At 41.5% G+C, this 72089-nt stretch overlaps 1 protein-coding gene across 3 annotated transcripts; it reads left to right on the forward strand.

Annotated features, from left to right (window-relative positions):
* Positions 1 to 2422: 2422 nt before the first annotated feature.
* Positions 2423 to 54532, forward strand: LOC124721829 (mucin-5AC-like). 3 transcript variants are annotated; one of them, XM_047246951.1, is made up of 3 exons: positions 2424 to 2646; positions 24577 to 24661; positions 52443 to 54532. In XM_047246951.1, the coding sequence occupies exons 2-3, from the start codon at positions 24606 to 24608 to the stop codon at positions 53482 to 53484; spliced, it is 1098 nt and encodes a 365-aa protein (XP_047102907.1). In that variant the 5' UTR covers positions 2424 to 2646; positions 24577 to 24605; the 3' UTR covers positions 53485 to 54532. The 3 variants fall into 3 exon arrangements, with proteins under 3 accessions (XP_047102908.1, XP_047102907.1, XP_047102909.1); XM_047246952.1 differs by lacking the exon at positions 24577 to 24661 and having other exon boundaries at positions 2423 to 2646; XM_047246953.1 differs by lacking the exons at positions 2424 to 2646; positions 24577 to 24661 and adding an exon at positions 46073 to 46198.
* Positions 54533 to 72089: the final 17557 nt, after the last annotated feature.

The following is a 72089-nucleotide window of genomic DNA, read 5'->3' on the forward strand; positions in this document are numbered from 1 at the left end:
TTATTTCACTCAACTCTTGTTTCGATATTGCAGTTGAAAATTCCAAATCCTTGTAGCTCCTTCCTGTTGCTAGGAATCTTAATGTTACCGCCAGCCGTTCATGAGGAGAAATTGCCCTTCTCTATACAAGTACTTTTTCTCATAATGTGAGAGGTTACAAGCTTTAAGAGATAATTATAAGTTTCGACATCCATCCGCAAATAATTTCGCCAGTCGTTAGGTTCGCCCTGCAACTCTCGCAGTAAATTTACGTGAGAAAACTGCTTTCGCTTTAGCAGCCACTGTCTGCATAATTTTGAACGCTTTCTCTGTTTCCTACGGTTGGTCTGAATGTTTTTTGCAACACAGACCACAACAGAACTTCCTCCATTTCTATATTTCAAAATAACTGAATTAAATTTTTGACGTTTACGGGGAGCGTAGTCGCTTGTTACTGATTTCTTTTTTACACCGACAGATGGCGGGCGAGTAGTAGATTGGGGTTTGTGTCGTGTGAACACACCACATTTGCAGCGATCTTTTGCATGTACAGACATCTGCGCCGATGTCTGCGCAGACAGATCGTTGCGTGTGGACCGGGCTTTACAGAGAATCAATCTCCTTTGTGTTTTCCCAGCCTAGTTGCCGTGTACGAACACAAACTTACTAAAAATAAGCAATGGTGGGAATTTGGAAGTGTTCAAAATCAATGGAAAAGCCGAAAGTACATTTGTTCGTCTGAGCAGTTGCCAGACAGCGCCAGACAACAGGCTGTACTGTGCATGCGCAGCTACGATGACGTAGGCAGCCCCTACTTGGTGCTTGCTCTTCTCATTCGCTTTTCATCGCATTTCCGAGTTGAATTTCGTGCGTGGTGGGGCGTCACGTGACCATGTGCAGCCCTGCTGCATGTTGTTACGGGGACATATAGAGTTGTACTTGGAGCAATTGTTTTATCATATGCCACCAGATAAAGGGTGCAAATAAGGAAGCAGTTCTTTGCATAATATCATTTCAAACTTAGACTCCACAGCTCAAAGTACCATAACATTTTGCTATGTGGTGACTTTCACAGATTCTTTTTTTTAATTCGTACCCTGCAATATTGTTATGTAGCATTTCCAATCAGGTTTACATCTACACAGCACTGCAAAAAGCTAATAAGATGGAATGCAAATTTCTTGCAAAAAAAAGAAAAAAACAGTTTGTTATGTAGCTTACACCAGAATAAAGGACAACAAATTTCGTGACTATTTCAAACTGTGTAAAAAATTAACAAGGTTGTCTGTGAGGCAAAGAAACTGTACAACTGAAAGTTTACATTCTACTTTAGGAATAAATATAAAGCCATGTGGGGAGTTAAAACGATAAAACACGGTATGCTGCCAGTCTATAATTTAGCACAGAATGGCATTCTATAAATTAAAGGTGTAAACACAAATTAAGAAATAACTTCAGGCCTAGAGAAAGTATTAGACAGGTGCCTTGTGATCGAAAAACACTGTTCCACAGAGGCCAGATTTGTAAAATTCTGCTACAGCTGTCAATATATTTGGAACAAAATATTTAGTTCAAAACTACTGACCTAATTTGCCTACTTCGTCAACTTCAAGGCAATGTTTACGTATGTTCGTACGTATATAGCATTAAGAGATCTTACAGTGTCATAAAAGGAACAGGACATCAGAGACTACTCCAGCACCATCGGAATTTCATAAACCATACTAAAGTGCTTCATTCTGCTCTAATTGTACATTTATATGTCCAGATGCACTCTGAAGTACCTGATATTCAGATTTTCTATGTGGTTTTTGTGATACCAGTTTTCTTGGAGGTCCAGTACTGTATTCTCATGTTTGGTTCTTTATAATGGTATAATGTCATTCGTCCCAGAAACTGAAAATTTGCAGTTGAAATTGAACGAAGCTGAAAGTAGCCAATTGTGCGGAATGAAAAAACTTCGTTTCAAATAAAGTAACTGCCTCAGCGGGAAAAAATTAATAGAAGCAAATTTCTCTACAAAACTGACAGAAACAGCTTCATTAAGACATTAATGGTTGATTGCTAATAACGTGGAAATAATATAAAATCAGAAAATTGAAACTACTAACTTATTTTGATCTTTCATGATTATGAGAATATATATTAATTCACTTCATGGCTCCCGCCCACAGAAATCTATTTTGTTTTCTATATACACGGGTCACGCCGAGGAGCAGCCCCCCCGCCCCACAATATGCCTGCTCTGCGCATGCGCGTATCTGGCAGCTTGGGCGCGCCGGGAAAAATTTTTCCGGGTAGCATCTGTCTACTTGCTGCTACTGCTCATACGGCAAACAGCCACGCTTCTAGTAGCCAGAAGCGAGAGAAGGCACTGCTCATACGCGAATTCAGCTCTGCGCATGCGCACGAGCCCGCTGGCAACTGCTCAAACGAACCTTTACAGACTTTCCTGAGATACTCATAATCAAGTATATCTATTACCTACCTTAGTGTTGTTAAGGGGATACGTTTACTTGCCTGTGAATGAGAAAAAGTTTGTGATATGTGTGAAAGTATTTTTCAGTGTTTAACTTAGTTTAATGCAAAAATTTGACATTTGTAGAGTGCGAAGAGTGAGCGTGAATAGCTATATAGGAAAGCTTTGACTGTCGTTCGAATCAACAGGTGTGTAGCGCAGTTTATGAAAGTATATTAAGTTCGTATGAAATTATGCCTCTGTTAGCTCCAGAATAAAGTAGCTGTAATTATCTCAAATTTCTAATTCAATGCAACATACTGTATTTGTATTAATTTATGCCTTATCGCTATGAGAGAAGCGCTTTTGTGTATTTCGTATCATTCTTAATATAGTGTGTGCATGCTAACAAGAAACAGTTGAATATCATTATATCTAGGTATGACTACTTTAGATACGAATTATGATAAAATTTAGAGTACCATATTCTGCCAAATGAAAGTATATATGCTCCGAACATGTTCTGTGGTGCTTTCAAGTGCCGTTACTGTTGGACGAGGATATGAGTAAACCATTTCAATTGCCCCGACTGCAGAAAATAAATAATAATACAAGGCGTTTGTAGTATTGTCTGGAGAGCATGAAAGAAATCGGCAAAAATTGGAGTGGTCTGTTCACGTATGTGACGTAAAAGAATTATTTGTTAGTGCTAATTGACTTTATCAGAAGTTACCGGGAATTATGTGGAAGCTAGCCTACGTCATTTTCAGATTGTTAAGTTCTTATAATATGAAGACATTTGTTGGTACTTTATTGTAGTACTGTGAATTGACACTTTTTTGTATAACTGTTATTCTGGCGCCATATATTTAACTCTCATTTCTTCTATTAAAACTACGTTGTTGGATCTACGTGAACGTTACGATTGGGCGCATAGGGCTAGATTGCTATGGAAGTTATTTGTTGTGTACACAGAAACGACAAACTTGTTTTACGATCATATAAGCAGTATTACAATATAAAGAGACTTGTCAACCACTCCATTCGTCCTAGGTGACGCTCAGTCGTTTAGGTACTGGACTCGCGTTCGAGAGCGCATTGTTTCAAATCCTTGTCTGACCATCCAGATTTAAGTTTTCCGTGATTTCCTATATCGCTTAAGCTAAATGCCGGCATAGTTCCTTTAAAAAGGGCAAGTCCAGTTTCCTTCCTCAGCTTTCTCTTATCTGAGCTTCTACCCCATCTCTAATGACGTCGTTGTTGACGGACGTTTAACATTAAACTCCCCCTCCGCCCGCCAAATGTCACAACACTGAGCACTTCTTCTTATATTACTTTGCCAAAGTTACTCGTCATTTTCAGTTTCTCCCATAAATTCTAAGGCATGCTTGCTATGTTGTCAGGTAGAGTTCTTGCCAAGTCTAAAATTTTGTGTAGTCACTTGACAAAGCAACACTTTTATGTACCTGTATGACTGCTTGGGAACCTTTGCCATTTGAAGTCTGCTACAATATATTGTGCTAATAGTGCAATGCATTTGTGTCAGTGTCTGGCTGTCTGATTATTGTAATGTAGCAAAAAATGTCCACAGCTACGGTCATAATCATGTTTACCAATGCTATTGTTTTACTAGATATTGATGATTGTGCTTTTGAAGGGTAGATGGTATTTGAATTGTATGGAAATGTCTGGCTCTGGAAGAAATATTGATAAAGGTGCACTTTAGGTAAAACACTATTCTTGCTGCACAATTCTTACAACTTGTGCCTTTCTGAATGAATGTTAGGAATGACTTGTGAGTACTTCGAGTCTCGGTCTGGCACACAATTTTAATCTGCCAGGAAATTTCAAACTTGTTATTACTTTTACCTATTAGTGCTTCTCCGGCAAGTAAAAAGTTAGAAACTGTCCACTCACATTGTAAAATCATGGTCTAGATACCCCAAGTAGCCTTAAGGCCCGTCCACACGCAACGATCTGTCTGCGCACATGGATTACGTAGAGTAATCCAGTCATGCAGAGAGAGAGAGAGAGAGAGAGAGAGAGAGAGAGAGAGAGAGAGTGTGTGTGTGTGTGTGTGTGTGTGTGTGTGTGTGTGTGTTTTTTTTTTCCACTTGAGTACCTGCAAAAGTTAATTATTTAAAGAGTAGTTGAAATAAAAAGTTTGGTCCTTGAGTAGGAAAGTTGTAGGTGTGAATGGTATTCCTTTGGGTAACTTAGACTGATATTTTTAATGAATCTGAAAACTCCATCTGCAGAAATGACCTCAATGCTGTCATTACTTGTGATAGTTTTCAAGGAAAACAAAATCATAGCCCATCCACAGATGAGAATCAGAGTGACCATGTCTGCCCCCAACCCTATAAGGGTTGTCTCCAACATAGTTATGAAAGTGTTGGATATGTTTCAGCAAAGCAGTTGTGACAACTACCAGGTATATTTGCAGTGTGGAAATTAGTTTGTAAACAGATTTTGTGCTGAGATTGGTGAGCTGCGGGAGTGACAGATTTCTTGGAGACTGACAAACAGGGTGGTATACAGTCTCTTTGCAAAACATAAATGCAAACTGATGGGTCGTTATTACAATAATGATTTACCACCCTTCTAATGCAGCCATTCTGATGTCCTCAGGAGAAATTAAAAGGCAATTCTCTCCAGTTTGAGTGACAGGTGGAGTTTTACTCAAAGATTCAATCCCTACCAAAGGAAAGTAATCTACCAGCATTTCAGCTGGCAAAGGTAAATGTGAGAATACATATGAAGAGAGCCTGAATTTCATTAATCATCCCAGTCACAAGAGTATGAAAATGAATCAAAGGATTTTCTATATTTACGAGATTACCATGGCATTAGAAAACTCATTATTGCTCAAACAATGGCAGAGTATTTCTAGTACATACACGTCACAGATGAGACACTACATCCCAAGACCACTAGGAAGCCATTGAAAAAAATGGACTATACTTTGAGCAAGGTGCTGCAACTGCTGTATTCCCAATGAAAAGAAACCCAACTGGAAATTCTTAACCCAGATAGTTCTGAATTATTTTATTTCTTTTTTTTTTTTTTTCATAAATTAGTTATGGTATCTTCATTCTGCAATAATGTTGTAAGGAAGAAAGAAAAAACAATTTGAGTATGTATTGTTTTTACTAGTTACAAAATTGGGCATGCTTCCAGAAGGACATCAGGACAATAGAGTAACTTTGTGAAGTTCAAGACTTGGAAGTTATCTTCTTTAGGCCTATGTATTGTTATTTTCAAATAGATGTAAATAAATTTGAGCTTTGGGGTTAAAACTCCTAATAAACACAATGAATAAACAGAATAATCTCAAAATATATTTTATACATCTGTATTATAAGTTAAAAAGCAACAAACATGAAGTAGTTCATCACATTTCAGGCAATTTTGACATTTCAGTAGCTTCTCTTTTGTATTTTCCTCCGTTGGTAATTGAGCATTGTAATGTCCCCTTCCAATGTTATCCAGAATCTCTATTTGCCCTCTTACCAGGATGCCCTCTGTTGGTAGTCCCTTTTTCATTACTTTCAAGTATTGCTGTGACAGTTCGATGATGAAATGTCAGGTGATGCTGAAAGTTATCAAAGCAAACTGAGCTGGCCTAGAAAAGTGCTGGATTGTCCTCTCTTTCGGTTAAATCAGCATACAATGTCTTGGCTTTAGCTTGAATAGCAGCTCCATAGAGAGGCATGTGCTGTTCGCTGTGACGCTCAATCCAGTGGTGCAGCATTTTTCCAATCTCCTCAAACAAGATATTGTCACTCTAGTCACATGTAAGTTAAATATGGAGCAGTTTTTTGAATTGGTTCTGCATTGTCACATATAGTTCTCACAGTGGATTCATTAATACCCAAAGCATGTGGAATGTCAACAATATGCTCAAGTTTCTCATAGCAATCCAAAACTTCTAGTTCTGTTTCAAATGAATACAGACTTTGCACACATTTCTTTCTCTTGACAGGCTCACTTTCTTTCCTTTTACCCCACACTTTAAACACAGACCTGTCAAGTACAACTTCACATCTCTACTGATCCGTTTTGACATACACAACAGGTGATGTGTGTTGGGATGAGCTGCTGCATTACTGCTTCCACATACTGTTAACAGATAGTAGCACTAGATTTGAAACTGAATTTTCATACTTGCAAAAATGCATTCTCTAGGGTTAAGTCTTCCCCGAGAACCTTTTACTATCCAGATTGTTATAGATAAATAATAGCAAAGATTACATGTTCTATCTATTATAGAGCACTCTTTGATGGTGACAAGACATACTGGCTATTGTTTTCATGTTTCTGCTTCCGTGGTCCTTAAGTGAAGGAGGTTGGTCTGACACTTCAAACCACATTAAACTGCTGCCGAGCCTACATTTATGATTTTTGTATGCAATCCTAATTTTTGTGCCCTCATCCTCAAATTTATGATCATTTTGGCCATTCTCTCTCTCTCTCTCTCTCTCTCTCTCTCTCTCTCTCTCTTTCTCTCTCTCTCTCTCTCTCTCTCTCTCTCTTTCTCTCTCTCTCTCTCTCTCTTTTTTCCCCCAGTAACGGAACATCTACAGCTAACAGGCAGTGCAGGCCTCATTATGTAAGAACATATTTTCTGTTATTTGTACTTCAAGCCTGCCATCAACAACACACAGTGCTACTAATTGAGTTGTAGATTCTAAGTTATTTAATGAAAAATCTGTGGGTTTTCTTTTTATTGTTCAGATCTTGTTTTTAATTTACCTTTCCTTAAACTGCAGAGCATTATTCTGTGCTAGAAGAATTGGAGGCTTCTGGCCTTCATATTCAGTTGTTTAGGTATTTTGGCAAATTGAGATGCATGAACCCTGCCATGTAGTGTGTGGACACATCTTGCCTCTGATTTTACAAAGCGTATTTACAATCCCATCTTGCCTCTGATTTTACAAAGCGTATTTACAATCCCATCTTGATTATGTATAAGCCTGATGTACGTGATTGAAGCTATTAGCTGTAATTCATCATAACATAAAATTGCATCTCCCTTGATGCAATATACACTACTGCCCATTAAAATTGCTACACCACAGAGATGACATGCTACAGATGCGAAATTTAACCGACAGGAAGAAGATGCTGTGATATGCAAATTATTAGCTTTTCAGAGCATTCACACAAGGTTGGTGCCGGTGGCGACACCTACAACGTGCTGACATGAGGAACGTTTCCAACCGATTTCTCATCCACAAACAGCAGTTGACCAGCGTTGCCTGGTGAAACGTTGTTGTGATGCCTCGTGTTAGGAGGAGAAATGCGTACAGTCACGTTTCCGACTTTGATAAAGGTCGGATTGTAGCCTATCGCGACATTGCTGCTCGCGTTGGTCGAGATCCAATGACTGTTAGCAGAATATGGAATTGGTGGGTTCAGGAGGGTAATACAGAACACTGTGCTGGATCCCAACGGCCTCATATCACTAGCAGTCTAGATGACAGGCATCTTATCCGCATGGCTGTAACGGATCTTTCAGCCACGCCTCGATCCCTGAGTCAACAGATGGGGATGTTTGCAAGACAACAACCATCTGCACGGACAGTTTGACGATGTTTGCAGCAGCCTGGACTATCACCTCGGAGACTATGGCTGTGGTTACCCTTGATGCTGCATCACAGACAGGAGAGCCTGCGATGGTGTACTCAATGACGAACCTGGGTGCACAAATGACAAAACGTCATGGCAAAACGTCATTTTCTCGGATGAATCTAGGTTCTGTTTACAGCATCACGATGGTCGCATCCGTGTTTGGCTGCATCGCGGTGAACTCACATTGGAAGTGTGTATTCGTCATCACCATACTGGCGTATCACCCGGCGTGATGGTATGGGGTGCCATTGGTTACACGTCTTGGTCACCTCTTGTTCGCATTGACGGCACTTTGAACAGTGGACATTAAATTTCAGATGTGTTACGACCCGTGGCTCTACCCTTCATTCGATCCCTGCGAAATCCTACATTTCAGCAGGATAATGCACGACCACATGTTGCAGGTCCTGTACGGGCCTTTCTGGATACAGAAAATGTTAGATTGCTGCCCTGTCCAGCACATTCTCCAGATCCTTCAGCAACTGAAAACATCTGGTCAATGGTGATCGAGCAACTGACTCGTCACAATACGCCAGTCACTACTCTTGATGAACTGTGGTATCGTGTTGAAGCTGCATGGGCAGCTGTACCTGTACACGCCATCGAAGCTCTGTTTGACTCAATGCCCAGGCGTATCAAGCCCGTTATTACGGCCAGAGGTGGTTGTTCTGGGTACTGATTTCTCAGGATCTATGCACCCAAATTGCGTGAAAATGTAATCACATGTCAGTTCTAGTATAATATATTTGTCCAATGAATACCTGTTTATCATCTGCATTTCTTCTTGGTGTAGCAATTTTAATGGCCAGTAGTGTAAATGCAAAGTTCTTTCTGTTTTCCACACTTCTCAAGTCAATATTGTTGTACGCTCAGTTAAGGGGAATGTGTCATTAATATGAGTTGTTACCATATATAATGGCACTCCTTGAGATTTGTCCAAAGAACTGTTTTGTGTAAAGAAATGTACATTTGTTATTCACCAAGGATGGAGTAAACCATCCATTGTCATATTAGAAAATTGTTTTATAGAGTATGAAGTGAAAAAGAGAAGGAAAAAAAAGAGGGAAAAAAAATGCTTGACCAAGTTTTGAGAGCCTCGTATGATAGATTAGAGTTCCACTCTCATTTCATTGTAGTAAACACTGATGACTCAAGCGGCAGCAACCATGACTGTTTATTAATACTTCTTGACCTTGTCATTCAAAACTCAACTGCAGAATAAATGTAAATGTTTTGTTGCAGAATTTTATCCATCCCTGCAGAAAGTGGAGCATTTGAGAGTTGGTTGTCATATACAGTTTGATTCTCTGACTGGTCCGTCACTCATATTGAAACTATTTAATTTATGCATGTACCCAAGAAACAGAGAAAGTCAGTTGTCACTTCTGTTACAAAACATCTCCATCCAGGAGGGAATAAGTTAGATCTGTTTTCAGGGCCTGTTTGAGAATGTTTTCACATGTGAATGATGTCCTTTGGCACCCTCCATGAGACATTAATTACCTTTCCTTGAGAGTTTACCTGTGTCATAAATATTATAATACCCCTCTCTAACTGAATGGTAGCATTTGTGCTTCCCACACAGTGGACCTGGGTTTGATTACTTTGATACCACCAATTTAAATTAACATGGCCATCACTTAAGTAGCATCAGGTTAAAAATATTCTGAGAGGGCTGTGAGTCTGAAGAGATATATTTTTAATTTATCTATAAACATTACTCAAAATTTTATTATATATACATGGTGGACAATGATTAATAGCGAAAACTGACATTTGTGGAAGTGTTTAATAATGGAAGCAAAAACATTCCTGTAAATTTGTGAGATAATTGGGAATGGGGGGGATATAAGGTGCCACTGACTTCAGTCTGGAATATTTTCTTAGTTAGTACAAATGTATTTTGAATGGAAATTTTTTATGTCAGTAATTATTAGTTACCCTTTTTAATTACAATTGAATAAAATTAATTTTTTGTGCCATGACTTCTTGTACCAGGTGACAGGAGATACTTTACATAGCTGCAGTAACATATTTAATTTTCGCTCCACAGTTAGGGATGTAAAGTGATGATTGAAATCAACATATTAAACTCTGCTGAGGGCAACAGGGCAATGAAAGTTAAAAAAGAATTTTTTTGATCAAGTCCCCACCTAATAAGGCTCAAATTTCACTCATGATCTGCCTTACCTTCACTCATGATCTACCTTACCTTGCACAACATTGGGGAATGCGTTACATGCATGATGGGTCATGAGTAGATTTTGCCACTGATATAAGAAGATATCCAATGTGCCAATATGAGTCAAAATCTGTAGGTTGCGCATAGCATGTACCTTGCTTCTTGAGGTCACCTGACCTCAATCCTCTGGACTTTTATGTCTGGGATCATCTCAGAAAGGAAATGTACTGCAGTCCCTTTGATACAGTTGAAGTACTGGAGCAGTGAGCTATACAATCTAGTCCAAATCTGAGATGATCTGGGGATCTTTGAAAGAATTCATAACTTGTTGCAGAGAAGAGTGTCGTATTGACTTCAAATGCAAGGATGACTTGTGGAACAGCCCCTTTTACAGGTACAAGTGAACAGTAAATTGAGTCACTCCATGCCAACTGCTCTAAAGGTTCCCCAATGACCATCATGGATTGTGATGCAATTTTCTTGGAACAATTGCTTATGTTCCCAGTGGACATTGGTACAGTTTTATGATCATTAATTCAATACTTCCAAAGATATAGTCATTTGTTTGACTCCATAGGGCAGCCATCCAACAGTGCATCCATGAGTTTTGGGGAACTTTGAGACATAAAGATCTTTGACAATATTGTCTTGAAAGAAACGAAATAATAGAAAAGATTTCCTGAGCAAGTTGTGTAGGGATAATTTGAAGCAAAGTAGGCTGAAAAAATACTCTCTTGAAAAAAATGTGAAGTTTAGCTCTTTATATCTCAGGAAGTAATGCGGGATACACCTGAAAGTCTGCACATAACAACTTACTGAGACAAGGTCTTAGAATGTAAAATTTAATCCCCCTACAGCTTTTCAGTTGTTCAGAAATTGAGGGCAAATTTGACAGTTTGTCTAACAACACCAAATTTTTTTTTTGCCGTCTTCTACAAGAAAGTCTTCTAAAAGCTTACTTAAACTATTTTCATTAGAAATACAATGTTCTAAACCACCTACAAAACTGTTTTTGATTTTGCAATTTGAGCGTATAGGGCCCTAATAATGACAAGGTGGAGGTACATTGGAAATAGGGCCCATATTCTGCTGATAGGCAAATTAAATTTTACGTCTTTTATTATGTTCCAAAATTGTTTAGCACTCTCTTGGTAAGATGATATCAAAAGTTTTATGACTAAGAAGTGAGATAAAGTACGACTAACTCAGAAAAACTTCCGAAAAGGGGAGTCTTTTTGACATGACTTGTCATACTATATTTCAGTCTGTTTTTCTGTTGTAACTGTGGAATCAAGCTGATTATAAAGTTCACAGTTTAACTGTGCATTATCAATGAAGTGGAAACCATGGTTGTAAAACTGCTGCATAACAGCTCTGTATTGTTTAAATAGCCAGTGGTTTTACACCAACGTCACATTGTGTAAATTTTGGTGGAGTCAACAGCAGTCTTCCTGACATTTTTTAGTGTGTAATGCTATTGATGTCCTAGTTTGATTCTGGTTTAATGTATAGTATACTTCATGTTAGCATAGTTTCTGGGTAGTGTGGAACATCAGTGTCTGCAAGAAAAATTGTATAAATGTCTTGGTATGGTCTGTGATGGCTTAACCACTGCTAGCTCCTTTTACAGTGAGAAAACCAGTATCCCTATCACCTTAGGGGCCACAACCAATAGCTGTGTAACAGCAGCCGTGGCTGAGTTTCTGTACCATAGATTCCCAAACCTTACCATAGGTTCCCAAACCTGGTAAGGGTTTCTTTACACGGGATCCCAAGCTGGTGATACATTTCTATAATTGTGAGAGGCCAGAGCTAGAGATGATCTCTTTTAGGATCCTAAGTTTATGTTTACTTCAAGCTACTTGCATTTTTTTTACATGTTGCATTAATTTGCTGTAGATTGTCACGAGGAAATCGATACTGCTGACGAGATGTCACTGATGGGATTGTTTAGGAAGAAATTTTGAGAAGAGACAACCCAAAAAATTACGCTTTTGAAATGTGATTGCCTCAAAGTATTAGAACCACAAGAAAATAGAAAATCGTTCTTTTTATTGAAGTCCTTATTCCATTTCATTTTTTGTGAAATGAATTTTGTGGAATTAAATGCTGCAGAGATGTGAGAAAAACTACTTACTTGCAGTTTTCTAAGTAAAGTTCATTTCTTAGTCAACAGGACATTTGATATCTTCCACAGAGAGTTCTAAATAGTTGTAAAATGTAATAAAGGATGTCACACTGAATTTGAGTACCAGTGGAATATGGACCCATTCTCAATGCACCTCCACCTTACAGTTGTTTTTAGGGCCTTGTATACTCACAGTGAAAAATCAAATATAGATTTTAGGTGGTTTATAACGTGGTCTTTCTGATGAAACCAGTTTAAAACAGTTGACAGAAGATACTTTTCTTTGTAAAAGTGGTCCAAAAATAACCCACTTCCCCCAATGGTTGCCCACAGTTCTTATGCGGATACATGTGTGGTGTGCATGGTTCCATGAGCTATTGCAGCCTTTCACCATCCTATCACCTCTTCCTCGTCTTCCCCTTCGTGATGACCCAGCTATTCTCTGTTCCACTATCCCCTTTCACTCTTGTCTTCTGCTATCACTCTCCCCCTTTTTGGTTCTTCTGGTCCCCTTTGGTGTTTGAGCTCCCTTTCCTTAATTATTTCCATTATATGAGACATTTGAGGAAGAACTCCCTCCCTAGCATCTCTTCTTTTGTGTAGAACATATAGGAGATACATTTGGTGAAGTTGACTCCTTAGTAAGATGCAATCTGGTTTCCTACTGATTAAAACCTTTTCTGTCTGTCAATCAGCTTCCGTTTGTGCTTGTGAGCACTTAGAAGACATCCTAGTGATGATCTCTCCTCACCAGTCTTTAAACATGACCCAGAGAATAATCTTCCATGGGCACTTCCTCCTTCAGTGTGAAGAAGTCAGGACTAATCCGGCAAGGCGAAATGTTCATTTTGCCCAATGAGGTCCTACGGACAATTGAGATGACACCAGAGCTTTCATCCTTTCTTTTGAGGGGCATACCTTTCTGGAAATGATTAACTGTTGCGACGTGAAGCCCTATATGCCACTTCCCACGCAATTTTTCCGATGCCTCCGTTTTGGTCACATGTCCTCATGATGTGAGGTGAATCCTGTTTGCAGCAGTTGTGCCCACCCTCTCCGTGTGTGTGTGTGTGTGTGTGTGTGTGTGTGTGTGTGTGTGTGTGTTTGGGGGGGGGGGGGGGCTTTCACCTCAACATGTGTGAACTGTTCCAGCCCACATTCTCCTTGCACCCCTCGCATATGAAGGACATAGCTATGCAGACGTGGGACCTCAAACTCAGCTCTAAGGTTGTGAAATCGTCCAGTGTCAAGGTAGCACCGCCATCGCCCCATCCAGCTGTGCAACAGACAGACAAACTCATGCCTCAAGGGGCGAAGCCACCAGCTACACAACCGGTAGGCAGGAAAGGACAGAAGTAGTACTCCAGTGTAGACTTCCTCCAGCCAAACAACACCCTAGTCTTCTTCTAACTGGAATGACTCGAAGAAGTCCACCAAAGGCAAACGGTCTTCTCCTTCACCAACCCAAAGAGCCTCTTCAAAGGTGTCACCCTGTGGTACCTGTGCCCGGCCACTCTCCGTATCACTGGTGCGCACCACCAACCATTTCTCAGTGTTGGACTCCACAGACTGACCTCACAAGCAAGCCGATGCTTCTGTGGAACCCATGGAGCTGGATCCTCCTGTTTCTGTGCCCTACAGTAGTGACTCTACACAAGCTGTCACTCGGCAGCCACCGAGTTGACACCCGTACATCACTTCCTCATCATGACTGTCCACCAATGGAATGTTGGCGGCCTTCGGTCCCACAAAGAGGATTTACGGCTGCTTTTAACATCCCCTTGTACTCTGCCTTCAGGAAACGAAATTGTGCCCTTATGACCGCCTTGAGCTTTCACGTTACTTACTGATTCGTTTTAACCTTCCCCCTGAGGGTGGCATTCCATCTCATGGGGGCGTGATGCTGCTCATAAGGAATGTCATTCATAGTTAACCCATCTCCCTGACTACCCATCTTCAAGCAGTTGCAGTTTGCCTTTTCCTTCCCAACCTGACTTTCTCCCTCTGTACTATTTATATCCCTCTGGTGTTTGATGTCACCAGGGCAGACTTCCTTCAGCTTATTGGGCAGTTACCTCCCCCATTTTTGCTACTTGGTGACTTTAATGTGCATCATCCCCTTTGGGATTCTCCCAGGACCTGTCAGAGAGGTGCCCTCTTGGCTGACCTTCTTAACCAACTTAACCTCTTCTACCTTAGCACTGAAGCACCCGCTTTGCTTTCCGACTCCTCTCACCCCTATTCCAATTTGGACATATCCTTTTACACTGCACAGTTTGTCCATTGTGTAGAGTGGTCCGTTCTTTCAGACACCTACTCGAGTGACCATTTCCTGTCTGCTATCCATTTGCTGACTCCTACCCCATCTGCAAACACACCCAAATGGCAGCTTACTGAGGCTAACTGGCAGCTTTACTCCTCTCCGGTGACCTTCGAAGAACAAGATTTGCCAAGTTGTCATGACCAGGTGGGATTCTCACAAACATTATCCTTACAGCTGCAGAATGTTCCACTCCTCACACATCCTCTTTACTATGTCATGTCCCCATCCCTTGGTAGAGTGAGGTATGCCGCGATGCAATTTGCGCACGGAGACATGTTCTCCGCGTTTTTACCTGTCATCCTATGATAGCAAATTGAATTCATTATAAACCGATGATTGCAAAGTGTCATATCTTTCTTGGGATAGCAAAATAGATAGCTGGATTTCTTTCACTAGTTCTTTTAGCAGTTCCATCCCTTCCTCTATCGTGTGGGCCAACATCCAACGGCACTCTGGGACCAAGAGCCATTCCCCAATTTCTGGCTTGACATGTAACAAGTGACTGGGTAACGCGTAATTCCCAGCCCCGGGTTGACGGGTAGGGTTCGCTTATAACCCCTGGTACACGCCAGACCCAGGGAGGGGTGATTGCCTGAGCTGCAACCTTCCCAAATTGCCAATTGGTCCCTCTGTCAGGTGTTCAGGAGGTGTGACTTGAAGTGTGAACAATCACTTACGGGGGGTGCACCCCCTTGTGAAGGGAGCCCCTAGTTGGAAGGAGCCTGCCATCGGAAATGTTGGCTATCATGGGCGATTTTCTCGTAATAAGTCAATCATCATCCCAGTCAACGTATATAAAACGTAAACGTAATGAGGCAAATGATTCAAAGACCCTACCCGTTGCACCACAGTTCAATGTGGTCTCACGTACTGAAGACAGCCAGTCCTTCCCCATGGTCAATCCAATTATTATTCAGAAAGGTTTTGCTGCAATTGCCGTCCCTGTGAAATCCTGCTCCCATTTACGGAATGGCACTTTACTTTTGGAGACTACTTCTGATTCTCAAGCACAGCAACTGCTTGCTGCCTCGCTTCTCCGAGGCTACCCTGTTCGTGTCAAGGCCCATAGAACTTTCAATTCTTCGCATGGTATAAGTTACACCAGGCTGCTGAGTGGTCTAACTGAGCCCGAAATAAAATCGTACCTCTCTGATCAGGGTGTCATTGCTGTCCATTGTGTAATGAGAAAGGTAGATTCCTCCTTAGTATCCACCCGCAATCTTTCTCTCACCTTTGATAGAGTGGTGCTTCCATCCAACATCAAAGCAGGCTATGGAATTATCACAGTCTGGCCGTACGTTGCAAACCCGATGCGCTGCTACCAGTGTCATCATTTCAACCACACTAGAACATCTTATCGACACCCAGCCAAATGTGTAACCAGTGGTAGGGATGCGCACAATGGCAATTCTCTTCCTCCTCCTCGCTGCTGTATCAACTGCAATGGTGATCATGTGGCCTCCTCTCGGGATTGTCCCATGTATCTTGATAAGCGAGCTGTTGAAAGATCCGGGTAAAGGAAAAATGCCTTACCCAGTAGCTCACAAGTTACTGGCTACTTGCAAACCCTATGTTCTCCTTTTTGGCACCTATAGTTCTGTTCTTGTTACCCCTCGCTCCATGAATGACGTGGCCACACAGACATGCAACCTCCAATTCAGCTCTGAGGTTGTGAAATCGCCCAGTGCCAAGGTAGCATCGCCATGCCCCAGTTCAGCAGTGCAACAAACCATCAAACTCTCACCTCAAGGACCAAAGCCACGAGCTACACAATCGATAGGCTGGAAAGAACAGGAGGAGTACTCCTGTGAATACTTCCTCTGTCTCTCCAGCCAAACAACTCCAGAGTCTTCTTCTAACACCGAGCGAGGTGGCGCAGTGGTTAGCACACTGGACTCGCATTCGGGAGGACGACGGTTCAATCCCGCGTCCGGCCATCCTGACTTAGGTTTTCCGTGATTTCCCTAAATCGCTCCAGGTAAATGCCGGGATGGTTCCTCTGCAAGGGCACGACCGACTTCCTTCCCCGTCCTTCCCTGATCCGACGAGACCGATGACTTCGCAGTTTGGTCTCTTCCCACAAACAACCCAACCCTCTTCTGCTAACAGGAAAGGCTTGAAGTAGTCACCAAAGGCAAATGGTCTTCTCCTTCGGCAACTCGAAGATCATCTTTGACAGTGTATCCACGTGATATGTTAGCCTGGCTGGCCTCTGTGTCACTGGTGCTCAGCACCAACCTTTTTACAGCGTTGGACTCCACAGATCCACCACACAAGCAAGCCGATGCTTCTGTGGACCACATATAAGAGGATCCTCCTGCTTCTGTGCCCTGTAGTAGCGACTCTACGCCAGCTGTCCCTCAGTAGCCACTGAGGTGACACCCCTACATCTTTTCATCATGATTCTCCTCCAATGGAACATTGGCGGCCTTCAGTCCCACAAAGAGGATTAATGGCTGCTTTTAGCATCCCCTTGTAACCTGTCTTCAGGAAACGAAATTGTGCCCTCATGACCGCTTTGAGCTTTCACATTACTTACTGATTCGTTTTGACCTTCCCCTTGAGGTTGACATTCCATCTCATGGGGGCATGATGCTGCTCATAAGGAATAACATTCATAGTCAACCCATCTCCCTGACTACCCATCTTCAAGCTGTTGCAGTTTGCCTTTTCCTTCGCCACCTGACTTTCTCCCTCTGTACTATTTATATCCCTCTGGTGTTTGATGTCACCATGGCAGACTTCCTTCAGCTTATTGGGCAGTTACCTCCCCCATTTTTGCTACTTGGTGACTTTAATGTGCATCATCCCCTTTGGGGTTCTCCCAGGACCTGTCAGAGAGGTGCCCTCTTGTCTGACCATCTTAACCAGCTTAACCTCTTCTACCTTAACACTGGGGCACCCACTTTGCTTTCTGACTCCTCACACACCTATTCCAATTTGGACATATCCTTTTACACTGCCCAGTTTGTCCATTGTGTATGGTGGTCCGTTCTTTCAGGCACCTACTCAAATGATCGTTTCCCATGTGCTATCCGTTTGTTGACTCCTACCCCATCCATGTGCGCACACAAATGGCAGCTTTACTCCTCCCCGGCTACCTTCAAAGAACAGGATTTCCCCAGTTGTGATGTCCAGGTGGAATATCTCTCAAACATTATCCTTACTGCTGCAGAATGTTCCATTCCTCACTCTTCCCCATTACCACATCGTTTCCTAGTCCCTTGGTGGACTGAGGCATGCCGCGATGCAATTTGTGCTCAGAGAATGCTCTCCACGTTTTTAACCGTCAACCTACGATGGCAAACTGTACTCATTATAAACAGATGCATGTGAAGTGTAGTCGTGTTCTTCGGGTTAGCAAGAGAGCTAGCTGGATTTCATTCACTAGTTCTTTTAACAGTTCCACCCATTCCTCTTTCGTGTGGGCCAACTTCCGACAGCTCTCTGGGACCAAAGTCCATTCCCCAATTTCTGTCCTGACAGTAGCAAATGATGTCATTGCCGAACCTGTTGCCATCTCAAACACCTTGGGCCGCCATTTTGCGGACTTTTTGAGCTCTTCCTACTATCACCCTGCCTTCCTCCATCGGAAATGAGTGGAGGAGGTTCAGGCGATACCCTTCTCTTCTCCGAATCGTGAGTGCTACAATGCCACCTTTACTATGAGGGAGCTAGATCATGCTTTCAGTTCATCCCAATCCTCCGCCCCAGGGCCAGACACCAGCCACATTCAGATGTTGCAGCACCTTTCTCTTGCAGGCAAGCACTTTCTGCTTAACACGTACAACTGCATCTGGGCACAGGGCACATTTCCCGGCTACTGGCGTGAAGCCACCATCATACCCATACCTAAGCCTGGTAAGGACAAAAACCTTTCTTTCTAACTACCGCCCCATCTCTCTTAACAGCTGCGTTTGCAAGTTGATGGAACATATGATTCATGCCCGGCTGTTATGGTGGCTCAAGTCTCACAATTTACTGACGAATGCACAGTGTGGATTTTGAACGTGGCGTTCTGCAGTTGACCATCTCGTTACTTTGTCCACCCATGTCATGAATAGTTTTCTGCGGAAATCCCAGATTGTGGCTGTGTTTTTCAATTTGGAGAAGGCTCACATCACCTGCTGGAGAACTGGTATCTTCTGTACTCTTTACATGAGGGGCTTCCGTGGCTACTTGCCTGTTTCCTTCAGGCACCTTCTGCCTTGTCGGAGCGCTTAATCCAGGAAAACAATGTCGCTCAGGGTTCTTTCCTGAGTGACGTCCTCTTTGCTATCGTGATTAACCCTATAATGGCCTGTCTCCTGCTGGGCATCTCCGGCTTCCTTTTTGTTGGCAATTTCACCATCTATTGCATTCTCCATGGACCTGTCTCACTGAGCGACATCTTCAGCAATGTCTTGATTTTCTTTACTCCTGGATTGGTGATGCCATGTCTGATTGCTATGTTAAGGAGAAGGGTGTGTCCCAGGGCAGTGTTCTCTGTGTCACATTGTTTGCCATCACTATCAGTGGCATTTCCCCCATGATCAGGAGCCCTGTCAAATGCTCTTTGTTTGTGGATGACTTTGCAATCTTCTAATCTTCCTCTGATCTTTCATCAATGAGGCAGCTGCAGCTGATCATTAAGAGGCTGGAAACTTGAACCCGGACAACTGGTTTTTGGTTCTCACCATAGAAGACTAAATGTGCCAGTTTTAACCGTGCTTGCTAGGATTTTAATTGGCCAGTGCTTGCAATGGGGAACAATATTTTAAGTTTTCAAGACACTGTGCACCTTTTGGGTTTATTATTTGACTCAAAATTAACTTGGCTCCCACCCCTGAAAGATCTATGAACAAAGGGCTTTAAGTCATTGAATATTTTGAAATGCCTTGGCAGAAAAACATGGGGAGCTGACAGGTCCCACCTCCTGCAGTTTTATTGAGCATTTGTTTGATCACACTTAGACTACGGCACCTTTTTCCACCAAATTTTATGGGAGTTTCGGGATGCTGTTGTTTTTTACACTGATGGCTCTAAATCTGCTGATCATGTTGCGTATGCCTTCACGTCCTCTGTTGGAATGGAAAATCATCTGCTGCCACCTACATGTGGGGTGTTTACTATGGAATTGATGGCAATTTCCCAGGCCCTTCCCTTTATTAAACAGTCCCAACATAACCACGTTTTGTTATGTACAGACTCAATGAGTGGCCCTCTTGCTATTGACCGGTGTTTTTCGCGCCATCCCTTGGTCTCTGCCATCGATGACCATCTCGCTGATATTCACCATGCTGCTTGTTCCATTGACTTCCTTTGGGTCCCTTGCCATGTGGGTATCCCGGGTAATGAGCTCGCTGATCGTTTGGCTGGGCGAGCAGTCACTTATCCCCCATTTTCTGTAACCCCTCCTGCAGCAGATTTACGGCTTCACATCAAATTCCACTTCGCACAGTCATGGGCCAATTCTTGGGAGGCTACTCCCCTGTCTAATAAACTTCGTGCAATTAAGGTGACACCAGGCCTGTGGCGTTCTTCCTTTCGCCACTCCCGAAAGGACTCGACCACACTGTGTCGTCTCCGCATTGGTCATACCAGGCTGACCCATGGTTTTCTTTTGCGTGATGAGCCACCCCCACTTTGTGGTTGTGGAGCCTTCCAGTCAGTAGCCCACATTTTGGTTGAATGCCCCTTTCTTTTGGCTCTGCGTGCTAAGTACAGACTCCCCCACACTTTACCTTTGATGTTGGCTGACGATTCCCGGATGGTCTCTCTGGTTCTCGATTTCCTCTGGGAAAGTGGTTTTTATTCTCAGTTTTAAGGTTTTTAATCTCTCTCTGGTGTTGGGGCAGGACGGTAAGTGTTTGGGCGTCTCCCACTGTAAGCCATGTTTGGAGATTCCCGATTCACCTCCCTGACCGAGATCCTATTTTCTTCCCCTTTTACTCTGTTTTTACCTTTTTTTTAAGGATTGGTTAGTCTCCTTTTCTCATACGTATTTCTACATTCTAGCGGTTGCACCTTTTAAGTCACAGGTGGTCTTGCCTGTGCTGCTTCAGCATAGCGTTGGGTTCGTTCTCTTGCCGACTTCCCTCATTTTGTTTTTTTACCAATGACAACATGACTGCCCTTTTATGTTTTTACCTTTTTCTGTTTTATTGTTCTGACTTTCCTGAGATGTCCCATTAGTGGAATGGAGCATATTTGAAACAAGGGACTGATGACCTTGCTGTTTGGTCCCTTAAACCTCAAACAACCAACCAACCTAGACTACGGCAGCATTGTCTACGGATCGGCCCATCCTTCCTACTAGCGGATGCTAGATGCCGTCCATGGTGAGGGCATTCGGATATCTCCTGGAGCCTTTCTCACTTGCCCAGTGCAGAGTCTGTGTGCAGAAGCTGGTGAACCACCACTCTGGATTTGACAAAGTATGCTTTTGGCTCGACAGGTGCTGGAAAACTCAGCATCACCTGTCATTGGCATTTAGTTCAGTGATCCAACCCACCTTCGAACGACTGTTCAGGAATTGGCCCCAAGTGACAAAACTGTTTGGCATGCGTGCTATAGACTGTCTCTGGATCTCTCGGGCATCAAAATACTCACCCAGGGATGGAACGCACTGCTGCCTTGGCGGCTTCAGAGGCCCAAAGTGATTTTAATCTTGATACAGTACAAAAAAACTTGTACTCTAGATTTTGTTTTTACAACTTTGTTTTCATCTATTTTAAGTACATACCATAGTTTAACCATTATTTATACAGGTGGATCCCAGCAGAAGAATGCTCTTGGTTGTTCTGCTGCTTTCCCTGATAGGGAAAAATTTACAAATTATGATGCGGAGTTCTATGGCATTCTGATAACACTGGAGAGATTTTACAGACATCACCATACGAGTTTTCTTGTCTGTTCAGACTCTCTTAGTGTACTGCAAGCACTTCACCAAATGTATCTGGTAGACCTGCTGATTCAGCTCATCCGTGACTCCTTAAATGGGCTCCAACTTCATGGCAAGGTGGTGATCTTTTGCTGGGTACCTGGCCCCGTTGGGATACAGGATAACGACATGGCCAACAAAGCTGCCAAGGAAGCATGTTGGGATAGTGCTGTCCATCAATGTCCCATCCCGTTGCATGCCATCATCTCATTTTCTGACAGGTGCATTATGCGTCTGTGGGAGACTGAATGGTTGCAAGCGACAGACAACAATCTGTGGCCGTTCAAATCAACCACAAAGGCTTGGCGGGCTACATGTCAGCCTCGCCACTGGAAGGAGGTTTTGCTTACCAGACTGCGCATCGGGCATAGCCCTTTCGTACTTTGCTTCCTTCTCTGGCAGGAGGATCCATCACTATGTGAAGTTTGTGGCATGCCACACTAGTCTGAAACTGTAAAACATCTGCAATGAAATGACTCTGTTTGGGTGTATTCCATTTACCTGTCTATCTTCATTTTCCCTGTTTAAGGACTTGATAACATCAAGGGCTACTGAAAATAACTTTGGTGTATGAAATCGCTTTGTCCAACTATTTAAGACCTGAATCTCTTACCATTGTGGCAAAGCTCAATTGAAGCAGTAACATTCAAGAATATATTCGTCTGTAGAGTAGTTGTTTCTGAAGGTATGCTTGCACAAATTATGTTGAAACATAGTCACAAGCTTTATGAAAACATTTGATGCCAAAGCAACGTAGTTATCCAATTCATTGCTATGTTCAGTAATTCTTCTCATGGCTTGCAAGTGATTCATTGTGCTGTATCCACTTCTGAAACCAGCTTGTTCCTTTGTTTGATTTAAACCAAGTTTTTCTTAAATTTGGTTGACAGCTTGTGAATATGTTGTACATTATTGTACATTACCAAGAAGAGGCTGATTGGTTAAGATTCTTCCTCTTCTTTTCTTTTTGTCTCCTTTGTTGTGAAGTAGAGGAATCACATAATGTTCCAGTTTTGTAGAGTTGTTTTCCTTCTTAAACATTTTCCCAATTTCCATGTGATCTACTTTGGGTAGTCCCCATAATTCTCTCGAAGATGTCATTAAGGGCTATTTTCCAAACTCTTTGTAGTCACGTTTCACAGCCTGATATAGGCTTTGTACTTTTTAGTAAATGGTTCTTAAAGCTTGTGTGTGTGTGTGTGTGTGTGCGTGTGTGTGTGTGTGTGTGTGTGTGTGTGTGTGTGTGTGTGTCCACAAGTTTGTGGTGCTTGCAGTTTGCAAATGACTGTATACTTCCCCAAACATTTTTAGTGATATGGTACTTGTAAGTATGTTAAATAATTTTAAATACATGTCAGACTTGTGAATTTTCTTTTGGTGTTTGTGAAAGCTGTGTTGCGGTATTTTAACAAATACATTGAAATTATTTAGTGTAATTAAAATCAGCATAATAAGTGTTTTAACATTCCACACAAAATGTGATATAAATACCTTTCTCCATTGGTCAGTTAACGTATATGTGATAACTCCGCAGACTTCCATCCTTAAAATACTTCTGAACAGTTACTATGTTGTTACTGAAACAGTGTTGTACTGAACAGAGAGTAGCATTAAAGATTCATGCAGATAGTACTTTCTGGCTATATTTGTGAAAGCAGGATGAAATAACTATTGAGAAGAAGTCTGATGCTTCTTACAAGGGAACCTCCCCATCGCACCCCCCTCAAATTTAGTTATAAGTTGGCGCAGTGGATAGGTCTTGAAAACTGAACACAGATCAATCGAGAAAACAGGAAGAAGTTGTGTGGAACTATGAAAAAAATAAGCAAAATATACAAACTGAGTAGTCCATGCTCAAGATATGTAACATTAAGGATAGTACTACCTCAGTAGCGCCGTGGTCCTGTGGTTAGCGTGAGCAGCTGTGGAACCAGAGGTCCTTGGTTCGAATCTTCCCCCGAATGAAAATTTTAATTTTTTATTTTCAGACAATTATCAAACTTCAGGCACACACACACACACCACACACACACACACACACACACACACACAATCAACTTCGTTCTCCAAAATTCCAGGACATGTTGAGATTTGCTTGGACATATGCAGGATTTGACGGTCTACACACGGAAAAATTTGAAAACGTTAAAAACATATGTTTTGACAGAGCACAGGGAAAACTGTGCGACTGTTGCAGTCATTTGTTGCAGTTTATGTGACAAACTCTTATGTTTTCATCACTTTTTTGGGAGTGATTATCACATCCACAAGAAAACCTAAATCGGGCAAGACAGAAGAATCTTTTTACCTATTCGCCAAGTGTACAAGTTAGGTGGATCGACAACATATTCCTGTCATGTGACGCACATGCCGTCACCAGTGTCGTATAGAATATATCAGACGTGTTTTCCTGTGGAGGAATCGGTTGACTTATGACCTTGCGATCAAATGTTTTAGGTTCCCATTGGAGAGGCACGTCCTTTCGTCTACTAATCGAACGGTTTTGCGGTGCGGTCGCAAAACACAGACACTAAACTTATTTCAGTGAACAAAGACGTCAATGAACGAACGGACAGATCATAACTGCGAAAATAAAGAAATTAAATTTTTCACTCGAGGGAGGACTTGAACCAAAGATCTCTCGTTCCACTGCTGCTCACGCTAACCCCGGGACCATGGCGCTCCTAATTTCATACCGTCCTTGATGTTGCATATGTTGCACATAGACTACTCAGTTTGTATATTTTGCTTATTTTTTTCATAGTTCCACACAACTTCTTCCTGTTTTCTTGATTGATCTGTGTTCAGTTTTTCAAGGCCTATCCACTGTGCCAACTTATAACTAAATCTGAGGGGGGTGCGATGGGGAGGTTCCCTTGTTAGCACAAATAAATGTGTTCTTGTTGCCTACTGGCTTTTTATGCTACTTGCCTCTTCACTTGATTTACAGGCTTGTAAGAACATGCTGCTAGGGAAGACATGGAACCAAAAGTTAAGCGACTAAAACCGCATATGGCATCTCAGTTCCCAGCTGGGTGAGTGGTTACATTATCTTGATTGATTAAGTTATGAAATACTTCATCTGTGAGTAAAGAGAGGTATGTAAGATTTTCTTCATTGAAGTTGAAAGGGTAAAATAAATAACAATGTGTAGAGAGGGAACATCAATTTTTATATCACATATTCTTTTCATAAAGTAATGGGCAGTAATTAGAATCTTATTCATGAGGAAAGCATGGGAAGTCCATGGTGAGACTACCTTTTTTAAGTCAATAGTGGACTTGGTATTCCAGTTAGTTTCTGTTTCAGTGCACTTTCTCCAATGGTTTAGGCATGAGGAGATTGTCTTTGTGCTGTGAATCTGGTTCATGTGCAGTATTTCTGTCGATGGCTGCTATAATCTTTCTTCGGACTCCTTCGAACGTGGGTGGAAGTGATGTGGAAGACTTGTTTAGTATTCACTGATTGCTCTTTTATTCTTTGCATGATAAATAAGAAGAATAATCTCTTTTTGCATCCCACAGAACACTGGTTATAAACTGCCTGACAGCATTAATTTCTTGCACGCAGTAGTGGACACACATCCAAAGCAACAGGCTGGTGTACGAAAGCGATTAGATTATGTAGGAAATGATTCAAAAATAGCTAATAACTTCACTTTCTCACTTGCTTTTGGCCATGATTCAAGAACTATAGCACTAAAAAGGAACACAACTTTCTCAGTCAATTAATCATATAAAATGTATTGTACTATTTCTGGTGATATGCCTATGACTTACTCCTTAGGGGCTCACATCTCTTTCATGAGTACATGCTTGTTGCAGTACTACTTCTTCCCTCCCCCGCCTCCCCCCCCCCCCCTCTCTCACTCTCTCTCTCTCTCTCTCTCTCTCTCTCTCTCTCTCTCTCTCTCTCTCCCTACCTACCTACCTACCTGTTGGATGGTCTTCTTGGTACTGATTGTGCTTGGATCTGGTTTGTGTACTGGACACTCATTTTCTTACCTTCCTGCCTTCTGCAACTTTCCATTATGAACTATTTGGTTCCCTAGTTGGGCTTGACTTGCTACTTCTTTTCTAAATTCTACAGAGTTGTGGGCCGTGCAGTGTGTGTTTCACTTCTTGCACCTTTCTCTCTTTGCACCTTCCTTTCTTGCAACAGTACTGTGCCCAAATGGTAGCCCCCTGGCCATGAAGGGGTTGCACGGTTGGTGCCTGAGCTGGAAACTCCCCATGCAAGCCAAGGAATATGTGCCTGTCATGATTGGGGCACAGGGGTGTCAGGCAGCAGTTTACTGGCCAGGTAACTGTTGCTGTGGCTGGGTGAGGGGAGCCCCCATTCTGTGTGGGTGGTATCGTGGCAGAAGATTTGCACATTATGTGAATTAAACTTTTTCTGCTGGTGGCCACATAGCCCCAGCAGTCTCTTCTGAAGCTAAGATGTATTACAATGTGGAGAAGTATGACCACAAAATGTTCCCGTGCCTTTTGCTGGTTACACCATGCAAGGAGCATAGAGCTCAGAGATAAGGTGAGAAATACACACCCAAGTTTGTTCTAGAAGAGGTGGGGATTCCTTTTTGTCTACAAAGCCATTGTTCTTCATTGAACACCTCGGAGAAATGTTAGGGGAAAGTGGCAGCAATTTGAAAAATGAAAATTGGCTTTGTTCTGCTTGAAATGACTCCCTCGCTCAGTCACGGCACTGCTCACCTGCTACAAGCTGGGTGACATTCGTGTTGCTATAACCCCACATAAAAGTCTGAGTATGGCTCAGGGTATCATTTTCCACTGAGATCTTTTACAAGTTGATGACAAGTCACATGCTAATTTGAAACGACAAGGTGTGCATTTTGTCTGTTGTGTCCAGAGGAGACCAAAAGACAACAGAGTGGATACTGGGACCTTCATATTGGCATTTGAAGAGAATTCGTTGCTTAAGGAGGTCAAGATGATGGTGTATCGTTTTGATGTCAAACTATATATTCTTCCTCCCATGTGGTGCTACAAATGCGTGCAATTTTGACACATGCCTTTGTGTTGCAACAGTAGCCCCATCTGTAGGGATTTGGCCATCAGTTGCACACAAACACTTCCTGTGCCCCTGACCCATCCATGTCAACTCTGGGAAGCACAATTCCCTCAGTTCACTAGACTGCACTGATTTCAAACAATAAAAGAAAGTCCAGGCATACAGGACCCTTGACCACCTCACATATCAAGGGGCCAAAAAGAAATATGATCGCCTATTTTACATGTATGACGACGATGTATGCTACTGCTATGATGATGATGATGATGATGATGATGATGTCCTGTGCCATCACACTCAGTGTCTTCAACAAATTGCCCTCTGGGCCACTGGACTACATCCGCTCCCCCAGTGGTTCGTCCTCATTCTGCTTCCCCCACAGCCCCTTTGGGAGTGTCGACACACTATCCACCAAGGACGTCAGTCCTCAACCTCCAGCTGGAGAAGCAATGCCCTTCTCTGGCACCCTTTACCAGTAAGGTGTCCCTTGGGTCACTCCCTTTCTGGGACTCAGCTGACCTGCAACTGGATGCCAGCCGATAACTAAAGGAGCCATAGGTTGCAGGTTGTAGGACTTTGCATTCCTCCTTTGTCCCAGAATCTGGGACAGACAATCTCTCATAGAAGTCTTAAATAATCTAAGGACAAGAATTTGTCCACTCTCGCCCCCACCCACCCCCACCCCCCCACCCCAAGGGGCTCACTACTCTTTGGTGTTTACGTGCTTGGATACTATGGGGCCCCAGCTTTTGCAGCACCTCTTCCTTTTCCGTGCTGCATGTCTATCCTTCTGCTATTCTTTTTTTCCCTTCATTGGTGCCTACACGCCCTCTTTTTCCCACATTTGATTGCGTAGTGCTTCCATCAAAGAAGGCTATGAAGTCATCACATTCCGACCATACATCCAAACCCAATGTGTTGCTACCAGTGTCAACATTACAGCCTCACTCAAGAGTTCTGTCAAAATGCGACCAAATGTCTTACTTGCGGTAGGGTTGCTCACCAGGGTGATTGCGCGCCTACTTCTCTCCGCTGTGCCAATGGCAATGATGAGCATCCAGCCTCATCCCAAGAATGTTCCATGTATCTCGATGAGCGGGCCATCCAGGAGTCCTGGGTGAAGGGAAAAGTATCATACGCTGTCACTTGCAAGTTGTTGGCTAATCAAAAGCCCTGAATTTTACCATCTAGCACTTACAGTATCATTCTTGTTATGCCTTGCTCCACGAAGGATGTGGCCATGCAGACTTGGAACCTCAGACACAGCACTGCAGTTGTAAAATTGCCCAGTATCATGATATCAACCCCATCTCCTCATCTAGCTGCACAACAAGCCACCAAATATTCGTCTACAGGGGCGAAATCACCTGCTGCACAAGTGGCAAGCTAAAAAGGACAAAAGGAACATTCCCATGAAGACTTCTTATGTCCCTCCAGCCAACAAACATCTGATTACTCTCTGCCATCTGCAAAGGTTGTAAGAAATCAAACACAAACGGCCTTCTCCTTCCCTGACTCGGAAATCCTCTTCAGTGGTGTCACCATGTGATACCCTGACCCATCCAACCTCTATTTCACCGGTGCCCACCGCATACCGTTTTTCTGCCCTGGAATCTGCAGCCCTACACAGAGAGAATGCCGATGCCTCCCTAGATCTCATTGAACAGGATCCTCCAGCCTTTGCACCTTGTAGCAGTGAGTCTTTGAAAGCTGAGACTCGGCAGCCACCAAGGTGGCAACCCTTCATTTGTTCCCTCCTCCCCTCTTCCCATTATGATTCCTCTCCAATGGAACATTCGCAGAATTTGATCTAACAAGGAGGAATTAGAACTGCTCTTGGAATTGCAGCATCCACTTGTTTCCTGCCTCCAAGACTGCTTTTGACCTCGCGCATTTCCTTCTGGTCAGCTCTGATTTCCCCCCCCCCCCCCCCCCCCCCCCCCCGCCTTCATCCCTCATCCCTCATCCCTGAGGCGAGGATGGCACTCCGTCTCACTGGGGAGTCATGCTGCTCATTGCTCTTCCAGGATGACGTCAATAGCCAAACCATCTCTGTGAAAACTCACCTGCAAGCTGTTGCAGTCCTCCTTATCCTTCCTCACTTCAACTTTTTTCTTTGGAATGTCTACATCCCTCCATCCTGAGCATCGTCCTCTTTGCTGTAGCCAATAACTCTCTTATGGCCTGCCTCCCGCCAGGCATCTCCGGTTCCATTTTCATCTATGACTTAGCGATGTATTGCAGTTCTCCGCAGACTAGTCCTTTTGAGTGGTGTCTTCAGCAATGTCTCTCTATCATCTTTACTTATGGAGTATTGACAATAGATTTTGATGCACACTAACAAAACAATTTGTATGAATTTCTGATGGTGGAATCAGTTTCTTCCACTGCCTTTACATCTGAGCCTGTTGATTTTCCACTCACTGAAACTACAAAATTTCTGGGGCTCGTGCTTGATAGAAAACTTTCTTGATCCGCCCATGTGTCTTACCTAGCCACATGCTGCATCCAGTCTCTCAATGTCCTACAGGTTCTAAGCGGTACTTCCAATGGAGCAGATTGGAGCACCCTCCTCTGTTTGTACTGATTCCTTGTCTTTTGAAACTAGGCTGTGGGTGTTTCGTTTATTCATCTGCATGTCTGGCCATCTTATGTAGTCTTCATACAATCCACCATCACGGAAATTATTTTGCGACAGGCGCCCTTTACACTAGCCTCGTTGTGAGGCTGTACAGAACCTGGTGAAATACTGCTGTCGTACTGGCATGCTGTTCTCATTAGCGGATATGCAAGCTATTTGTGTGCCATGCCTGGCCACCCATCCTATGCCTCCTCCTTGGATGACTCCATTGACTGCCAGTATGAGGCGCGTCGTCCTTCTGTCACCTCACGGAGTTTGCTTTCGGCTATTGCTCCATCAGCTTAATATTAGGGTACCTGTCATTTTCCCAATTGGTGCGAACCCTTCACCACCTTAGCTTCATTTGGCAGCTCGTGTTCACCTTGGACTTCAGCCGCTTGCTGAGGAAACTACTCCAGATTCTGTCGCACTTAGATTCTTAACCTTTGCACACAACTTAGTGACAGAATGTATGTGTACACTGATAGCTCTAAGACCGACTGAGGTGTCTGATGTGCCTTCATCATTGGAACCAGTCATTTTCAGTATCGGCTTCCAGAACACTACTCAGTATTTACATCGGAGCTATTCACCCTATATTAGGCCACCCAGTATACCCAGCGACACAAGCTTTTTAATTGTGTTGTATGTTTCAATTCTCTCAGTGCTCTTAAGAGCGTCTGTGTGATCGGTTGGTTGGTTGGTTGGTTGGTTGATTGATTTAAGGTGGGGCACCAAACAGGGAGGTCATTGGTCCCATCAGATTAGGGAAGGAAGTTGGCCATACCATTTCAAAGGAACCATTGAAACGAGACAAGTAAAGAGCCCAACGCTGGAGGCGTAGTGCAGCCTTGTCGGGAAGTGATGTTGATGGATGAAACAAGGAAACAAGTGGTTTGTGATCTGTAACAAGATGAAATTTGGATCCATAGAGAAAAACACCAAACTTATGAAGAGCATAAATAATGGCCAAAGCTTCTTTTTCAATTTGAGAATACTTTTGTTGGGCATCCATGAGCGTTTTGGAGGCATAAGCAATGGGTTGTTCAGAACAGTCAGAAAAATGGTGTGCAAGGACTGCACCGACCCCATTATTGAGAGGCGTCCGTGGCAAGAACAAGATGTTCGCCAGGTCGATAAGTAGCCAGGCATGGGGCCTGTTTCAGCATAGTCTTCAATTTCTGGAAAGCCGCATTGCATGACGCGGACCAGTGAAAAGGCACGTTTTTATGCAACAGGCGATGCAATGGCTGAGCCACCGAAGCAGCAGACGGTAAAAACTTGTGATAGTATGCTATTTTCCCCAAGAAGGCCTGCAGTTCCTTAACAGATGTAGGGCGAGGAAGGGCATCGATCACAGCGAGTTTGCTGAAGTGGACGAATACCATCCCGAGAGAGTTGAAACCCCAAGTACGTGATAGATGCCTGAAAAAATTTTGATATCTGAAGATTACACTTAAGATCGGCAGTCTGTAAGACATGAAAAAGGGTGTGGAGATTTTGAAGATGAAGATGTTCGTCAATGGTGGAGCCAGTGACAACAATGTCGTCCTGGTAATGTATACACCCATGGACAGTGAGCAATAATTGTTCCAAGAATCACTGAAAGAGAGCAGGGGCACTGGAAACCCCGAATGGCAATTGTTGGTGTTGATAGAGGCCGAAAGGCGTGTTAAGGACCAGAAACTGCCGGGAAGCAGCGTCGAGAGGAAGTCGATGATAAGCTTCTGACAGGTCAAGTGTAGAAAAATACTGGCCTCCAGCAAGTTTAGTGAACAATTCTTCAGGTCGAGGCATAGGGTAAGTGTCGATAAGGCATTGAGAATTTACAGTGTCTTTGAAATCACCACAGAGACGAATATCACCATTTGGCTTAGCAACGACAACGACAGGAGAGGACCACTTACTGGAAGTGACAGGAAGCAAGACCCCTGAAGCAGTGAGACGATCCAGCTCCCATTTGACCTGATCACAAAGGGCCACAGGAATGGGCCGAGCCCGAAAAAACTTAGGCCGAGTAGTGGGTTTGAGCGTGATATGAGCTTCAAAGTTGTTTGCACGGCCTAACCCAGGAGAAAAAAGGGACGAATATGTTGTCGACAAGGAATCCAATTGAGCATAAGGAATAGCATCAGAGACAATATTGACAGAGTCATCTATGGAGAACGCAAAAACGCGAAAGGCATCGAAGCCAAAAAGATTCTCTGCGTTACTATGGTCGACCACAAATATGGGAACAGTGCGAACGAGAGATTTGTAAGATACCTCAGCATCAAATTGTCCCAAGAGAGAAATCTTCTGTTTATTGTAAGTCCGTAATTGCCTAGTGACAGGTGACAGGATTGGAGAACCCACGTCTGAGGATTAATGATAGTGGCAGCAGAACCAGTATCCACCTGCATATGAACATCTTGGCCAAGTGAGGAATAACTTCCCTGAAAGGGAAGAAGTTAAATTGACAGACAACACAGAATCAGAATCAGCGTCATGTTCATGAACATCATGTATGCGGTTGGATTTACGAACGAATGACACATGACCCTTTTTTATTTTTTATTTTTTTTTAATCTTTTCTATTGCATTTGTGACACACGGCCTAACGTTGTGGACAATCTTCTCGTGAATGTTTTGTAAAACACCGCGGACATGAAGTAAGTTGCCGTGGGTTTTGCTGCAGTTTCTTAGAGGTTTGTTTACGGTTAGGCCGAGGGTGCGCTTGGGAGCGTACTGCGGCCATGTCGGCCGGCGGGGACACGCCACACGCTTCGTCAACATCGCACAGAGGTTGTATTTCCCCGACATCGCCCCATGCCTCTATTTGCGCTCCAGCGGCGCGAGAAATTTCAAAAGACTGAGCGATGGATAGGACTTCATCTAGAGTCGGAATTGCTAACTGAAGGGCACGTTGCCTAACTTCTTTGTCAGGCGCCGATTGGATAGTAGCATCCCATGCCATGGAATCGGCGTAGGATTCTTTGTGAACATCAGTAACAAATTGACACTTTCTTCTGAGGCCTTGAAGTTCAGCAGCCCAAGTGCGATAAGATTGATTCGGTTGTTTTTGACAACGATAAAAGGCAACACGAGAGGCTACCACATGCGTATGCTTTTGAAAATAGATGGACAGAAGTGAGCACATTTCAGGAAAGGACAAAGACGCAGGATCTTTCATAGGAGCCAGTTGCGACAACAACCGATACATTTGAGGTGAAATCCATGAAAGGAACAGAGACTTACATGTTTGTTCATCCGCGACATGAAATGCCAAGAAGTGCTGTCGAAGACATTTTTCGTAATCAGACCAGTCTTCCACCGTCTTGTCATAAGGAGGAAAAATAGGTAGAGACAACGACATGAGATGCCCCGCATTTGCTGCCTCGACGAAATCACGAATCGCATTTGTGAGAAGTGTTTGCTGTTCTATGAGACCTTGCAATAGTTGCTCTAAAGTAGCCATGGAAACATGTGGGTCAACGATGGAAAAGAAAAAATCCCATCCTTGTCACCAATTGTTATAACTTCAAGTTGACCAAATGTATTTCAAGGAAGACGCAATACATGAAAGTCACAGATCAAGTAAACAGAGTATGACGTGTGTACACTTTAACAGTCAAATCATAACTGAGGCCAAGTCTAGCGGCCGCTGGCTGGCTGGCCGCTTAGGTGGCGCTGCTGCTGCTGCTGCTGCTGCTGCATGGCTGGCAGACAGCGCTGCGTGTAGAGGACGCACGTAACTGCGCGGCGGCACTTTGAAAGATCGGCGAGTCACAACACTGATACTTTTGTTTGACAACATTTATTCACAGTGTGATATGTTGGACTGCATGTTTCATGTGTGTTTTGATGCTGCATTTAAAAATCTAACGTAGTATGCCTTTATCACTTAATTTCCACTTGCCTATTATTACATATTTTAAAACAAAATGCCATAGACAGAACATTTATTCTCATTGTTCTTTTGCCAGCTTAGAAGTCCATTCCTGTGGGAGAAAAGCTGTAAAATTTTTGCGAAGTTGGTATTTCTTTATATGGTTTATAATGTGCTGCAGTTGTTGCCTTAACATTTTTATCAGTATCATCAGTGGGATACATGTTGTGTAGATTTTTCTGCTTCTTTCTTTTCAGTAGATAATTAAATCCCATTCCATTCAACTCCGAGTCCTTCCTGCTGTAATTTGCATGCCATCGACATACTCAGCTTTAACATCTTACATGCATGTTTCTTCACTTTTCTTAATCAGCACTTCAGCTCCATTGTCCGTCTCATCATCAGTAATATGAACAGCTTTAACAGCAAACGGTCACGGCTACCTACGAATGCAATTACAGCGACCACTTTCATGCTTGCGCTGTTGGATAACTGTGTACTATTATGAACTCGAATGTGATTATACCTAGACACATGACCAAGTTAGTTACTGGTATGGCTGGGCCTACCATTTGTTTGGTCAAATAATAACTTATAGATATTCATTTTGCAACATTGATGAACAATGATGGTATTATTTAGGTAATTTAATTGTGGGCAAGGTATATCATCTCAGAAAATAACTTAAATCAGTTCCATAATGGCTTAAGATGGGGTTAACAAAGTTGTTGCAGCACTATAAAATGTAGCTATGTGTAATGTTAGTTTGTGTGAACGTAGTTCTGTCTATCTCCCACATCACACGGTATTAGTTATGCTTAACTTTGATACATACAATAAAATATTGGTACAAAAATCTACTTTTAAACACAGTAATAGCTGTGGCAAAGTTCTTCCATTTTGGGTTCCAGGATGGTTCTCTGATGACTTTGATGGTGAGTATTACTTTCTAAATGTTGTGATGTTTCAATCCTTTATGCTTTGTGCAGTTTTAGGTATGTTTTTGACGAAGATTAATATATACAGTATTCTGAATAAAATGTTGGTGCATTTTTATGTTTGCCAATAATAGATGGAAGGTATTTTGTTAACCACAAGATGAACAGAAGGACCCAGTATCAAATTCTGTTTCACATCAATAGCACTTTCTCAACAGCCAGAAAGTAATTTTCTGTGTAAACTGGTGAATATGCTTAACATGTTTCTAGAATGAAATTTTCACTCTACAGCAGAGTGTGTGCTGATATGAAACTTCTTGGCAGATTAAAACTGTGTGGCAGACCGAGACTCGAACTTAGGACTTTTTCCTTTCACGGGCAAGCGCTCTACCAACTGAGCCAGGAAGTTTCATATAAGTGCACACTCCGCTGGAGAGTGAAAATTTCATTCTAGGAACATTCCCCAGGCTGTGGCTAAGCCATATCTCCGCAATATCCTTTCTTCCAGGAGTGCTAGTTCTGCAAGGTTCGCAGGAGAGCTTCTGTGAAGTATGGAGGGTAGGAGACAAGGTACTGGCAGAATTAAAGCTGTGAGGACGGGGTGTGAGTCGTGCTTGGGTAGCTCAGTTGGTAGAGCACTTGCCCATGAAAGGCAAAATTCCTGAGTTCGAGTCTCGGTTCGGCACACAGTTTTAATCTGCCAGGAAGTTTCGTGCTTAACATGTCTCTGTTTGCTATAAAGTGAATCCGTTATCAATAGCACCTTTGTGCTGCTATATTTCAGTTTATCTAGAATAATTTATTTTTGTATAACCAAATACATGAAACAAAAAAAAGAATAAAATTTTCTCATTTAAATATTCTGCTATGTGTTCAGAAAATATGATAAAACAGGCTTTCAGTATTTCATACCTCATTAGTCTCTCTTCTTGTAATAAAATTATTGTGTTTATTTGGCCTGTCTGGATAGCTGTGCACTTTAGCACACCAATTCAGGGAGGTGCGTTGGGCCCGAGATCAAATCTGCCCCGTGGATTGTCAACAAGAGCCGATGTGCCAGCCATCCTGGATGTGGCTTTCAGGTAGTTTCTCACATCTGACTAGGTGAATATTGGGCTGGTACTTACATCTCGCCTCAGTTACACAAGTTGCAAACATTTTGAAAATGTTATCACTCTTTCACATGGATAACACTAGATGCAAACATAATGTGGTCAGTGATTTCTGCCCAGGAGGGGGGCAGGGTTTGGCAGCAACAGGAAGGGCATCTTAACACTGACCCCATGAAGACATGGAATAAACACCAGGAAAAAGTAGGAAGGAGAATTATTTTCTTGATTTCTGTAGTAGCAGTTAAGCTTCACAGATTGATTACATAAATGTTCTCTCTTGGGTATACTGTAACATTTTTCCTTTTGAACTGGCTACCTGGCTATCAATAGGCAGCTGTTTTAAAAAAAATGATTATTATGTGTGTATTTTAATTCTTCATGAAGTCATTTTGTTTAATAACTAAATCTCTCCGTTACTTCGCCAGTTTACTTGGTTTCTTTAGGACTGTTCCATATTAAGTGTATTCTCAATGGTATTAATTTTAGTAATAATCAGCTAAGATTTTTTTCAGTGTAAAACACATTTCATTAAAGATCTGGTGGAGTTCTGCTTGCTCTAACCATTTTGTCTAATTCCCTTCACTCAAAACTTGCCCTTGGCAGATTAGATATAATACTTCAGTTAGTACCCTAGAAGGTACTTACAAAGCACTCAGTTGTGAAATTAACTGTTCTGTTTTGCAGTGGTTACTAGTTGTAGGGCTGGTAGAATTAGAGCACTGAATTGTAGATAAGCACAAAAAATGAACTCTGATGAAGCTGAACTTTGAAATCCTCATTGTGTAAATATTAGTTACAGACTATTTCGTTGTGAACAGGAATCAACTTTAACTAATGAACTTTTGACCAGTAAAATTTTGCAGATCAAGTAAAGTTCAACTGCAAACATCAGCCTGTAACGTACACACACACACACACACACACAAACACACACACAAACACACACACACACACACACACACACACACACACACACACACACACACACACACACACACAAATTGGTTTTGCACAAATACAAGTTGAAAAGAAGTAAATAATAAACCTGTTGCTGTTAACTATCACAGTGCTTAGATTCAAAACAATTTATTCAGTTTGTAAGGCTAGGTTATAAACTCTTCCCTGGTTGGTACATGTCAAGCTACGCACTGCATTATCACCACCCAATGCATCTCGATAGACTGTGTTTGAATTTCTACTTGGGGTGGCATGACCCCAGCTGCCTGCCCTATGCTATATTGAACATTTCTGGAGTATTTTCTGTGATGACTTCACTCACTCATAAGATTTGCCACCACTCACATTGACATTATTATAGATATAAAAATTAGTTTTTGCATTGAGACTTGTCTGAAAGTTAATGGTTGCTACAAATCCACAAGTATTTAAAGATGGCTTTTCCATCAGTAGTTTCTGATGTGATTCTGGTAATCAATTCTGAAAGTCCCTTGCAGCATGCATCAGTAGTGAAGTGTATCATCATAGCTAAATGTTGGTAATATCCGCTGTGCTGCATCTATTCTTTGTTCTACTAGATAAAAAATTAACAAATTTGATTTTAGGTAAGAGTATTTTTTGGCTTGCACATTGTCTTCTGCTTTGTTGGTGTGGAGATTATACTGTTTCGTTGTGCATGATGGATGAAAGTCATCAATGATAGTTTCCCTTTATGGTATTTTTGTGGTCAAAATCATCCTGTTCTTTCGTATGATGACTGAAATATACTGTTTGTCTGCATCTACATGACTACTGTGAAATTCACACATAAGTGCCTGATAGAGGGTTCATCGAAGCACCTTCTGTCTGCTCCTCTACAGTTCCAGTCTCAAAGAGTGTGCTGAAAAACGAATGCTTAGAGTTTAATGTGCAAATGTTGGTTTCTCTTACTTTATTACATGATAGTACAAAATGAACTGCCCTTCTTTGAACTTTTTTGATGTCCTCTGTAAGTCCTATCCGGTACAGATCCCATACTGCACAGCAGTACTTCAGAGGAGGATGAACAAGTATAGTGTAGGCAGTCTCTTGAGTAGCCCTGTTGAATCTTATAAGTGTTCTGCAAATAAAGCACACCCTTCGGTTCACCTTCCTCAAGACATTATCTATGTAATCATCCCAAATTAAGTTGTTCAGAATGGTAATCCATAGGTATTTGGTTGATCCACTTTCACACCATACAGATTTATTGTCTACACTGTTTTGCAGTTGGTTTTGATCTTGTGATAACTTTACTGGGTGGTAAATGACATTATCATCTGCAAACAATCTGAGAGCTGCTCAGATTGTATCCTAAATTATTTATATAGATTAGGAACAGCAGAGGGCCTAGGGCATTTCCTTGGAGAACACCTGACATCACTTCTGTTTTACTTGATGGCTTTCCATCAATTGCCATGAACAGTCTCACACAGCTGAGACCAGGAATGGTGTATCTATAAATATGGAATTAATTTTAGATCCCCTGTCCATAGCACTAGCACTGCAAATAAAGAGCTAATTTTGTTTCATGTGAATGATATTTTCTGAAGCCATGTTGACTGTGTCAACAGATCATTCTCTTGGAGGTAATTCATAATGTTCAAAACCAGTATATGTTCCAAAACCTTACTGCAAGTAGATGTCAGTGATATGAGTGTGTAATTCAGCAGATTATTCCTGTTTCCATTCTTGAGTATTGGTGTGACATATGCAACTTACCAGTCTGTAGATATGGACCTTTCGTTGAGTGCACAGTTGCATATGATTGCTAAGTATGGAGCTATAATATCAGCGTACTTGAAAAGGAACCTATGAGGTATACAGTCAAGACTGGAAGAGTTGCCTGTCTTCATTGATTTAAGCTACTTCGCTACACCAAGGATATCTACTTCAAAGTTACTGATATTAGCAGCTGTTCTTAAATTGAATTCCAGAATATTCACTCCATCCTATTTGGTGAAGGAATTTTGGGGAACCGTACTTAACAAAACTTTAGTAGCAATGTGATCAGTAACATTGCTGCTGATGTACTTTACATACAACCAGAATCTCTCTCATCTGTGCCATCATTCTAATATATTGACATTTGCTGTGAACCAAATTAAATACCTTTTAACATTTATTGTATTATGAGACTTGGTTGGTAACTTCATGATCGATTTTTCGCTAGATTAATTAGTGCTTAATCACTGGTGGAGGACAGATGGCCTATCTGTAATAAATACACTATGTACTGTGGAACCTCCCTCATCCTGGTAGGAAATTTGACAATGCTATTCTTAAATTTCAGGTAACTTCCAGTCTTTTGGAAATTGATGACTTAGTTCTGTCACGCAATTAGTAATATTTTATAACTATAGTATAACTTTCGAAATTAGGCATACACAGCCCAGTATGTTTGTCCTTTCCTTTGTGTTTCCTGGCACAATAATTCATCTGTAGAGAGTATCAAATGCCAAGATGTGTATTGTGCACAGGCCTGAATAGGTTATGGCAATGTACGAAAGGTACACTTTGTGTGCAGTTACATCATAAAGGCAATGGCGGTCAAGGTGTATGAATATATTTTGTTCACATATGAGTAGCGCCATATCATAAATAGATGGTTTATTATTTTTGTATATGTGATTCAGTGTACACTGCATTTTTACTTTAGTTCACTTAACAAACAAAATAGATACCACAGCACTTCAAACCATCCATTCTTGTATTTCCAAGCACAGAATCTGTCAAAAATTAACATGAAAATGACTGAATGCTTGGATAATTCCCTGAAGTCCAATCATCAAATGTGTGATTAAGGCCGGCCGTGGTGGCCAAACGGTTCTAGGCACTTCAGTCCGGAACCGCGCGACTGCTAGGGTCACAGGTTCGAATCCTACCTCGGGCGTGGATGTGTCTGATGTCCTTAGGTTAGTTAGGTTTAAGTAGTTCCAAGTTCTAGGGGACTGATGACCTCAGATGTTAAGTCCCATAGTCCTCAGAGCCATTTGAACCATTTTTTGTGTGATTAAGCAGATGAAAATCATTTTCTTTCCAGTCAAATTTTTCAGTTAACTGTATTTTTTTCCCAAATATTCCACTGTCAGTTTCAGAACTTTGGAATTAGATAAACTATCAATTACATCTCTTGTTGAAACATAAGACTGTAGCGTTACACCTGCTGATGTAGAGGGCATGGGACTATAGCCTTCAGAATCTGTGGTGAAATTCTCTTTTACACTGACATTAAATAATTCATCTTCACTGTCACTCTTTGTATCTCGGTGATCTCTACATTAGAATATATGATGAGGAAAAATATTGTGGTGCCAATCCTGAAAAACAGTATATGGAGAGCAGTCAAATATAGCAGGAAAATATCAGAATACAAATTAGCAATTAGGACTGAAAATGCAAAAATATTCTGAGATATGGAGTAAAAAAATCTGTTGTATGCTTAAAATAGTCAACAGCAAAGAGGCACTTGAGTGCTGGTGTGACTGTACTCGCCAGCTGTCAGGGGACAGCAAGAAGATCCTTGCTAACTCATGGACAGTGTTCAAGCAAAACATAGAGGGTGCACTTAAACTCATCAATGCCCTAGGAAATGCGCAGCATAAAGAGCTAACTTGTCATCACCAGCCAAAGGGCAAAGGAAGTTATTGGCAGCATAAGTAATGCATGCAGATAACTGACCCATGAGAAATCTAGCTGACTCACAACCACTGTGAAAAATTTAAAGGCATTTCATAGATATTTTGTGGCTGTGAGAAAGGGAAATTTGAAGTATTTGGAATTCACATACATCAGTCAGCTATGTTACAAGCAGACCTCGATATGGCTCAATATTCTATGTTAGACGATGACCCATTGGGGTAGTGTTCATTCTTGAGTAGGTCCAGTGATTTCCCCCCCCCCCCCCCCCCCCCCCCAATTTTTTCACCCCCCTCAGTGTTTGTTAATGTGAAAAATGACTAGTTGCACCATGGCTTGGAGTGCATGTTAAACTTCAGGTCCCCATGTATCTGGTTAGGTTAGTCAATTCAGTGGTCATCAGAAGGCAACGACCATGTCTAATAAATAGCTGTGGTGTTCAAACCAACCTTAAGTTCCGCGACATCTGCACCTAAACGGACAATGCAAATGTGTACCTTTGCCTCTCACTGCAGCAACAGTCCCTTTAACATTGAATAACAGTGGCTTTAAAATCTGAACTATTGAAACATTTGTCTGCACAGAAAGGAGACTAAACCTATATTCAAATATCTGTAACATGTATTTATGCATCATGGTCAGCAAACAGCTGAAATCCTGTTGTGACACAACACCACAGTGCAAAACAGTTTGTGTTCAAAGTCAAATTGGCTGCACTTCCTAACAGCTAATACCAGCTGTTTTCTATCAGGTGACAAATAATTTGTCCTCCGTATTGGACTTGAAAATAATTATGACAACTATGTTTGAAACCATACTGCCTGAATTGCCTTTTGCTGTTTTCCTAGTGGCTTGTGCCACTGTTGGGTAGCATTCTGTGTTAAAGAAACTTCAGCACTGAGATTTATAATTTCCCTTTTCAAGTGCTTTACAGAGATGACTCCTTCAATGTTTGTACGGAGGACAACAGTGAGTACCAGTGAGATCCGTTCATCTTTTGTGAAAGTTTGAACCTATTCTTGAAATTAAATGAAAAACAATTTCCCCTGAAGTTTCAGTTGGGTAAAAAATACTGTACAACAATCACAACTATAGTAAGAAAAGTTCTTCTGAAACCAACTTTTAAAAAAACCAGCCACTGACTCCAGCTTGCAGCTTACTATTAACAACTGGATTTTGTGCTACAGGATACTGACCCAAGATCTTTTCCAACAATAAATCTTTATCAGTTGTGGACAAGTTTGAAGAGTGCACTTACTTCTGCTTATTTTGTTCCATCTTTACAATACACAGTAGTTACCAATAAACACTACAGATCTACAGTGTATGTTTAATATCTGCACTTGAAGTGCTGTAATTGTGTTGATTGCTGACTTGGCGGTGTTGCCCAGCATGTTTTATGGTAATTTAGATCAACACTGTACCTTGTTCATCTGATTCAACTTCAGTGGTACAAAACATAGTGAATTCATGAATTGGGTTCATTTAGTGAACTAAAGATAAAATTGCACTCCAGTCAGCAAAGTTTATACAATGGCCACTCAGAGTTGTAACAGCTCTGTTAAGCTGTGATCTGACCATTCCTGGTTGCTATACCAAGAACAAACATGATTTATGGAACATAGTACTATATAGAGAAACACCAGTGAAGTACAGGTTGAGTGTAGCACTGAACACATTGACTGTATAATAGTAATGCAGATTACAGACTAAGCTGAGTACTCATTTGCAATCCCTTAAATAATACTATTTCTTTGACGGCTCACCAGAGTGTGCCAGAGGACAAACCCAAGTGGCCTCTATGAACAGGTCTGTGAACTGTATGGATGCATGATCTCTGAAATTGCGTGCTTAATGAGTGAATGTACATCAAGCACAGAAAAATGCATAGTACTGAAAGAAACACTGGTACTGTGACAAAAATCACTAATCTCACAAGGCACTGTGATTACAAGTCATGGAAAACACCAATGACGGTGCTGACGTCTGTTTCATAGCCCGATGCTGGCAGCTGCTGCAGCATGTGGTGGGCAGTCACTGGCAAGTAGGGGCAGAAGTGATTAGGGGGAGGTTTGGCATGCTGTTCCCACCTCCATAGCGGCGTCCCCCTCGAGGTCAGCGGTCTGTGACGGAGGCATCACGGGAGCGTGAGAGACAATAGCTGCACAGGACCCAGCAACAGAGATGGCAGTGGTGTCCAGTGCCAGGGCAGCTGCACCGACAATGGCAGTTGGGAAGTGTGGATGGAAGCAGGAACCCTAGACAGAAATCGGCCAGGTAGCACCCCCTGCTGTGTTGCGAACCGGACCATATGTGGCACAGGAACAGCCATCAGTGGCGTCGGGGGTGGTTGGGGATCCCTCCAGAACAGCCTGTGCCATGTGTAGCCGAAGGAGGTGAAAGTGATGGGATGTCCACCCATCTGGAGTGCAGGCAATGCACAGGTGCTGGCCCCGGTGACACTTGATGACTACGGGAACTCAGTTCAGCCAGCAACTGAAACCATGAGCCCAGTCAGGCACACCCGGCTGGGAGTGTTGGGAGCAGGTGATGCAAGTGGACATGGCATCAGATGCAGCAAGTGGAGGAGGATCCATGTAGCAGCTCCACTGGGCTCTTGTCCCCCCACCAGAGTGAAATGGTACAAACTCAAAAAATGGTCTATAGCAGCTTCAGAGGACCTGCCGGGGCATCTGAGTTTTAAATGTCTGAACCGTGTGTTCGGCTTCCCCATTACACTGAGAATAAAATGGGGAGGCTGTGAGATGGCGAACACCACTAGCCTGAAAAATTCTTGAGAGACAAACTTGGCACCATTATCAGTAACCACGGTGTATGGAAGTTCCTCAATTGCAAAAACCTTATACAGGGCCGAAATAGAGGCCACCATGAATGTGGGCAGAGATCAAACCACATAGGGAAACTTAGAATAGACGTCTGCTACAATGAGCCAATACTGATATAGGAAGGGCCAAACAAAATCAACGTGTAGACGCCTCCCATAGGCGCTGCGGCATTGGCCAGGGGGGAAAAGATGCCCATGGGACTGCCTGTTGCCGAACACAGTAAGTGCAAGTGGCGATAAGCCACCATCTATGCCTTGCCAATACACACGTAGACGGACCTAATTCAACAAGCAAAAGAAATTGTATAATGGTAAGTTAATAAAGGAATTAGTAATAAAAATAATGGCGTTTGGAAATCTGAGAAATGAAACTAACAACAAGCAGCATGCTATAAAGAAAGCTTTAAAATTAAATCTGTATGATGAGTTGACATCAGAACCAGAAAAAAATAGTAAATGTTTTTAATGACAACTGACCTTGATAAAGTAAAAATGTCATAGAGCAAGTACTAAACACCCAACAAATGCGAAAGCCATGAAAGCATCAATGTTGCTCCTCAGAGCCTGAAAAACTGAAGTGCTCGCAGGTAGAAAGAGACTAAAAAGTAAATACTCCAGTGGCAGTGACAACCTACTACATTTAATTGTAAAGAAATGTGGGGAATGCAATGTAGAATAGCTAATTCATACAACTAATGCATCCATTAGAATAGAGTTTTCCCTAGCCGCCTAAAGGTTGTGTTTCCCATCAGATTGGAATATTTTATTATCAGAAACCACAGCAGTGTATGTGTGTCTCAATACTAAATTAAAACCATTAGATGATAAGGAAATTACTACTGGTATTTTTTTTACATCTATCTAAAGCTTTTGGTGCTGTTGACCACACCATACTCCTTTGAAGGTTATCTAATAAATGTTTGAGGCACTGCAAATTGACAGTTGAAATCATACGTGTCAAACAGTGTACAAAAGGTTGAGATTTGTAGAAAGGCTACTACTGTTCATCAGTGTATTGTGCAGTCTTCAGAGATAATGCCTGTTATATATGGTGTACCATAAGGCTCAATCCTGGGGCCCCATACCGTTTCTGCTATGTATTTATGACAGAGTCACGAAACTTACTTCAGGGCATACTACACTTTTTGCTGGTCACAAAAGTAATCTGTAAAAGGTACAGATGAAGCTGACCATGACCAAAAGATTAAACCACTTATCACTGAGCAGATGGTTCAATGAGAATAATCTCAGTGTTAATTGCAAAAAAAAAAAAAAAAAACACCCCTCAGCTTAGCTTCAGCCTCTCAAAAATGCAAAATTTCCATCACACTCCTTAACAACCAAGAGCTGTCCAATGTGAGCTCTGTTAAATTTCTTGGTATATGGCTTGGCAAAAATCTTAAATGGCAAACTCGTGTCGTTTATATCTCAAATAAGCTGTCAACATTGTATTATATTGTAAGAGTACTTAATGACTGAATCACCAAAATAGTTCTTATACAAGTATATTATTCTTACTGTCTCTCCGTATTACTGTATGTAACCATATTTTGGGGAACTCATCCTGCGTCAGAGCTATCTTCAGAATTACAAAAAAAGGCAATATGTATGATATGCAATCTGAGATATAATGAATCATGCAGCCACATATTTGTTAAAGGACATTTGGAAGTTTTCCACCATAGCTATATTTCACAAGTCTTCAGTTTATTATACCTTGCATGATTATCCTTACAAGCCATTTTTCAAGTGTAGTATGCGTCAATGTGTTGTATAATTATCCTGTTAATGAACGGTGATATAGCCGACCTGAAAGTGAGCACATAACATGAAAGCGTCAGGATTGAAACCAGAAAGCATACTGCATGCAGTAATAGTGATATTTATACAAGGGTCATTCAATAATTGGAAACACACATTGGTCTGGGGAAAAAACTGTTTGTAGGGCAAGTTTGGTACTTTTATGGCTTTAATTTGGCACCACTGGGATGAGGGCTGATCAGCTGATGTATCAACATTGTTTTGTTTATAACGTCAAAAATACATTTCAAGATGGCAAGTCCGCTTGAAACGTCCACATTAGCTGAACAATGTTCTGTTATTCGGTTTTTACTTGTTGATGGTGAGAAACCAGTGAATATATACTGTAGAATGTCTAAAGTTTGTGGTGAAGGTTGTATGAATCGTGCAAATTTTTACAAGTGGGTAGAGCAGTTCAAAAATAGTCGCAACTCAGTGACTAACGAACACTGTTCTGGCTGACCAGTTGCAGTTTCAACTCCCTCACTTGAAAGTCAAATTGATGACATGATTCCTGCCGACTGCTGTGTGACTTTGGAAATGAGAGTTGATGAGGTTCAAGTTAGTACTAGTACAGTTCATAACATTATCTGTAACAAGCTGAAGTACCACAAAACATTTGCATGATGGGTTCCAAAGGAGTTGATGCAGCTACACAATGAAACAAGGTTGAGAGAGTGCCCAGAGCTAAAGGAACGTTGTGCAAGAGGAGGTGAACACTTTCTCAACAAAATTTTAACTTGTGATGAAACTTGGGTTCACTACTAAGAGCCAGACCCAAAAAGACAAAGCATGGAGTGGAAGCACACCAACTCACCTGTCAAGAAAAAATTCATAACCCAAGCATCAGCAGGAAACTTCATGTTAACAATGTTTTGGGGTGCTGAAGGTCCAGTTTTTTGTGATTATCTCGAAGAGCAGTGTACAATGAACAGCCAACACTACTCAGATTTGATTTTAAACATGGTGAAGCCAGCCACGAGAGAGAGACGACGTAGATCCAACTAACCTGTGAAACTATCAACAAAATGGGCTGGGAAGTACTGCCTCACCCCCCTCTAATTCCTGGTTTAGCACCTAGTGATCTCCATTTTTTTGGTGCACTGAAGGAGGCATTACATGGGAAGAGGTTCCAGGACAATGAGGACGTGAAAATTTTTGTGGGAAATTGGTTCAAACATTAAGATAAAGAGTTCTTTACAGCTGGAATAAAAAAGCTTGTGGTTGTTGGAACAAGTGCATAAATGTTCAAGGGGGTTATGTTGAAAAGAAGAAAAAGTATTGTTTTGGAAAAATAAATGCTTTTTTCTCCGGGCCAATTTGTCTCTCTAATTATTAAATTACCCTCGTAATTATTGTCATGTTATGGGACACTGTATGTGCTCACTTTTGTTGTCAAATACTCACTGAGGCTTTTAAGCTGTCATTCTTCCCACACTCCATACACACGGTGTTAAACGAAAGCAAGCACCTATAGTGTCCTATAACATGGCATTAGTTATAAAGATGACTGTTATTGCATGCAGTAAGATTTCTGGTTTTAATTCTGATGCTTGCATGTTATGTGCTTGTTTTCAGATTGTCTGTATCAGTGTTTATTAATGGGATAATTGTCCAACACATTGACACCTACTGCACTTGAAAATGGCCTGTAGGGCCAAAAATGTCCAGTCCTGCAAGGTATAATAATTTGAATACTTGTGAAAACAGCCAAGGAGGAAAACTTCAAACCATCTTCTGATAGGTAAAGCCAATGGCAGACTTCATTTAATTGGTAGGATACTGGAAAAATGCAGTCAGTCTATAAAGAAGACTGCTTACAAAATACTCGTTCCATCTTAGAATATTGCTAAAGTGTGTGGGACTCATACCAAATAGGACTAATAGGGAATATTAAACTTCTACAAAGAAATGCAGCATGAATGGGCACAGATCTGTTTGGCGCAACTCAGGGGTGTCGTGGAAATATATAAGAACTGAACTGTCATATACTCGAAGGATAGTCATTAACTTACCACAAAAGCCTACTCACAAAGTTTTGAGAACTAGTATTAAGTGAGGAATCTATGAATATATTGCAACCACTCACGGATTGCTCCCACAGCGACTGGAGAGGAGATTATACTAATTACAGCACCCAATGAGGCTTTTAAGCAGTCATTCTTTCTGCACTCCATACACAAATGGAACAGGATGAATGATTATCATTGGGTTGGTGATAAGCTCTTAGAATTTTTCGCAAGCTTAATAAACACAACAGAGACTTCAGTCGTCAGTAATATATTTTTCTTCACTATTTACAACAGCCTGCCAACGCTGGAATAACGTTTTGATTCCGCAAGTATAGTTTTCAGGTGAGGAACTTGAGACATGTACGAAGTACACTTTCATGTGGTTTGTTTAATAGAAGAGGGAGAAGGTAAAAATCTTAGGGCACAAGGTCAGGTAAATGAGGTGGGTGCGAAATGACCTCCCAACCCAGCTCTTATGTAGTGTTTTTTCTCAGTCTAGCAGAATGCGGATGGGCATGCATTATTATGGAGTAACATCATTTCGTACAGTCTTCCTGCTCGTTGTTTCTGTATTGCATCTGCAAAATCCTCCTCAAAATGAGGGAACCGTTTTCTTATGATGTTCTGTCCAATGGCATTATCCCCACACATGCAACAAATGTTTCTGGCTGTCTCTGCTGCTGTCATCCTCTATTTAACACAAACAAAGTAATATGCCAAAAAATGTTTCGTATAAAATGTGAAATGTAGAGCAATCACATATTATAGTAATAACAAAATTAAAGATGGGAATGATATGTAATGCATGCATGTCTGGCTATAAAGTCTTTCAAATTGTTGATATTGATTCACAAAATAGTGTTAATATGAGGTTCTGTTTTCTGCAAATATCTAATCAAACACTTTTCTTCTTATTTTCTTGTAAAGCTCTCCAAGAAATACCGAGAAACTTGTTTTATATTTGAGGCATTTCAGTAACCAACATGTTTTGTAGTAAAAGGAAATATTTTTGGGTACAGAAACTTAAAAACTGTAAAATAGTAAAAATAGATTTTGAAAAAGTTTTGTTGTATAATTTGAATTATATTGCAACAACATTTTTGATTGGTCATATTTCTGTAATTACAAAGTTTAGAAGTAGGACAAGATATTTTTGATGTGATAGAAAAATATGCTATCAAATGATTTGTGTGAATCCTAAAAGGAACAGTTACTAGTGGAGCTGAATTTTTAAGTGCATGTGGTTTTCCCGAATTTTGAACATTACTTGTTCACATTTCAATTCTCAATGGGCAATCTTCCATGGGTTTGCCTTCTGAATAATTTTATGTGAAGATTCTGATACTGTACTCATTTAGTTTTAACTTTCTTTTGACAGGTATGCACGTGGTTACAACTGTTGTTAGTCCTAAAAGTGCCTAAACATAACCAATTATGACTTCCCAGTAAACCAGTTATCTTGCTTTATTAAAGTTTGAAACCTACACCACCAGTTAGTAATACATCTTGTGGCTAATATAGGCAGGAGGGGGGTGGTGGTGGTAATTATGTGGACTTATTACAGTAGGTCATATTGTTATGTGTAATTGAACACAATAAAGACCATCAGGTACATAATCTTCACTACTAACAAGCCTGCTGCCCAGTTTCCATGTTTTGCTCATAATTAATTACACAAAAAAATCTCAGAAATAAGTTTCTATTTATTATTATTATTATTTTTATTATTATTATTATTACTACTATTATTATATGCTGCTAACAAAATGTTTAGCATTGTGGAAATTCTCCTGTGCATTATCTTTTCCATTGACACAGTCGTTAATGCCATATCTGGTTGTCTAAATGTCATAGACTGATTATACAAGACTCTTGTCTTGTTTATAGTTACTAAGTGTATGCATCTGAAGACTACACAAAAATGCTGTATATCCTTCCCAGTAACTCTGTTTCATTGGATTTGATAGATAACTTCACCTGGATATTCCTGCAAGGAATGTTACAGACTCTATACGGGCAAATAAATTGCAGATACAGACAAAAAGCTATATAAAGTGCACAAATCCTCTGTAAACACTGTTACTTATAAAATCATACAAACTAGTGTTCACTAAAATTAATTTATGTATTTCTAGCTTGAAATGCATTTCTGTCGGTGTCGTACCGTTGTCTGGAACCAGCACTTTACCTTAATGACGAACCACTTACTGTAGTGGAGACATATCAATTCTTAGGTCTGATTTTCGACACTCGTTTGATTTGGCCTCCTCATCTTCGTAACCTTAAACGGAAGTGTTGGCAGCATCTCAATGCCCTCCGCTGCCTGAGCTGCTGGGTTGCGGATTGCTCCATGCTGCTGCAGCTCTACAGAGCCCTTGTTCAATCCCGCCTTGACTGTGGGAGTGTGATTTATGGTTCAGCAGTGCCCTCAGCATTGCGTTTGCTCGTGCTTTTAGCACGAGTCCGGTGACCAGCATACTGGTGGAGGCTGGAGTCCCTCCATTGGAGATCAGACATCTAGAACTGCTCACCAATTACATTGCACGCATTCATAGCTCTCCTGAACATCCTAATTACAGTCTTCTTTTCCCAACCACGGCAGTTCACCTCCCACATAGGCGGCCCAGGTCAGGGTGAACAATTGTGGTTCACGTCCGATCACTTCTGTCTGAACTGGAGTCCTTCCCTCCACCATCTCTCCTCAAGGTCTATTCACATACACCTCCGTGATGTAGCTGTAGGCCGAAGCTTCACTTGGTCCTTTCGCGTGGCCCTAAGGACTCCGTTAACCCTGCGGCTCTCCACTGTCACTTGAAGTGTTCCGGGGCTCTGAAGTGGTTTACTCCGAGGCTCGATCGCTGATCGTAATGTTGGCTTCGCCTTTGTCCACAGAGGCCATGTTGAACAGCATTCCTTGCCCGATGGCTGCAGTGTACTCACTGCAGAGCTGGTGTCCATATCTCGTGCACTTCAGTATATCTGTTCATGCCCCGAGGAATTGTTTCTTCTGTGTACTGACTCCCTGAGCAGCCTACAAGCTATCGACCTTGCCATCCTTTGGTGGTATCCATCCAGGAGTCCATCTATGCCCTGGACTGGTCCCGTCGTTAGTGGTGTTTGTGTGGACCCCAGGACATGTCGGCATCACAGGCAACAAACTTGTCGACAGGCTGGCCAAACAGGCTACACGGAAACCGCTTCTGGAGATGGGCATCTGTGAACCTGACCTGCGTTCAGACTTAGACTGCAGGATTTTTCAGCTTTGGGCGACGGAATGGTATAACAGTACGCACAATAAACCGCATGTCATTAAGGAGACTTTGAATGCGAGGAAGTCATCCATGCAGGTCTCTCGCAGGGAATCAGTTGTCCTCTGCCGGCTCTGCATTGGCCATGCTTGGGTGACCCACAGTCGCCTCTTGCACCGTGAAGACCCTTCGCAGTGTCGGTGTGGCACCCGGTTGACAGTGGCCCATATTCTGGTGCACTGTCCCACTTTGACTGCCCAGCAATGAAATCTTGGGCTACTGAACTCGTTGCCCCTCATTTAATCTAACAACGCCTCATTGGCTGATGTAGTTTTATGTTTTATTCATGAGGGTGGGTTTTATCATTTGATCTAAGTTTTCGCGCGTGTCCTTTGTCCCTCTGTGTCCTCCACCCTAGTGCCTTTAGGGTGGAGGTTTTAATGTGTTGCAGAGTGGCTGGCTTTTCCTTTTTATTCTCGTGGTCTGCCAGCCACTGTAATCTGCTTTTTTGTTTTCCTCTCTTCTATTTCTAGTGGCTCTGTGTTGTTTTCTTGTCCTCTTTTGTTCCTTTTAGTGTTTGTTTCTTTCGTTCTTGTGGTTCTCCCTTTCTGTCCGTTTTGTGTTATATGTCTCGTCTGTTTTATTCTCATGCTTATCACATTGTTTTATTAGGAACAAGGAACCGATGACCTCGTAGTTTGGTCCCTTCTCCCCTCTTTTAAACCAACCGACCAACCACCATGTAGCAGTGCTGCTCAGTCACTGCTGGAATACTGATTGTTCTGTTTTCATGTCTGGAGTACTGATTGTTCTGTTTTCATGTCCCTGTTGATGACACTAGACTAAATTGGGACTCCTCTATCAAATGGGGTGCATAAAATTCTGCTTTAAAAATAATTTTGTTTGTAATGGGAAACGAACTTGTGCTTTCCGTTGACACTGAGTGTTGTGTGAAAGATGTGATGAGTGCTATTTGTTTGGGCTGACTCCAGCTACATATTGCAAAACTGAAGTTGCAAATATTTGAGGAAATACCAAAGAAAATGCACCTGACAGCTCGTACAAGAGACACTCTGGGTGTTTATACAGCACACCAGGTTGCACATCTTAACAAGAGAGAGGCACATTTTCATTGCGTTTAACACTTTGCTGTCCGCAAGTCTCATACAAATTTATTCGCTTGGTGCCAGCAGTGCTAATTCGGATTACTTGGCTTGTCGCCGGCTGCTTGTCACCTTTCCATTGATGACAAGCTTCAAACACATTGACTTTTGCGCACTTTAATTTTCCGGAAATCCTCTGTTTTGCAGTATCGTTCCACAGACTCGAATTTTCTTTTCAAGTAACCTCTCTGCAAGTTCTACACTGTTATAATAATTATCCATGCAGAGGTGATGCCACTTTCCATCAGAAGGTATCAATAGTTCCATCACTGTTTTTGCTAAAGGCTGTCCAGCGCTGGAATATATCTTGAATGAGGAAATGTATCCCGTTACCGAATCACACAGCATCCGAATGAATTTGCCGTATTTTGTAATTTTCGAAGGATTGTAAACATTAAATTTTAATCGATCACGCCACGGTATCATTCCTTCATCAGTTGAGATGTTTTGACTTAGATTAAACGTTTCTTTAAACTTTTTGGAAAAATAATCAATTACAAATTACACTTTGACAAGCCAGTCAGCATTATCTGGTTTATTGTTGCTGTCGGAAAAATGTAAAAATGGTAATATTTGTCTGAATCGGTTGCGGGACATAGTTTTGCAAAATATCGGTGTGTCTATCAACGGATTTGTTGACCAATAATCATCGATCATTGCAATTTTTACAGTTACCATAAGGATAGCAAGCCCAAACCATTTTCTAAGTTCGGGTCCTGCAACGTCAACAAATTTGGCATTTTTTTGATCCAATTTTCTTCTGTTGCAAATATGACTGTAGTACTTGTTGGTTTTGTTGCTAATATATTCAGATAGATCATTCCCAATGTATAATTGTACAGTATCCTTGATGCTCTGTGTATCTTTGGGAAATATGTTTGGACCCGGGGATCCTTCAAATTTGGTATTGGTCCTCTGTAAATCAAAGTCTGACCACTGTGCACTGTCTTCTTCGTCTGATTTAGCCGAATCAGTTGGCAACCGTAGTGTTCGCCGAATTCTTCTTGGACGTATTTCACTATCTTCCTACAATTCTGCTTCACTTTCATTTTTTTGATAACCAATGTCTTCTTCCCAGTCAGCCGAGTCGTCCGGAACGTCGGACAAGACGTCCGCGCCTTCATTGTAAGTCTTGTCTCTTTCGTCCGCCATGATGAAAGAGCACAAGTACTTATAGAAACAAAATACTTGTTGACGAGTTTAACTTATTGTTACCTAAACAAAACACCAACAGAATGCAAAAGATATTAAAGTGCTGTCGCCGACCACTGAGAGATACTACGCTGACAACACCACGGTGGTGTCGCCGGCCACTGAGCGATACTTTGCAGATGACACCACTGTGGTGTTGCCGGATGACATAGTGTTAACATAATATGAATAAATGAACAGATGTGCATAATATGTGTATTGTAATGATATTTTACAAATTTGTGAAAGCTAGTGGCAGACAAAGTACCTAAGTATTTTGGTTTGATTGTTAAAACATACATTTTTGCCTTAAATTTATTTTTGTTTTTCATTTAATGTACTGCAAATTACTAATTTTTTTCACATCTGTACAGGCCGCCTATGCAAGCCAGTGCAATGAACGCTGCCCAGATGTCGTCATTTGTTGCTGGTCAACCAATCACTATCCACACAGCTTCACAAGGCATGTATCCATATGCGCATTGGGCCAATGCTGCCACAGGTTCACCTCTTGTGCAGTGGGCAAATGCTGCTACTGGCACCCCTGTGATTCAGCGTGCTCGTGCTGCTTCTGGGCCAACAGTCAGACATCGACCGGATGCTGCGACGGCTGCTGGTCCACCTCTAATACGCCGAAACACCACTGTACAATCCAGAGTATGCCAGAGTGTTACGAACAGGTCTGGCACATCCAACTGCTTGCCGCCACTGTCTCAGACTTCTAGTGCAGCTGGACTGCCTCTCATAAAGTGCACTGCTGCAGGATCACCTGTTGTGCAGCAAGCAACCAACTGCCTAGCTCAAAAAGATACCTCTGCAGTCCCTGCCAACAGGTCAGCACTACATGTCACACTCTCTACTTTTGGCTCATCTGTTCAGGTCGCCACTATGTCATCTGACGGTTCTGCGCTGACTGCTGCTTCAGTTTCTTCTGACGGTTCTCTGATGCGCGCCACTTCAATTGTGTCTGATGGGTCATCACTGCATGCCACAGCCATTATATCAAATGGATTGTCATTGCATGCCACAGCTGTCAGTACTGACAAGTCGTCTTTACATGCAACAGCGATCAGTTCTGATCGGTCCTCTTTGCACACTACAGCTGTTAGGTGTGAAGGATCATCTCTGCATGCCACAGCTATCAAGGCTGCAGGTTCAACTCTTTCTGCTGCAGCAGTTACCTCTGATGGTACATTTCCAAGCACTGCTGTCGTTACCTCCAGTGAGTTAGCCAGTTGTCCAAAGCCAATAAATTCAGGCAGGAGGTCTCCAGAAGCAGAAGTTGGAGACTGTGAAGGGCCATCCTCAAATTCTGTCTCCATTAATCCTCAGGGCTCACCTCAGCAGGACTCTTTCACTAACTGCAGCAAATCATCTCTGCATCCTGGAGTCACCAGTTCCAGTACTAACAACTAACTGTGTACGTTTTATTAGCAAAAACTTGTGGATAATTGAGTGTTGAGTCAGTATTATTGAGTGTCCAATGCAGTTGATAGTTCTATCAACATTTTAAGGTATATTTATGAAAAGTAGTGAAGTGGCTTTCCTGTTAAAATATTACTGGTATATGGAGAAACTTGGTCTGTTTTTTTCGTCAAATGTAATGCAGGACATTTCAAATCAATGCACAGTTTGTTGGCCCGCAGTTCAGAGATTTAGCAATATATAGTCAACATTTATGTACAATAGGGGCAAAAGTTAAAATGAATATCCTTTTATGAAGCAGATTATTGAATGTTAAACTCTTCACTTACTTACATATGTTCTTGCTTTATTTAAAATAGCTACTTAATAAAACATTTACTCTGCAATGGAGTGTCTGCTGATATAAACTTTCCCAGCAAATTTGAACTGTTTGGGGCTGGACTCAAAAGTCGCGTGCTCATTTCTAATATAAGAGGAACATTCTTCCAGGGGTACAGGGCATTTTTTGTGAAAGGTCTCTGGTAGGTGTTTTACAGAGGCATATATTGAAGACTCTCCAACCCTCTAAATCAGCACACATTTAGTATTTTAAATACAATGACATGATTTTTAAGTTCAGGGGAAAAAATAATTCTGTTGAACATATTTTGTTCTGCCTGTAAATATTTTTCAAGAAATCTGAAAAATAGTTATGGAAAATTGAAGACAACATTATTAAAAGTATTGTTAATGGCCTGCTTACTGTGTATGAGACTAATAACCTTTTTTAATTTGGCACATGCTGAACTTGTTGTGTTAGAGGAATAAGATAGACTGCAAATTCCTTGTTCCATAACTGAGCTACAGTAAACAACACTTTGTTTATGCTCCTAATATGCTACAAAATGACTCTTAATTTTGATGAGTGGTGTTCTTTCCTCATTCAGTATTACATTTTCCATTGTTGTTGTTGTTGTTGTTGTTGTTGTTGTTGTCTTCAGTCCTGAGACTAGTTTGATGCAGCTCTCCATGCTACTCTATCCTGTGCAAGCTTCTTCATTTCCCAGTACTTACTGCAACCTACATCCTTCTGAATCTGCTTAGTGTATTCATCTCTTGGTCTCCCTCTACGATTTTTACCCTTCATGCTGCCCTCCAATGCTAAATTTGTGATCCCTTGATGCCTCAGAACATGTCCTACCAACCGGTCCCTTCTTCTTGTCAAGTTGTGCCACAAACTCCTCTTCTCCCCAATTCTATTCAATACCTCCTCTTTAGTTATGTGATATACCCATCTAATCTTCAGCATTCTTCTGTAGCACTACATTTCGAAAGCTTTTATTCTCTTCTTGTCCAAACTATTTATCATCCATGTTTCACTTCCATACATGGCTACACTCTATACAAATACTTCAAGAAACGACTTCCTGACACTTAAATCTATACTCAATGTTAACAAATTTCTCTTCTTCAGAAACGCTTTCCTTGCCATTGCCAGTCTACATTTTATATCCTCTCTACTTCGACCATCATCAGTTATTTTGCTCTCCAAATAGCAAAACTCCTTTACTACTTTAAGTGTCTCATTTCCTAATCTAATTCCCTCAGCATCACCCGACTTAATTCGACTACATTCCATTATCCTCGTTTTGCTTTTGTTGTTGTTCATCTTATATCCTCCTTTCAAGACACTGTCCATTCCGTTCAACTGCTCTTCCAATTCCTTTGCTGTCTCTGACAGAATTACATTTTCCATTATAATATGAATATAATTTCATCACAGTCCATGAATGTAGTCATTATATTGGTTTTTATTAAGTGTGTGCATGAAATAACTAGCTAGAAAACCTAAAAAAAAGTCTGTGATGTAAATTTTTACTGAGATCTACACATTGTAGCATCAGTGTTAGTACATGACAATGTGAGTGTCAATATGATAGTACCTACCATAATTGTGTGTTGAAACTGAAACAGCAATGTGTGTTCTATTTACTGCCTGTATGCTGGTTGTCATTATTGGAAGTCACAGTGAAACTGGAGAAATAAGAGGGAGCACAATGTGTGTTGATGCAGTTGTTCTCACCTGCTATTGTTACTATAAATCTTCCTTCTTGTTCCTGTGAAAGACAAAATTATGTCTCCTTTTTGACTGCATTGTATTAATCATTTTACATAATGTAAATAATTTATTAAGGTGCTTATGTTGTGTGTGTTAAGGTGCTTATGTTGTATGTGGTCTAGAGAAATAAAATTAGTTTCATCATATTGATAATTTTATGTTGCTGTATTAAGTGTTTGAATGTGAGACCATTTTGATATGTACAAGCTGCCAAGGATTTCCAAGGTCATTTTGATCCAGTCACTTTCCCATACATAAGTTTTTCGGAACTTAAATTGTATTGAAATATGCATGGAATGTGTTTACTTAAGATTAATCTGCTTGTTTGTTGCAAACAGTGGTGACTGCATCCTAGCTCCCATATATGACAAGTTTTGTTTGTTGGCTAAAATTCAGTGATAACTACATTTTTGAGAAATGATCTTAAAAATGCCCATTATGACACAGTGTTGACAGGAAAAAACCTAAATTTCTGTGTAGTACTAATAGAGAGCTCGGCTTGTTTTACATACTTCAAGATAAGACACACTGCCACACATTTCAGCTTCCATAATTATCCACTTAAGGTAGCAGCATATCAACTTTGTTACAAGGAACTGTTTGCTGGTGGTGGTTCAATCTGTCAAATCTTGCTCTTCATAAAGTTTGAATTGTGATAATGGAAAACACAATATTTCTCATACCAACTAATACACAAGAAATACAGCAAGGAATCAAGCTTCTAAAATCAAAAAAATCATCAGGAATAGATAATATACTAGGTTTTGTTGTAAAAAAATATGTAGATGTAATTTCTGAACCACTGATGTATCTCGTAGACCTGCCCTTCTCAACTGGCAGCTTTCCAACGTGTTTAAAAATTGCTAAAGTTAAACCACTACACAAAAAAGGAAGCCAGGAAGAGGTGTCAAAATATAGACCACTTTCTCTACTATGTGTGTTTTCTAAAATTCTAGAGAAACTCTTTTATAAAAGATTGTCAAATTTCATAAATAAATATAATATACTAATGGCATCTCAACGTGGTTTTAGGAGATAATACTCTACTGATACAACAATCGTTTCTTTTGTGTATAAAACTCTACAGGCTGTAGATAGGCAGGAACATTTCTCAAGTATATTCCTAGATTTGTCAAAAGTGTTTCATACCATCAGTCACGATAAATTACTAGGTAAGATTCAGAACTGGGGTATTAGGGGAGCAGCACATAACTGGATTAAATCATACCTCCATGAAAGAAAACAGCTCATAGAGATAACACACAAAGTAAATGGGACAGTCATAACTCATCAGTCAGATTTATTAGTGGTCAAACATGGAGTTGCCTAAGGTTCCATAGGGGATCCAATTCTGTTTTTACTATATGTAAATGATTTACATATAAACAGTAAAAACAGTAAGCTATATCAATTTGCAGATGACACCAGCGTCTTAATTACAGGAAGCAGCAAAGAAAACTTTGAAAATGACATTAAGACAGTCACAAAGAAGATGAAGCAAACAGTTTGATTATAAATCTGGAAAAAACTGTTCAATGGATATTTTCACCACCCAGACCAAGACACCAGCTCCTGTATAAATAAGTGGACAAAAAATTCAAAAAATAAGGAGTACAAAATTTATTGGTATATAGATTCAATAAAACACGAAATAGGTTCCACATATGGACTATGTGAATAAAAAACTGATCAAAACATGTTTTGTAATGAGAGTGATAAGAAACTGTATATCACATGATAATCTCAGAACCATGTATTTTGCTTATGTTCATTCAATATTGAAATATGGTGTAGTGTTTTGGGGAAATTGTGGAGCTAGTCAGAAATCACTTACATTGCAGAAAAAGGTTATTAGATTAATGGAAGGGTGAGATCAAAGACCATCATGCAAGCCACTATTTAGGAAAAATAAAATACTACCACTTCCATGTATTTATATACTTGAAAATGTAATTATTATAAAAGAAAAACTAAACAGTGGCAGTCCAAGCATCGCCTGCAATGAATCTGTACGTAGCTACCACACAAGACAAATAAATGATGTGCATGTACCAGAGACAAACACAGTGCTATTACAGAAATACATATTCCACCGTGGCATCAAACTGTACAGTGCACTACCCAAATCCACAAAAATAATAATCGACTTAAACAAGTTCAAATTAACTGTAAAGGATTGCTTGGTCGAGCACTGCTTCTATACAGTAAGGGAATATTTCCAGAATGAGATTTTCACTCTGCAGCGGAGTGTGCGCTGATATGAAACTTCCTGGCAGATTAAAACTGTGTGCCCGACCGAGACTCGAACTCGGGACCTTTGCCTTTCGCGGGCAAGTGCTCTACCAACTGAGCTACCGAAGCACGACTCACGCCCAGTACTCACAGCTTTACTTCTGCCAGTACCTCGTCTCCTACCTTCCAAACTTTACAGAAGCTCTCCTGCGAACCTTGCAGAACTAGCACTCCTTTCTTTCAGGAGAGCTTCTGTAAAGTTTGGAAGGTAGGAGACGAGGTACTGGCAGAAGTAAAGCTGTGAGTACCGGGCGTGAGTCATGCTTCGGTAGCTCAGTTGGTAGAGCACTTGCCCGCGAAAGGCAAAGGTCCCGAGTTCGAGTCTCGGTCGGGCACACAGTTTTAATCTGCCAGGAAGTTTCTTAGTAAGGGAATACCTAGAAAAACAAAACTGCCTCACCAATTAAGACTGTTTTTATAAAATGTGTGGAGCAAGAAAATGAGTTTTTATAAAATGTGTGGAGTAAGAAAATGAGTAAGAAAATATTGAATAATTTTATCTTTTGTGAAAATGATGTCTGAGAAAAAGGAAAAAATCAAGGAATGTGTATCATAATTAATGAATGGTCCAATATGTTTTGTACACTGTACAGTCCTAGATTCACAGGACCAACTGCTGTGCCATGTGGTCTGAGGCACTATGTCACGGATCGTGCGGCCCCTCCCACTGGAGGTTCGATGCCTCCCTCAGACATGGGTGTGTGTGTTGTTCATAGCATAAGTTACTTTTAAAGTGTAGGTCTATGGACCGATGACCTCAGTAGCTTGGTCTCTTAGGAGTTCACACACATTTGAACAGGACAAATAAATTAATAATAATATCACACACTCACCCATCCACAGCTGTCACATGTTCTTTTCTCATTTGTTATACTACTTTAGTTTACTTTTCATGAAGTCTTGTCTGCTCGTCTAGTTGGTTGCATTAATGGCTGACTATCAAATACCGTGGTCTGGGCGACTGGATTTAACAGGCTTTAAAAATGTTGACTGTAAAGAAGTGTAATTTTAGCAGGTTTGCATATAAGTATTTTTAAAGCAGGGAAGTATCACTTCAACAAAAGTCCTTGCTTTTCTGCACAAGGTATGCACTAAAATTCCATAATTCAGAGATAACTAACACAAAAATAAAACAAGATTAAAAAGAAATCTATGTATCACTTATGACTGTAATGGATAATATATAGAGTCTTAGGTACTGACAGCTCAGTAACATCTGCAGGTAGCCATCCAACAAGACACTACACTGCAGCAAGTAGCATGAGCCATGTTGCTGCTCTGCAATCCTGCCACACGTCTCTGAAACATACCAGTAAGTATCTCATGTACAACAGGTGCTGTCATTTCGTCGTTTGTCTAAACAGTTCAGTTCATAGTTTCTCCTTTTTGTTGTTTCCAGTCTTTATTTTCCTCTGTTTCATTTTAAACAATGATCAGTGGGATGCATAGTGTCAGCCCAACACATGAAGTGAAACAAAGAAAGAAATGTGTAGTGCACAGCCAGGCCCACAAGTCGGTGTGTTCAGTGAGGGACTACTTTGAGAAAGAAAAGGAAATAGGTGAGACCTTATTTCCTGTTCCTCAGGTTGTTAAGAGGACAGAAAAAGCATTGAAAATAAACAAGAACACTGCTGTAATGATAGGGAAAGAACAATACAGTATAAATTGTGGTAGAATGCCGCAACAAGGCTGCACACGCTAGAAAGAAGCAAGTGATAACTTTATACAATTTCAAGAAAGACACTATTTATCATCATCACATATATAGCTATCGTAAGAGAAGGGAACATCCCATTCTATCTAGATTACTTGTTAATTCAGAAAGAAAATCTTTTTAAAGCAAGCAAATTTGCGTTGCATGCAGTGCTGAAAGACATAAGCGTAAACTATTCAGTGTTTAATGGATGAAAAGTATTAATGGAAAGGACATATGTAATTGTATGGCAGTGCAGATTTCTGCCCAGGATCGTGGGTGTGAAATTCGAAAATATAGTGTGCATGGATGAAACTTAGTTTAATGCTAGGCATTAATTACACAGAGGCTGGGGTGATGGAGTGCCCAGTGGGACCATGGCGGTGCCTGTCAAAAAGGGACGAAGAATTACTGTTTTACATCTAGGTACATCAGACAGTTTTTGACAAACTGCTTCTTAATGCTTTATTAAAAAAGACAGATAATTACCAGTAAGAGATGAACGGTGTATGTTTTAAAAACAAGACACCATTTATGAAAAATCTGACAAGTCCATCAATGATCATTATGGATAATGGACCCATATCATTCCATTGTTCACGATAAGATATCAACTTTGGCAACAAAAAAGATGACAGTAACATACTGATAAATTATTCTGTCACTCATTGTAGAATTAATTATTGATGCTAAATTTAACAACAGAAACAAAAATCAAGAATCTTCCATAATTTGCAAAAATATTTTTAATTTCTATTGTGAAGTTTAACAAATAACTTTGATATTTCAGCATATGAGGCACTAAATAACCCTTTTCAATGTTTTGAGTTCATATATTACCAAGTAGCAACTGTAAACAAATTCACACGTACAAATATGAAATGCATGTTCGTCACACTTTTGATTTTTTGCTGCTAGAGTACGCATGTAGTAGCGACCGGACGCAAAGTGCCCTAACCAAATTTGGCAACATCACTGTCTGCCCGCCTGAACTATCAATGACAATCACTTGTCTCACAGACTGTGAATTGTTTGGGGTACTTCATGTGCAGAGACGTCGAAACTGACTATCTAGTGCCAGATTACCTCCAGAAGATGTGTGTTGTGTGTATCTATATGTGCTTACTGTGACCCCTGCCACATTTGCAGTGCTGAGTAGCAGTAACTGATATGACCCTTCCTCATTCAGACTCTTTAGAACAAAATGATTCCTTGGGTCAGGACACCTGGTGACAGCCTATTCGTAAGATGTTATGATGTCAGCTATAATCAAACACTCCCAAGCAGTCCACCACTTGTTCTTATCACTTTGTGGCATTCTATAATGTCAATGAAATTAAAACCCTTGTTTTAATTGATGCACTCCCAGTACTGTTTGGCCACGAGTGCTGTCAGAAGCAGAGAAAATCAGCACTGCTTGAAAGATGTTCATTTGTCTATGACTGCTGCCAACGTCAAGCTTCGCCTAGATGCAAAGTATTACAAAATGCTTGCTTCCACTAGCAAGTAACTTCTGCAAGCCCTTGCTGAGATGTTTAAATAAGAACAAAAACTTACTTGGCTTACTACTTCAAGTCACTAGAACAAGTTTTTCAGTAACTCACCAAAAGTACCTGTTAAAGAAGTGCAGTTATTCTTAAAAACCAGAGCAGTTGCCACTGTTGTTGCATTATTGTTAGTGAATGAAAATGGCGAGTAAACACAAAAAATAATAAAAAAAAAAACAGAAAAAATATTAGAGGAGTACATATTGATGTTACCAAGAAACACTATTCAGTTAACTAAAATCAGAAAACTTAACTTTGATTAAAAACATTGACGATGTCGTATGCAAATTTTGAACATCTCTTGTCTATTGTCTATTCAAGTATTCGATAACAGGAAACAAAAATGGGGTTTGGTATCTTGCCAAGAGACTGTCTTTTAATTACTCTTTGATTTTTGCGAGTAGTACCCACTACTTTTTATCACAAATGTAATTCATTAATGTTTACAGTACCATTAAAAAATTCTTCTTTGCTTTCTCGTGAAATAAACTGATTGTTGACTTGTTTCGCAGTTCCTTGGCTGATGGTGCCAATTGTGCGTGTTTAGGGGTTTCAACAGTACATTTGTTTTGGCCCACCTGTCTTTGTGCCATTCTCCTTTTTGACAATGATACTTTCGCACCAGTACTGAACACACACAACTTCTGTAAGTTTGAGAACAACTTCCATGAAAAGACAAATTCGAGAAGTACTTGCACCAAGATGCAAGAAACTAGAATGAATTTTTATCTCACAGCGGAGTGTGTGCTGCTTTCAAACTTCCTTACAATTTAAAACTGTGCTCCAAGCCGAGACTTGAACCTGAGAACCTGATCTGGGACACAATTTTTATTTACCAGGAAGTTTCATACAAGAAACCATTTCCACTAACTTGGGAACTTCTTGAATTTGACAAAACTAGCAGACGTAGATAAGAGGGGCAGGGGGAGGGGGATGCAGATATGGTTGTTTGTAATATTCCACCCATTTCTGTGATTGTATGGATAATGTGCCATACCACAGCAGGAAGTTTGACAAAATGCTTAATAAATAGGATTGCAGGATTACAATGTTAGAGTGGTTGCAAGATGGGCAAATTAACTGCAACAACTCAATGAGTAAGGCTGAATTGTGATCTACAATAAAGGAAAACAAGCCAGCTGTGAAAGTTCATATTGTGGATAAAATTGCTGAGAGCGGAGCCCACAAAATAGTGCACTTACTGCCATAACACTGCAATCTAAATCCAGTAGAATTGGCATAGGCTAAAATAAAATACATTTTCAGGGAGAACATCATCACTGTTGACATGTTGAAGGAAAGATTGCAGAATATTCTTAATGCTGCTTTCGTTTCAGTTACTGTGCAGGACTGGCAAGGTTACTGCAAGAAAGTACACCAGCTGGAGCAAGTGTATGGAATAATGGAGATGGCAATTGATGAAGTTATCATTAATACTATGCGCCTTCAAGCAATGATGCCAATGATCATCTTGAAACAAACATAAGTGACGGTGACCTTTAATGAACATCATCTTGATAGGTCTTTCAGGTACAATTAATGACACTTTGTAAACATTACTGCTGTCTGCGTTTAATAAATGCACTGTGCAAACAGATTCCAAGCGTCATTTATTTTAATTTCAGTTCATAGTTTTGTAAGTCGTAGATTCATCTACATTAATTTTTCATTGTTTTTGGTACGTAAATTACAGTTAAAACTCTCGAGCATGAATATGTCATCAAATGAGATGATATTTCCGATATGACAAGATGGTCACTTAGCACTCCGTCATCAGGCCATGAGTGGCCTACCGGGACCATCCGACTGCCATGTCATCCTCAGAGGAGGATGCGGATAGGAGGGGCGTGGGGTCAGCACACCGCTCTCCCGGTCGTTATGATGGTATTCTTGTCCGAAGCCGCTACTATTCAGTTGAGTAAGGATGGTCACTTAAGTGGGCAATAATTCCTTGAGTGCTGCTTGCAATTTCGTGCTAAGTGTAAAACACAGGTAATGTTGTCAGCACTGCTGTAAGCAGCCGACACTGCATTCCCCTCTCTGCTCCTCTCCACTCGGCAGCCATCATGGAGCACAGTTTTGCTGCTTCCTCACCTCATTCTGCTCGGCTCTTCCCCCCCCCTCCACAGTGCTTCATTTAGAGGTTGTGGGGTTCATAACCAAAGACCACAATCAACTTAGAGGAGCCATTTCCCTTACTTCAAAGTAAGAAAAGAAAGAGTAGCTCACTGCAAAGCAAAGCAGAGTATGCAAAGTATCTGGCAATGACTACAACTACTGCTTGCTGAGGCTGAGAGCACCATAAATGGTGTATTGGTGCTAAAACGTTTTTTGACAGTGTTTTGTCAACTGTTTTGTTGGAAGTATTGTTTAATTTATTGCATATACTTAAAATAAACAATAAACATATCACACTTCCACAATAAAATAATTATTCTAATAACAATACTTATTATTAGGAAATTCAGTTCAAAGCTCTATACGTTTTGACAAAAAAATTAAATGTTTAATACAGTGAAAGGAAAAGAAAAGTACATCTTTCTGTGCCAAGTAATGTTAATATTTCATTGCATAAACCTTTGCTGCTATTACAACTGCTTATCTTGCAGGCATAAATTCAGTTGGGTTTAATATTGTGTCCTTGAAGAGTCTTTTTCCTGCTCAGACTGGAGAATTTAATAGAAATTTGGTTTATTTTGATACCCTCTTCAGCTTAACAGATCTGCGCAGTATCTCCCACATATACTTCATTAGTTTTAAATTTGGACCTCGACTTGGCAACAACAAAACCGTTATCAAAGATGTTCATGAACACAGTCTGAAGAATGCTGTTGGAAGAAGCCGAATTAAATTTGCACCTTGAACCAATATTTTTCTGCCCAATAGCAGTGTTCTTTAGCAAAGGCAATTCTATTCTTCCTATTTTCTGAGCTGATGAAAGGTTTCTTTCAAGGATGGCAGCCTGCCAAACCCTGATAGTGAAGTACACTAAAAACATATAACCACCCTCGGCCTGTGTTTTACATATTTTTTAAAGCATATATTACTGTCTCCTTCAAACCTGTGGAATGTTCAGTAAAACTTTACAAAGGACTGTCCACTGTCCACCTTCTTGCCTTGAAATGTGTGTATTTTTGGAGTAAACAAACACATAATAAATGATTAAAAACTATGCTTTTATTGAAAACAATATTTGGTTATATTGCAGCTAGTATAATTTTGGTGCAGATTTGATGAAGTGCAGGGGCAAATCTTCCTTCTGAACTCTTTTATCTTCTCCACCACATATGCTCAAGTACCTGTCGAAAATGTTCATACTCTGATGAAGCTCTTGCATTGATCTCCTTATGGCCAACCAATACTGATTGTATGTGCATCCGTTTTGGGATCCTTGAATGTGTGTGATTGTCATGTATGTAAAGTTTTCATCGTTCGAGAACAAATAGGGAGTGAAGCACTCAGAAATTACATGTTTTTCGAAAAAGCTTGAAAAAGGAAGTTTGTTCTGTAAACGAGTCAAGCTCTGTACCTTTTGTTTGTATAGCTGTCAACGATGCAGCACCTCTGCCTTTCAGTGAGCCATCTCCTTTATTCCTAAATAATTCGTAATTCTCAACTAGAACTTTCCATACATTATTTTCTTTGGGGGGGACTACACATTATTTTATCCACTGAACCTACATTTCATATCCCGACACTCAACCAATAGATAATTTCCACCCAGACTAGACCTTGGGCTAGGGTACTAGGCCACAGTTCATTCTGTTACCTGTTACTCCTCATGAGATTTAGTTTTTAACGTCAGTTGATATACTATACCAACTTAAGAAGTGCCTAAGTGCAATATACAGGGGTTGGGCAAAAATATGGAAACCACATGAGAAATGCGTGCTTCAACATAAATTTAGATGCTAGCCTAGCCTGCGGGTTGCGCTGTTGTATTTGACCACAGAAGGCACCTGTGCCTGGCCTCAATACATCGGAAGTGGCAGTCATGGCCAGAGCAGTGTTTTGTGTAGTTGTGTGTGCATTATGTTGGAGCTAAGTGAATTCGAAGATGGGCAAATTATTGGTGCTCATATGGTGGGTGCTTCCATAACCAAGGAAGCCAAAGTGTTTGATGTTTCAAGAGACACCATAGCAAAGAGTTATACCGCATGCAGGGAAAGCACAAAAGGTCATTCACTATATCGCATTATGGACAGAAGTGTGTGTGACTGATAGGACAGACTGTTATTGAAGGGAATTGTGAAGAAAAATAAAAGGACGACAGCTGCAAAAGTCACTGCAGAAATGAACATGGCACTTGTGAACCCTGTCGGCACCAAAACAAAGTGACCTCTATGAGCAAGGAATTGAGGGGCAAGGTGGAATTTCAGAACCACTCATCAGTGATGAAAGTTCTTTTAACAAGAAAATGTGGTGCGGAAGTCATAAAACCTTGACACTGGAGCAATGGAGAAAAGTAATTTGGTCAGATGAGTTATGTTGCACACTGTTTCAACTTCTGGCCAATGTATCCGTCACTGCCAAATGTCGATGTTGAGGTGGGTCTTGGGCCCCCTACGCCGTTCAACGATTGTCCACCTCTACTAACTCCACTTCTCCATCCTCCATGCTGCTGATTTCCACCCCTTCCTCTATTTCTCGATGACTGGGTACATTGCCTCTGCACATGTCCCGTAGGACCACACTCATATCATTTTATACCCGCTGTAAACAGTTGTCACGTCTATTTCCTCACAATGGATTGCCAGCTGAATGGCCGAATACAAATCTTTCGGAGTCCCTTCATGCACTTTCTGCACCATATGCGCCGGTAACCTCCTCAAAACTACAAGTGCCTCTTGCTCGGCCTTCTGCAACAGAACACCATTTGCTTCATCGCTCTTACCCAACTCTTAAGTATACTCATTACTTTCTCTTATTCTGTCCGCAAATTTCTCTACCATCTCCCTCTGTCTCTTCGTCATTGTACTCAACCTCTCCCTAAAGTGCCGAGCACTATTCTCTTTCTTGTACTTCTGTAAACGCACCTCCTTCCTTAAGGCTGAGAACACCTTACATATGTCTTCCCTTCACCCGTTAATCTAATCTTGGCTACATGTAACAACTGTTCATCAGACCAACCATTCATCACAGCTGAAGTTCCCAAGTCCTCCACAAACGAACGCACATGCTCAGATGCCTTGCCAGAAAACGGAATAATCAAACTCGCGGCAGCTGGATCAATCTCCCGCTGTGGCAGCCTAGGCTACAATGACTGATTAGATGCAGTTTCCCACTCACTCCTAGATGTTAATTCACTTCTTAACTGCGTATTGTCTGCTATTAATTGTGCTACCTTTTCCAACAAATTCCGTACTGCTTCTGGCTCTGACACACCTTGCGTCTTTGACTCTGCCTTTGTGTTGCTTTCATTCCCAGTTAGTCCCATTTCAACCTATAAACTCCCACAAAAACAAAACACTCAAAAAATAAACAGACTTCCTACAGCTCAGTATTTCATCTTACGTTTTAGGAGGAGATAAATAAAAGATAGTACTCAACCCAATACAAATGTAATTAAACACCACGAAAGGAAAAAATCTTACTGCTCCAAACACACTAACAATTACTCTGACAACACAGAGAAAGAAAACATCCAACACTCAAAAAGAAAAATTGGTCAACACTCACCACATTTTGTGACTGTAATGCAGGCGGTGGGTTCTGTACTGTACAGATGAAGCCCGCTATTCTGACACCAAATGTAGCCATCACTGCCAAATGTAGATGTTGGCATGCGGTGGAGGAATGTTGGACATGGATGGAAACTGTCAGGATGTGCCGTATTCAAACTCAGCTGTGGTCTTCAAGTGTTTTATTATTCCCAGCTACAGTGCCGCGTTCCTCTCTGTCTGCGTCACAGGGTCCCGCGATGCTGAGGATGCCACTTTGCTGTCTGCAAAACAGCTTGGCGCGGAAGGGCTACCTCAGCGACCCATGCAACGTACTGCAGTGTACCGGCCGTTTACAGTGGCGTTGTTTTGACGATGTCAGGATGCGCCAGCAGCTGACTCAGTGGCTTTCGCCTTGGGATACCTCTGGTGTGTGTTGGGAGCCAACAAGATTGCCCGCAGTAGCGTGCTGTAGAGTGGCCCGCAGCTGGCTGGCTACAGACTCCGCGTTGGCCTCAGAGTGTCGAACGAGCGACTCGCTGTGGACTGGAATGCTGGTGCCCCATCTGCTGCTGAATGTAGCCGGTAGTGTGACACGTCCCACTGTCCAGGAGAGCTGCCACTCTTGAATCCCCCTCGTTAGAAAAACGGCACCTATTTATACGGGGCTGTGAACCTCTGTTTTGCTAAAGCACCACTCCGAGTCATGTACTCATATCACCACTTCTGCGTGTAACTTGCGCCGTGCAGGTCAAGTGTCTTGATGTAATATTTTAGTATCTCCTTTTGTTAACTGTGAATGGTTATCTTCTCCAGACAAACACAGAGTCATGACTTTTCATGCTTTCCCAGAGTCATTAATAAATAATCACGCCTCTGCCAAAACTCAAAGAATATTCTGCTGTACTGTACTATGGACTGTCTATGCATTGCTCTCGTTCATGGCATAAAATAGACGTTGGCAATGATTGTGCTTGTCAAGTTGGTGGCAGACAATAATGAGCTGTTAGCTCAAAAATAAGAATTCCAATATGTGAACATCTCTTTGAAATAGCAATTTGGCTGCATGTTAACATTTTGAGATGATCTACATACATACTCCGCAAGCCACAGTATGGTGTGTGGCGGAGGGCACCCTGTACCATTACAAGTCTTTTCCTTTCCTTTTCTTTTCCATTCACAAGTAGAGCAAGGTAAAAAGGACTGTCTATATGCCTTAACTTATGTCCTTATCTTATCCCTATGGTCCGCACATGAAATGTACATTGGCAGCAGTAGAATTGTTCTGCAGTCAGCCGCACTTTAAATTTCCTCAATAGTGCTCCTCGAAATGAATGTTGTCTTCCCTCCAGTAGTCCTCATTTGAGTTTCGGAAGCATCTCCATAATACTTGCATATTGTTCAAACCTACTGTTAACAAATCTAGCGGCATGCCTCTATATTGCTTCAATGTCTCCTTTTAATCTGATATGGTGCAGATCCCAAACACTTGAATGGTACTCAACAATGGGTCACACTGGTGCGCTATACGAGGTCTCCTTTACAGATGAGCAACAGTTTCCTGAAATTCTCCCAATAAACTGAAGCATACCATTTGCTCTCTCTACTACAGTCCTTACATTATCATTCCATTTCATATTGCTTTGCAACATTATGCCAAGATATTTAATCAATGCATCTACTAACAGTGTATTTGATCATTATGGGTTTGTTTTCACTACTTATCTACATTAACTTACATTTTTCTATATTTAGATCTAGCTGCCATTCATCACACCAACTAAAAGTTTTGTATCCTCCAACAGTCATTCAATGACGATACCTCCCAATACACCACAACATCATTAACAAACAGCTGAATTCTGCTGCTTACCCTGTTTGTCAGATCATTGATGTACACAGAAAATAACAGTGGCCCTATCACAAATCCCTGGGGAAATCCTGACAATACCCTTGATTGTGATGGTGATTTTGTCTGGGTTTTTTTGGTAGTTAAATGTCTATAGCACTTTCATAATTTTGTATTCAAACAGATATTAATGAATATGTCTAAACTACATAATATTTGTAGTGGTGACAGACTGATACAAATTAGTTTGTAGAAAATGCAGAACTTTTTTGCATGAATTAAGTTTCGTGGATGTCCCCTTTGGCTTTTTCTATCATTACAGCATCTTGATGTTTCTAGTGGTGGTGGTGGTGGTGGTGGTGGTGGTGGGGGGGGGGGGGGTGTATATGTGTGTGCTGCTGTAACGGTTTGAGATGTCTTGACCATAATTTGCCTCATTGAGGCATATTGGAATAATAAAATTGTGTGTCTCCATGAGACATACTGGAATAAAAATTGTGGTCAAGATATCTCACAGTGCTTTTATGCAAGTTATAGCTTATACACTCCTGGAAATTGAAATAAGAACACCGTGAATTCATTGTCCCAGGAAGAGGAAACTTTATTGACACATTCCTGGGGTCAGATACATCACATGATCACACTGACAGTACCACAGGCACATAGACACAGGCAACAGAGCATGCACAATGTCGGCACTAGTACAGTGTATATCCACCTTTCGCAGCAATGCAGGCTGCTATTCTCCCATGGAGACGATCGTAGAGATGCTGGATGTAGTCCTGTGGAACGGCTTGCCATGCCATTTCCACCTGGCGCCTCAGTTGGACCAGCGTTCGTGCTGGACGTGCAGACCGCGTGAGACGACGCTTCATCCAGTCCCAAACATGCTCAATGGGGGACAGATCCGGAGATCTTGCTGGCCAGGGTAGTTGACTTACACCTTCTAGAGCACGTTGGGTGGCACGGGATACATGCGGATGTGCATTGTCCTGTTGGAACAGCAAGTTCCCTTCCCGGTCTAGGAATGGTAGAACGATGGGTTCGATGACGGTTTGGATGTACCGTGCACTATTCAGTGTCCCCTCGACGATCACCAGTGGTGTACGGCCAGTGTAGGAGATCGCTCCCCACACCATGATGCCGGGTGTTGGCCCTGTGTGCCTCGGTCGTATGCAGTCCTGATTGTGGCGCTCACCTGCACGGCGCCAATGGCACCAAGGCAGAAGCGACTCTCATCGCTGAAGACGACACGTCTCCATTCGTCCCTCCATTCACGCCTGTCGCGACACCACTGGAGGCGGGCTCCACGATGTTGGGGCGTGAGCGGAAGACGGCCTAACGGCGTGCGGGACCGTAGCCCAGCTTCATGGAGACGGTTGCGAATGGTCCTCGCCGATACCCCAGGAGCAACAGTGTCCCTAATTTGCTGGGAAGTGGCGGTGCGGTCCCCTACGGCACTGCGTAGGATCCTACGGTCTTGGCGTGCATCCATGCGTCGCTGCGGTCCGGTCCCAGGTCGACGGGCACGTGCACCTTCCGCCGACCACTGGCGACAACATCGATGTACTGTGGAGACCTCACGCCCCCAGTGTTGAGCAATTCGGCGGTACGTCCACCCGGCCTCCCGCATGCCCACTATACGCCCTCGCTCAAAGTCCGTCAACTGCACATACGGTTCACGTCCACGCTGTCGCGGCATGCTACCAGTGTTAAAGACTGCGATGGAGCTCCGTATGCCACGGCAAACTGGCTGACACTGACGGCGGCGGTGCACAAATGCTGCGCAGCTAGCGCCATTCGGCGGCCAACACCACGGTTCCTGGTGTGTCCGCTGTGCCGTGCGTGTGATCATTGCTTGTACAGCCCTCTCGCAGTGTCCGGAGCAAGTATGGCGGGTCTGACACACCGGTGTCAATGTGTTCTTTTTTCCATTTCCAGGAGTGTACTATGCCTATTTGGGCCTCAGATGTCAATGAATTATACAAGTTAAAACAAGGTATCGTGAACAACAGTAGAAGAATGTACTTCAATAAAACATGTTTATCCCATCGATTTACTCCAAAATGTGCAAGATTAAAAACCTTCAAGAGCTCCACGACAGTATCCAAGAAGGTGCATTGGTACGAAGTGAAATAAAAAATGCATATAGATTAAGAGACATTTACAGGAGAGAACTTCTCCATGTAGAAACATTTCTAAGAACAATTGCATGTATTCCAGTGTGCTATGTTTTTAAAGCTAAGTGCCTTATGAATAGCAATGTATTTCTCATAGGCATGAAAAGCAAATTTCAGAGCTGACCAAGCACTTTATGTTGGAAATAACACTGCAGCCAGCCATGTTTTGCGAATAGGGTATCTAATTTGAGTAATATTGGTTTAAATAGTGAAGAACTAAGTCTGTCGCATAATGGTTTAAAATATAACGTTCCACCAAAAGCTGGTAATAAACTATCAAAACTATATACAGGGTGTTTGGAACCTTTTGAGTCAAATTGAAACAGATGATAGTGCATCCGTGACCAATTATATTGAGACAGGGAATCAATGATCAGAAATGCATATTTATAGTGTTATGGATGTACACAGTGTACACTGCATAACAACAATGTAGCTGATAGTAATTGTTCAAAGTGACGACTGCCAGTCTCTATGCATGCATGGTAACAGCGTATGAAGTTCTGCTGCACTGTTCCAAAGATCCATGATGTCTGTTGTATCAGGAGAGAGGTTGCTTGGACCCTAGCAAGCAGGTCTTAATTGTTGTCTACCGTGGTTGTAAACTAACATCTTTACGTAACCCCAGAGGAAAAAGTCCAGAGGTGTGAGATCTGGCAATTGCTCTGGTCGTGGGACAGGACCTCCCTTTCCAATATAACGTTGAGAATACATGTTGTTCAAGTGCTAGTGGACATTGATATCAAAGTGGGCTGATGCACTGTTGTGTTAAAACCACATGCTTGCATGGACAAGGGATAGAGTATCCAAGAACTGTGTCAACGTATCTCAGATGAACACCAGGGAACATTGACCAGTCAGAGAGGCAGCAAACAAGAGTCTATAGGTGACCCTGGACAGTGCCCACCCATACAGTGACAGAATTGTTGCTGGTGGCCACTGATGTGGGTGGTGTCGGGATTGCCCTCACTCCAGACATGGGTATTGCAGCTGTTGAAAACACTGTCACAGGTGAATGAGATGTCATCTGTGAAGAATACAAATGGTATGATGTTTGGCACTGCACTGCAGTGGATAATCCATCGATAGAAGTGACTGTGGGGCTCAAAATCTGTTAGCCCCAAGAGCTTGCACGTGTTCTGTATGCGTGCGGAACGATTTGAAGTGGAATGATCATATAAAATTAATTGTTGGTAAGGCGGGTACCAGGTTGAGATTCATTGGGAGAGTGCTTAGAAAATGTAGTCCATCAACAAAGGAGGTGGCTTACAAAACAC

The sequence above is a fragment of the Schistocerca piceifrons genome, chromosome X (assembly GCF_021461385.2).
Source record: "Schistocerca piceifrons isolate TAMUIC-IGC-003096 chromosome X, iqSchPice1.1, whole genome shotgun sequence".
NCBI lineage: Eukaryota > Metazoa > Arthropoda > Insecta > Orthoptera > Acrididae > Schistocerca > Schistocerca piceifrons.

Bases quoted from the DNA above. Each gene is read 5' to 3' on its own strand.
- LOC124721829 (XM_047246951.1), top strand. From the start codon at position 24,606: ATGGAACCAAAAGTTAAGCGACTAAAACCGCATATGGCATCTCAGTTC. The intron at 24,662-52,442 runs GTGAGTGGTTAC...ACATCTGTACAG, and splicing joins GCATCTCAGTTCCCAGCTGG to GCCGCCTATGCAAGCCAGTG.